Below are 72,089 nucleotides of genomic sequence, written 5' to 3' on the forward strand. Positions count from 1 at the left end.
CTGTGCAAAGCAATTCTTTCAAACTTACTCTGTTTCCAAAATGTTTTTATTTTATTCCCCTCCCCTTCATTCATTTTCCTCCGCATCCTGGCAAGTATTAAAATAAACCATTTATAATATTTATTTATGGATTTATTTACTTATCATTTCTTTTGTATCGGTAAATGAATTCCATGCACCCACCATGTTTAAGTTTGGGAGTAAAAAATGTACGATGAACAGAAGGATAGGGAAAATAATGTATATAAATACGCAATCATAGGTCATTATAAACATCATATATATTTTTACAGACAGCGTTACAAAACTTCCAAATTGGATTGAAATAAAGAACACGATGATTTATACTGAAACTCATCTAATATTAATAATAAAAAAATAATAATAAAACACAAGTTGTTTGTTTAAGTATTATAAGCAATTGAATATTTCGTTGTATTATAGATTTTAAAGATTAGAATGCGTTCTTTAATTACTTATAAATTACATTTTAAAAAGTGAAGGAACACGATTTGATTTGTAGTAAACTTTAAGTTTATTTAATATAATTAAATGAAAATTATGCATGTAAGAATATGAATATTTGAAGCAGAACACAAGCAAAACATTTGATATGAGTTAAGACAATAAACAAATATTAAAATTAAACAATTTTTTTAATCAAAATGATTTTTTTTAAATCAAAATGAATGTTTTTTAATCGAAATGAACAATATTTTTTTAAAATCAAAATAAATATTTTTTTAATCAAAATGAATATTTTTTAATCAAAATGAACCACAATATTTTTAAATACAAATGAACCACAATATTTTTTCAAAATCAAAAACAATATTTTTAATGGGTTTGTATTACTGTACACATAGATTCGAATAAGTTGCCAAAAAACAAATATATAACAAATAAATGTTATCAAAGGCAAGATAAGTTACTTTTCTACCAAACTGGATATATTTTTCGTATTTTTATTCAATATAACATGTTTATTCAGCTCGAAAACCATACAGTGTTTACCGATGTATTGGAAAATTCAAGATGGCGTCTGAGTCCCTCTTCAACACGGTAAGTTTTGGAAAAGGTGTTATAAATAAAAAACTGAATAAAATACTGTTAAAAACTCGCTCAATATATGTTACCTTGGCATATATTCGACGGGTTTTTAATAGCATTTTTTCTAGTTTATTATTTATAACACCTTTGCTATAGCTTACTTATACTACCATATATATCTAGGACATCACAAAATGGGAATATATTCTATAAAAATAATGATTATCATATCGAAGCATTAACTAGACTATGATATCAAGGAAAGATCAAATACATAAAAGAGGGGATAATGAAGATAATAGGATAAACTACACAATATCATATAACATAGCGATGAAGGGAAAAAGAAATGTATAAAAACAAAGATAAGAATAAAAAGAATGAAATTAAAAATGATAAACAAGCATGTAATAGTAATGATGCAGTTATGAAGAAGAGAAATAAACGCAAAAGCAATCTGGTTAAATCCATCTTTCAGTAAACATATACAAAATATAATTCCCTAAAGAATTTTACAAAAATTGATAAGAACTTCCCCCCAATCAATAGATTAAGTAAAATAATTAATAAGAACACTGTTAAATGTTCATTCTCATCCGCTGCAAATTTAAGTAAAACCATATGTTCAAAACAAAATAGTGAATAATAGTAGGATTGAATCAGGATTAAATATTGAGAAAAATGTAACTCTAGAATACCTGACATATATTCATTGAAGGCAATTGCTTAATTTCTGAAATTGTATACAAATATGAAGTTAAGGTGGATAATAGTAAAAAGATATACGTAGGGGAAACTGAATGTAATTTTAAGGAGAGATACAGAAACCATATTGCATCATTTAACAAAATTGGAATCATGATAAAGATAAAAATAAGAGGATGATAAATATTAAAAATAAGAAGAAAAATATGACTGCATTAGGGGGTTGGGTTAGGGAACTACGTAAGAATAAAATAGAATTTGAATTAAAATGGTCAATAGTAGATAAAACTAGAAAATATAAACCTAGTAAATCAAAAAGATATAATCTATTCGTACTTGAGTCATAGTGAATTTTAAACAAAAAGTTTGATGCTATACAAAGCTGTCTATATAGAAATAAATTCATATTAACACGCCCGAGGCCTGATTATATAAAAAAATTAAGGAATATTTTGTGAGTAAAATGTAAGTGGTGTAAGTGAATATTAAATTTAATACGAGGATTTTAGGATGAGGCAATAAATTAAGTAGTTGGTCGTTAACTTAACATATAGAAAATAAACTAAATATAACATAGATAAGGGAAATAGAATTAAATCTCCATGTAATAATTGTTATTGGTAATAGATTAAACCTGAGACATTTCAATAGCACAAAAATAAATCAAATAGTACGTTATTGCAAAATATTGACATGAACAAATCTTTATACGCTGTATATCAAATTTCGAGTCTGTAGACTGAAAATTGACTGTTATTACGTAGCGAAATGTACACAGACAGACACACACACACATACACACACACGGGCACTTTCACTTTTATATATATATATATGTATTTATATATATATATATATATATATATATATATATATATATATATATATATATACATATATATAGAGAGAGAGAAGGAGAGTGAGAGAGAGAGAATACGTTAAAAGGATAAAGAGTGAAGTTACATAACAACTTTATTACATTATCCAGTCAACAAGGGTTATAGATTTGGAGATAAGGAAGAAACCTAATCAGGTCATGGTATTTCAAAGCTAAATGCTTCTCATCAGAAGAGAAGAAAAATACATTAGACCGTCTTTAAAAATATTCACATTAAAAATGGAAAAATTGGAGGGGGATAATATGACGGAGACCAAAAAAATTTGAGTAGCGATTTTTTTTTTTTTTTTTAGCCTGAAAGATTTGTGTTTCCACTAAAAAAATAATTTTCAGCTTAATTTTATTACAATACTAGCAGTTCCACCCGACTTTGTTCGGGCCCTATGTACTGTTCATAATATATATGTATATATTAAAAAGTGGGAATATGTAAAGTAATGTATTTCAGTATAATAGTCTTCCTTAACTGCCATAGAGAAAAGACAGACAGACATTTTCACTTTTATAGATACAGATATATTGGATGCAATATATGGTAATAATTTAAAAAGTATTTTAAAAAAAAAAAGACTCATGAGCCGTCACCGAGAATCGAAACCAAAACGTTCAGCTGACGATTTATTTTGCCTCTGCCGTAAATGACTGGGCTATGAAAACATGTTTACTGCAAGGCTAAAAATTAAAACATGAACCAATATCAACTACTTTATGCATTCGTAATCGTGGCGTTCGACCTTCACCTGGCAAATTTCATTTTTTTTTAATTTTCACATTTTGCGCCGATTTTTCCGGGCTAAAACCCAAATATAAAGTTTTGCATAGATTCAAAAACCTTATATATGAAGTTTCATGTCTGTAGACCAAAAACTCTAGGAGGAGTTTGGTAGGCAAAATTTGTGCAATAAAAATATATACGTATACATAAATATATATATATATGGAAACAATTTTGTGTTTCCTGTAAACATTTTACGCAAATATTATGCAAGGATAAATCATGTAGAATATCTGCATGAATATAATTACACGTAATAGTTAACTAAAGATGACCAGCCCATAAGAAAACCGAAAAAAACTAATAGGGAATTAATTAAAATGAATGTTTAAAAGAATATGCTAGTTAGCTAGATCTTTTGCTAGTGAATGCAATTGTACAACCCATATATAAGAAAATTGTATTTTCTTTTTAAATAAATAGAAAAGCTTTTTTTTAATATGAATATCAATACACCCAATAGAAAAACGAATTTATAGGAGTACAGAAGATATATATATATATATATATATATACAGGGTGACCCCCCCCCTCAAAAAAAAACATAGAAAGTATATGTAGAACGGGGAAGAAATGGCCAAAGACCCTAGTGTTTTGATGTGATGTTTTGAATAGAATAAACTAGTTATTACCAAAGTTTCATTTCATTCGGACAAAACACTACTAAACGGGGCCTAATTAGAGTTGGGACCCGTTTCTTTGGGTCACCCTATATATATATATATATATATATATATATATATATATATATATATATATATATATATATATATATATATATATTAGCAAGCCGCCCGGTATTGGCATAAAATATGCTTAAATATGATATTTTGATTAATACAGATTCCGTATTCATTATTATATTCTATGCGTCATATAGTAATGATTTAAAAAGTTTTTTAAAAAATGATTGCGTGCCACCAACGAGACGCGAAACCAAAACATTTAGCTTACAATTTACTTTTGCCTGTCGCGTTAATGCCTGAACTTTCAAGACATGTTTGCTACAAGACTAAAAATTAAAACATGAAACAATAGCTATTACGTTACATATGCATATTTATAATACCGTCATTCGACCTACTCTAGGCTACGAAGACTATTTTGAACTCTATCAAGGCAGGATAAGTCCTTTCTAGCAGCTCCTGCCCAGATGTGGCAACAGTACTCCATCTGTGGACGTGCCAGACTTATTTCCAGTCGTCCTTGACTTCGTACCACTGTACTTAAGCATTGTTGATTCAGAAGATATGTGGTTAATGATTGCACAACCCTTGCCTCACGAATACACATGCAACTACCCTTCTAGAGGTATCCATTGTCTTTTGAGACTGAGCGATGTCATCGATTAATCTATTAATCTCTAACTGCATCGAACGGATACTTTGATACTTAGCTGCACCTAATCATAACAAAGATCCATACAAAATTTCAGTCAGATCGGGCCAGTAGTTTCAGAGATTCTAAGTCAAAAGTCAACCATTTTTCATTTTGTTTTCTTTAGTTATCAGAAATGACTCGTTAAGACATTTATTGAAAAGTAGTGTATATTCTTCAAAATGACGTAGACAATTGATTTTCATACATAAAGTAAATTTTATAGTGTATAAGGATTATATTCATAATCATAATCGTACCCTATTTCCGAAAGAGAGGGGGTTAGGGTAAGGGTTAGGGTGAGAAATATTTGGAATCAAGTTTTCCCTTGATGTTATTTTAGATCATTTGAAACCATAGCAGCAAGTTTTAGTCTCCCCTCCATAAAGACCAGAGGTTTGGGATATATATATATATATATATATATATATATATATATATATATATATATATATATATATATATATATATAATTTTACTTTCAGATTTCCCCTCGATTATTGAAGTTGTATGTATGATTCACATTTATCAATATGATTGTATTTCTTTGTATCAGACTACACACTGCCTCGTGCTTATATCTTTTGACCGCATTTTGCTGTTATGACAGAAAATGATGTGTGTTGACAGACTCTGTATTATGTGCAATTCTAGGACGCCCACCCTCACAGGCCTTGTCGTATCACATTGTAAGAAGGGAACATATAATCAAGTACGCCAGTGTCTCTAACATTCCTTTTCTTCTGCACAGGCTCGAAAATTGCAACCATTTTTTGTAGAATTACATTTTATAAAATGTAATCTTTTCCTATCGTATCTTACTTTTAACCTTAAGCTGATGCTTAAAGAATAATATCAGATCCTGGTGATAAAAAAAAAGTCAACCGTATGCGTCACCTGTTATATTGTTGTGTACCAAAAAGTACCAAAACGGTGTATGTTGTATAATCGTCTAAATGTTGCTATGCGTACTTGGGACGAAGGGTTCGTCCTGATGCGTATACGTGTCGCTAGATGTCTATTGTTGGTGATTCTTCACTGTTTGAACCCTAGCTTATGTTTTTACTATCTATTTATGATATATTCATATCTAATTGTTCATATGTGGGGGTATGTGTGTGTGATACATGTTTTTGGGGCATACTTTAACCTCATGCGTCGTTGATCTTGTCCACCTGGAATTCATCTTGGCTGGAACCTGTTTGGACGAATATTTATTCACTTCCAAGTTTGGTTTTATATTGTTTTTCTTCACTTTCCATGTGTCGATCACAGAAGAATGGAAAGTGAATATCTTTGCTTGCGTGGTTATGTCTAGGTCTCTACTTTCACACACGTGAGCTCCCACCCCAGTGAAGGGGGATGACCTGTTAAATCGTCTGCTCTTCCTTACGTCCAAATTCCAACTCTCTGGTCTCCATCTAACCTGATCACGTGATTCACACGATCAACTGACCAGTCCTTCCTGTAAATTTGTCTATAATATGATTTACCATATTTTGACAGATCTTATAAATATTTTTCATATTCATCTCACGTCCATCTCTCCAGTTAGATAGATAGATAGACCGAGATGGATAGATACAGAAATAGATAACTAAATAGATAGATCGATTCTTTCTTGTGTTCGACTTATTACATACCACATCCACTCTAATATTTTTGTTTGATGTTTCTCTTATTATTTTGTTTCGTCTTATGATACACGTTATCGGTTTAACATTATCTCAAAAATGAGCAGAGAACGGAGTATAATCTTGACCAGATTTATTCAACAACTTACAGATTAAATGATAAGGTAGATATTGCCGATGATTAAAAACTGTGATGCGAGACACATTTGTTTACCTTCCAATGTGACCCTAACTCTCATCAAACAATCCTGTCGTCAATTTTTTTTAACTTCCTTACATTGTCATATTCGAAGGTGGAAATAGGGACAAGATCTTCTTTCCTATAGAATGATCATGGCACCTCTAAAATCTATATCCAGTTCTTTGCCTGTTTACGTGTCTCAGAGATAAGCACGGCAGAAAGTCTTAAAAGAAAAGAGGGTAAAGGACTAGGAAAATATATCATCTTAAAGAAAATAATATAATCTTAAACTCTTATCCAAAACCTTCTGTCTTGCGGCCATACTCATTTATATAAAGGTATGAGAGTCAACCCTAAGGAAAAACACTCCAGGAAAACTCCGGATCATCAAGAAAGCAACAAGACTAACAAAGAAATGAACAGTGTGCCTGAAGGAGAAGTACATCATAAACTTCAAACAAAAACCCAAGCTACTCAGTAAAAAGATTAATATAGATATTTAAATAAGCATCTTCATTATAGCCTGATCCAATACTGGAACAGTGTTTATCGGCGTTTGCCTCTCCAATAGACCATTTCACAGACAGGTTGCCCTCAACAGCTTGCCATCCATACTACCGCACACAGGCTTTGCGCTTTGAGTGCAATTCCATAATCTTTGAAGACTGCTGCAGGCCAAAACTAAATAGATGTGAATTCTAAAATATTTGCTGTTCCTCATCTATTAATTATGGAGATTTGGAATCTGTTGTTGTTGTTGTTGTTTTTTTTTTTTTTTTTTTTTTTTACATAGGAGTTACCACTTATCAAGGCCCTGAGGGCACTCGAGGGTAAGGATTATTGAGTGTGCAGTTATCAATGGTATAATATCGAAGTAGTCGTTATTAATGGAAATTTGGTAGATTGGATTACTTAAGAGGGCGGTTCATCAAGAATTTTTTTATATTAGACTTGAAGACAACCAAGTTGTAGTCAGCTGGAAGGTAGGCGTGCAGTTCTAGGAAAGGAGCATTGTTCATGGAATCTACGTTTTGATTTAGGCTCAGTTAAAGAGTGGGGAAAGTTATTGACAGTGGTTTAAGCTAGACGGGTGTTTTTCGAGAAAGATTGGCAAGGCGCGACCATAGACTGGAGCTCAGACGAGCACTTGCCGTGGAAGTAACGATAAAACAAAGACAGGCTCGCGATGTCCCTTCTGTGGGAAAGAGGTTGCAGGGAAGAGAAAAGGGCATCCCCCACTAAGTTACGAAATTTATTTCGTACTCTGTCAAGGCAGGATAAGCTGCTTCTAGTAGCTCCTGTCCAGATGTGTCAACAATACTCCATCCTTGGACGTACTTCGCTTTTATATAGATAGAGAATTGCATCAGCAAATATCTGCTAGGGCGGTAGAAAGATCCCACCATTTTTCCAGCGACCTTGGCAACAGATTTAATGTACGTGTCCCATTTCAGATCAGGAGTAAAGGCCAAGCCCAGAAGCTTATCAAAACATGAAGCTTCTCTGAGACGAGAGCCATCCATTTCAATTGATGGAAGATGTGTTGATGATGTAAAGATAGGAGCTTGGTTTTAGATGCTTTAAAAGTTATCAGCTACCTCTTCCCCCATTGTATCACGCGCTCAAGATCCGAGGAGAGAGAATCAGAGAGAACTTGGTCATTTACGGCCTTTGATGTGTTGCCATAGATGGTCGTCTCATCAGCATAGATGTCAACGAATGATCTAAGTATGTGTTTTGGGAGATCATTGATGTAGATTAAGAAGAGAGTTGAGCCCAGGATGGACCCCTGAGGGACTTCAGCATTAATATTGTAAGCATCTGATTTTTACCCATCAACCACTACTCCTATTAGCCTATCTTAGAATACACCGACTGCCCCCCTGCAGAGGATAAAATTCCCTCAATGGGGATCCTGGATATGACCTTAAACTATATTCAGTGGTGAGGTCCCAGCTTGCGGGCTTTAGGGAGTGTGGAGCCACCCTTTAATTACCATTGCTCCCAGGTCCACTCTGACCCGGAGTGGTAGTACCTGTTAGGGTTCCAACTATGGGTTAAATAGAAACCGACTTGAAAACAACAAATATATTCTATTAAAAAAATTTTCTTCAAAATCTTTGGATTCGGCATTAAATAACCCGAAAAGGGTTGATATGCCGTAAAACAAAAACAACCAACCAACCTATTTGCCTATCAGAGAGAAATGATTTAATAACTGAGAAGACATTTCCAGCTATACCGTAACTGGAAATCTTGTGAAGTAAGTCTTTATGCCATACCCTATCAAAGGCCTTTGATATGTCAAAAGCAATTGCCCTAGAGAGGAAGCCCTTATCGAGAGATTCACTGATCCTCTGAGATAGAACCGTTAGTATATCTGCTGTAGATCTAGCAGAACGAAAACCATATTGCGCGTCACTATAAGGAGGTTATTTCTGTTGAGGTGGTTTACTACTTCCTCATTTAATATGGACTCTAGTAACTTACTCATGACGCACAGGACACTTATTGGTCTGTACTTAGAGGGAGATGACATGTCACCTGAGTTCTTAAATACAGGGCATACTGATGAGGCTTTCCAGGGTGTTGGAAAGCAATTTTCCTTAAGACAACGCTTAAATAGGTTTGTAAGTATGGGAGCAAGTTCTGGTTGAAGCTTTTTCAACACTATGATTGGAATACCGTCAGAGCTTGGCGACATCACGCACAGATATTTGTATGTCGCATAACGTGTTGTCTGTTAAAGGAGGAAATACGGGGTTGGTGGCCTTGGTCGCATAGGGTAGAATTAGTGGTATAGGGTAGAATTAGCTGAAAAGTTCTTGGCAAATAGGTTGGCTTTGTCCGATGCTGACGAGATGACCTCGGGTCCATTGATGATGGTTAGGATAGAACACACACTTCTGTTCATGATGCTGTTTGCTATTTGCCAAAACTGGTGGGAATCAAGCCACTGCTCGGCTACTTTGGATTTAACGGACTAAGCATATAACTCTTTTTTTTTTATTACTCTTTTACAGTGGTTGCTGGCAGTCCTAAAAGCGGCTTTAGTCTTATATATCTATTACGTTGGTAGCTATGGAAAAAGTGATTTCTGTGCGCGATGGCAGCAGCACATTTTGGGGATAACCATGGCTGGCTGTTAGGTTTTTGCTGGAATTTTTTGGAGGGTATGAATCGGTCTATACCTACAATTAACCATTCCGTTAAGTCTGATACTATAGAGGACACATCCTTTTTAAACATGGAACGCAGAGGTAGATCTAATATAAATGTACGAAAGCTATCGCAGTCAGCCATAGAGTATCGGTATACTGTACGATGAAGAAGTACGTCTGAGGGTCTATTACATTTCGTTTTTATCTTAACTGATACAACAGAGTGGTCGGAAGATCCAAGTGGAGACAGGATGAACATAGCTCAGGGCAAGTTGTGAGGAAAAGATCTAGGAGACTTGCGTATTGGCCGTCAGAGTCGGACACACGGGTAGGTTCGTGAACAATCTGAGTGAGGTCATAAGCAATAGAGAAATCGTGACAGAACCTCCCCTTGTCATCGGTCTTGTTTGAGTGGGTTAACCATTCCACATTGTGAATATTGAAGTTTCCACACACGTGAATGTTTGGTGAAGGATACACAGACAGGACGTGGTGAATTTTCTCAGATATGCTTTTAATGATAGTAACTCCGCTGTTATGGAGGCGATAGAGTGCAAATAAAAACGCAGTAGTGTGAGCAAGTGCAACCCGGAAGCACATGTAGGGTAAGCTAGGATCTTCTCTAGAAATGTCCCTACCACAAGGAAACCATCCTTAATGTAGTCACATACTCCAGGCCCATGGCGATCTTTGGGTCGGATTTAGAGTATCCTTTAATTACGAACTCATCTAGGGAAATGACTTGTCCAATGCCAGTTTCGCTTAGGAATAATAGGTCTGGTTTAGTCTCCTGTAATAGAGTTTTAATCTCTGGAAGGTTGGAACGTGGACCCCTGATGTTGGAGAAGGAGACAGGGTAGTGGGGGTCTTCGCTGGAAGTTGGAGGTCTGGGTTTACTCGAGTATTTTTTTCTGGGAACTTTTCATGATCGAGTTTTGGGGTTTGTGAAATAGATCGACAGATTTCCTTAGAGCAGGGCAGCGAGGGGATGTAAGGGAGAAAAAGAAAATAATTTTTTTTAAACCTGAAACTATGTTAATACTCCTATTAATGTATAAACCATTATATAATATTTTAATGTTCAATTCAGTTTGCTGTATTATTTCAAACTACTTTCAAATATTTAATTCAAAGAGGTAGTATATGATCTGCTCTGCGAAGCACCAGCCATATTCCTCTGTAGGGATACCTCATACGATTAGCAATAAATTACTTCATTCTTCCAATGTGATACGGCAACGCCTGGGAGGATGGGCGTCCTAGAATTGCACATAATCAGGACCATATCCCAGCCAACATTAAACAATCTATCTAAACAATGATCTAGAAAACCCCTAACCGAGATTCATACATCAGCGAATAGTAGCACGTTATAGTAACGACTCTCCCGGGAAAAACCACGGCCACCAAGATATAGAAGGCCTGTTAACTGAAAAATGCTTGCAGGTAATGTAGGTAAGATTTGTCGAGCTGTTACTGTCGATACTATATGAGGGCATTTTTAAAAAAGAGCATTAAAACATGTTAAAAAAGAAAATAAAAGGAACCCAATTTGATTAATACTGAAACTGAACTTTATTCAATATAAAATATAAATATCATCTATGTAAAATTACGTAATTTTAAAGCAATATACAATCTAATACTGATAAAACTGAATTATGAATTTAGGGAACAAACAAAGAAACATAAAGCACAAACAATTCTTGGCCTTCGGGACAAAATCACAGTGTAGTAGTAACTGTTCTGATGCTACAATTCACATTTCCTGTCCTCGGTCGGTGGAAGAGAAATCTTTCATGACTGGGACAATTTTTATATTTGTTACTATACAGAGTGCCCTTTATTGAGGAGCTGGATTTTCTCCACGAGATTATATGTTGAAATATTTAAATAACTATTACTTTTAATAAAGAAATTACATTTAAAGTTTTGGTTTTCTGTTCTTTTATGTTCATTTTTTCCATGTTTTTTCATCAAAATGTGTAGCGTATTTTCATTAGTTACATGGTTAGGAATTCTATACTCTGCTATTGTCTTCATTTTCATATCGGTGCAGAATACATGAATACGGAAATGAAGTTCACATAACTACGAAAAGACAATCATACCATAATGTGAACATTGGTTAAAAACTAAGAAAATATAGTAAACATATACAATATTAAATCAGGGTGGTGGTGAATTTGGGAGGAGGGCATTATTATTATTATTTCACTCACTAGGAGTTGTCTCACAGGCCATCATCAGTGATCGTTCACTTGCAGTAACCTGTGATATTCGCTGGAGACCGAGTGACAACATGTCTCCCCTGATTTCCAATGTTCTCCCCTCTTGACTACTCGTGCAGATGATTGGACGCAAAAGCCGTTTACCATTAATTTCTCGTTGGCATCGACCATTGGTGTTTCCTGCAGTTTGGGTTACAAAATGCCTCCCAAAGATACCAAATTTGAATTGCACACATCCAGTGGAGGTCTGGTTAGTACTTTCCCACCTCGAACTTTCCATGCTACGTGACCCTTCATAACTAGTTGGTGTAGCGCTAGTCGATGTCATCTACAGTTTTTTTTTTTTTTGTTTTTGTTTTGTTTTGTTTTTTGTTTTTTGGGCACTTCACGAGGAACGTGGACCCTGCGCAAACGGGTTTTAATTTAATGGCTGCTCCTTGCGGTTTTCTTTCCCTTTCTTCGTATGTATCTCATACACGTTTTTGTAATCGAGCTTGTATTTTATTTTTTAGAATTTTTTTTTATTTTTTAATTTAATTTGATTCATACTTTTATTTCGTGCTTGTTTTTATTTTATTTTCATTTTGTTTTAATTTATTTTTAATATATTTTCCACACTAATATTTTTATTTTTTGTTATATTTATTTTTTCATGCATATTCAAATAATGCTTTTTCCCCTTTTTTGCCTAAAATAGTACCTTCAAAAAAGTTTTCGTGGTTAAATGAACCAATGAAAACCTTTGCGTATGTGCTTTTTAGGGACCAACCATTAAATTAAATCCCGTTTACGCAGGGTCCACATTCCCCGTGAAGTATCTTTTTTATTATTGTTGCTGTTGCTGTTGCTGTTGTTGTTGTTGTTGTTGTTGTTATAATAATAATAATAATAATAATAATAATAATAATAATAATAATGGTGGTGCTTATGCAGTGTACGCACCGTGTATATTTTAGATAGGATTTTCAAGTTAAATTAAATTTTTATGGTATCTTTTTTTTTTCATTAAATTGTTAGGTTGAAGTGCACAATAGTTAGAAAGCCCCCTCCTGTTAACAATAGCTTTCTAAATAACGTTATTAGTTCAGCACGGTGCTCACAACATTTATTTATAAGATAAATCACAAGAAAATATGTTAACGAAAATTTAAGATACTTTTTAGTTTTAGTTCATATCAAAACTTTAATTAAATCTGATTCGTTAATGAATTTTTTAGATGAATTTGTGTTCGTATGTCTCTGGTGAGAATTTCCTATTTCATTTTCCATTTCAGTCATGTAAATTATTTACAGATAAAATGTTATAAAACAAACAAACAAAAACTTTTAAGTTTTAAGTATATTTCAAAGAAATAAATTACGTCCGGTGCTAAAATATTGAATTCATCGATCGTATTAGTTAAAAGAAAAAAAAACAAAAATAAAACAAAAAATTGTCGTGAAAAAACTTTAAAATATTTGGAAATACTACGTGAAAAGTTGTATTTATTATTAAAAGAACGGACTGGGAAATATTCTCATGTAAAAATTGTTTGTTTTGCAGTTAAAAAAATGAATGAAATGAAATATTCGACTTCCTTCGATATAAATAAAAGTTCGAACACAAGTTCACTTACCGTTATATTTTGTTAGATTAAAATTATTCCAATGTGCAATTATGATAATTGTAATAATAATCTAAATGGAGAATTGCTTTTTTTTTAGAAGAATAAAAACATATAATTACAACAGCCACAATATAAGGCAACGAAAAATATTTTTTTATGCCACGTGGTTGAACACCGGAAATTTTAGGCGCCTTCGTGCCTTTACCTACATGTTGATCTGGTAATGACATCACGCTGTCATGTTCACTGGCCTACTCTCTCGGTAGTCGTGGCAAAACTGTGAAGCCTAGCTGGTGTAAATATGATTTCATATAAAATTATCGACATAAAAAAAACATTTTGTAGACAAACTATAGAAGCGAATTAATCAGCAGGCAGCACCCGGTTTTATTTCAGTTAAAGGTGTAAGACGAGGAGAGCGTTTTGAACCGCAGTTCTGACAGGTCACGGCGTGTGTCATCTGTGTGGGTTGGTCTAATGGCCGACCAACGAAACAAGCGAAGAGTGATTTATGCATTTCCGGTAAAATGGGAAAATTAAAATTTGTTTTTCTTTTCCTTAATATGAAGAAAGGTTTGCAATTTTCTTATTCGTTGAAATAATTCGAGAAAAACAGGATGTCATATTTTATTCTGAGAGAAATCATTTACACTTGCTTTTAATATATTTATATGTGCATGTGCGCGCGCGTGTATATAAATATATGCATGTATATGCATATATATGCATGTTATATAAATATAAATATATATACATATATATATATATATATATATATATATATATATACAAGGTAAATCACAGAAAACGGGTGTTTTTAGAACACTTCTTGCTCTCTTTGAGTAAGGGATAGGGAGTGAGGAAGGTACTCTTTAAACCTGCTTAAGATAGAGTTTAGTTTGTTGTTAATTGTTTATTTTTTACGTTACACTTCGTTCACTGTTATTTTTTAGGGTTTTTTTTATTTTGAAATGCTTTTCTTTTCGGTTCATTACCCTCATGCTACTGTGGAGTCGTCAACACCATGCGTTTGCTTTTTACACTTACGTGAAAAATGGTGAATCAGTGACAAAACTCCAATGTCTCTTTAAGCGAAGATTCAACATCGGTCGTCACGGTAAAGAACCAAACCGCAATACCATTCTTAGGTTGCTTAGTGCATTAAGAACGACTGTTTCATTATTGAAAACCAAACCACTCGGCGCTGCCAGAACCACCAGAACACCAGAAACTGTGGATCGAGTGAGAGACGCAATCACTAGAAGTCCCATGCACTCTGCTAGACGACACTCTGCAGAACTGGGAATAAGTCAGAACACTGTACAGCGAATCTTACATAAATACCACCTAGCCTTTCAGCCATACAAAATTATGATTGTCCAACAAATGAATCGGCGGGATAAGCAACAATGTTTGCCTTCTTTTTTCTTTTTTTTTTGCCAAACAATGCTCGACATGTTTGAAGAAAACGAGGATTTGACCCTAATAATGATCAATGAAGTCCATTTTCATCTCAATAGTACAGTTAACAATCATACTTTCAATACTGGGCTTCAGACAATGAATTACATCAGCGACCACTACACAGCCCAAAAGTGACTGTTTGATGTGGTTTAGAAAAGTGTGGAATTTTTGGTCCCTTCTTTTTTGAAGAAGGAGAAGAGACGGCAACGGTTACTTCAAACCGCTATATTAAAATGTTCGTGGCCTGTTGGGAGATGTCCTTTTCTCTTCGCTGCCACCTCTATCTCACAGAAGAGATGTTGCGAGTTTGTCTCTGCTTTATCGTTATTTTCATGTAAAGTGTTCGACTGAGCTTCAATCTATGGTCCCCCCTCGCCAAACTTTCACAAGAAACACTCGACTAGCTGAAAACATCATCAATAATTTCCCCACTCTTTATCTGTGCCTAAACCTAAACATAGATTCCATGATCAAAGCTTCTTTCTTAGAACTGCACGCCTGTGGAATTGTCTTCCGTTTTCCTGCTTTCTAGCTGTCTATAATATGGTTGTCTTCAAGTCCAATGTGAACAAGTTTCTGATGAGCCGTTACACTTAAGTTAACAAATTTACCGAACTTCCATTACTATCGATTACTATATTGTCTTTTTGACTACTCTACGCTCTTTAACCCTTATCCTTGAGTGGCCTATCGGCCTTGATAAGTGGTGACACCTACGTAAAAAAAAAAGCAGTTTCCTTCATAGTTTCGCAGACGAGAAATTAATAGGGCATCAATGTGGTTTCAACAAGATGGATCCACTGCTCATACAGCGAGAGCGTCCATGGCTGCTGTTCGAGCTGCATTCTCTAATCATGTTATTTAACGCTTTGGAGATCTCCCGTTGCCTCCGCGCTCACCTTATCTTTCCATGTGCGATTTTTATCTGTGGGGATTTTTTAAATCACATGTTTATGCTGGGAAACCTCGCACACTTGGTAAATTGAAGACTGCAATGCATGAAAATATCCAAAAATATAGGTGAAGACACTTTAGTGAAAGTGGAGGCTAACTCTAGAAAGCGGCTTCAAATTGGTGCTCGAGAAAATGGGCATCGTTTGTCAGACATAATTTTTCGCTTCTCAATATTCCATCATGGCATAGTTTAGTAAATGTTTTTATGTACATTATAAAATTTTTGTTGAAATATTTGCAGAGTTTTGTTTTCATTAAAAACATCCGTTTCTATTGACTTACCCTTAGCAGGCTAACTGGCGTTATCCCGACGTAAAATACGCTTAAATATTATATTTTAATTAATGCAGATTTCGTATTGATTATTATAGAGCAAATTCTATATTGATATTATATTGTACCCAATATATATAGTAATAACTTTAAAAGCTTAAAAAATGACTTCAGTGCCATCAGCTGGAATCGAAACCAAAACATTAAGCGTTCCTTCCAGTTTATGTAATTTTCTAGCGCTTCGTCGTTAGTGTCTGAATGAATGCAAAGTGTTAAAAATCAAGAAACGTTAAGCTAAGTTGTATATGTACGCATGCTCAGAACTTATTAGAGTTACACATGCCAAGGTCAACTGATTTTTCTATGTTGGCACCTTAGCAGTTATTTTTAAGGGGTAAAAACCAAATCGAAAACCACACACTGCACCAACACCAGACACCGCCAACACCAGACATCACACCAACACAAGACACCGCACCAACACCCAGAAACCACAATAATACCAGACACCACACCAGACATTGCACCAACACCAGACACTGCACCAACACCATACACGACACAAACACCAGAGACAACAAAAACACCAACACCAACACCAGACACCACACATACGCCTGTCCCCACACAAATGCAGACTGAGCCACCACCCCAAAAAGAAAAGAGTGAATCCGGGAAGGAGAGAGACCCTTTAGCTTCTCCTGCTCACGGACTTACTGCATCAGAGACTCTTCCCCTTGAAATGAGGGAGAAACTGTGTTTTATAGAACCCTTTGTCTGTGGCAATGGATTTACACCACCGACAGAGAAAAATTTAAAACCTCTGCTGGATTGCCAACAGATAGGGGAAAAGACATTAATGTCCCCTCTAATTTCCCGGACACCCCACTGCTAACAACTTTTGCCAGGCTTCCAGAGGCCTGCAAGACAAACTTGTAGACAATGCTGGAGTCCGCTGAAGGGGCTGGTATGGGAATTGAACTGATTAGGAAAGATGACCCTTCCCTTGAGGAACACTCAAAACAATGCAAGGAAAGGGTCCCAGTGTTGGTTCATCCGTCATTCTATAGGGCCCTTAAATTGACTTTCCCTTTGGACGTTGGCGGCATTGTGAGAGAAGGACAGGATATGAAAAACCTGACCATCTTGAGCATTGCATACAGTGTCGGTGTCCTTTCCCCGACCGATTTCGGAGCTGAGTGTAACACATCTTAAGGTAGGTACCAAGACTTTGAATTTGGCTAGTCTGAATGCGAGGGGCTTGAGATCAACTGGTCGGGCGGCTCGCGTCCGGCACGACCTCTTGTCCCTTGGAGTGGATGTGGCTGCGATTCAGGAGACGCATTTCGTTTCTTCTGTGGACTGTCAGGTGCTGGCGTGAGATTTTGAGGTTTTCTCGGCATATGGCAGCCCGTGGGGGAAGGAAGTCTCCTTGCTGGTTAAACGTACCCTGTCCGCGACGGTCGACATTGTTCATAGGGATGCGGAGGGTAGGCTGGTCATGGCCGATGTTGCCGTAAAAGATTCTGTGTTTCCGGTGGTCGCGGTTCATGCACCCAGCACCGCTCGTGAGAGGGTCTCATTCTTCCGTCAGCTCGACGCGTTTGTAGATTGTCGGAAGTAGGTAGTGCTAATGGGGGGTTGGAACGCCATCTTAGACCGCAAGATAGATAAGGTAGGAGGCGAAGCTAGAGGGTCGGAGAGGTGCGAGTCCAGCCTAGCTGATCTGATGGCTAGATGCGGTCTGGTCGACAGGTTTCGGGTCGAGCATCCGGGGCGGGAGATGTGGACGTGGACCAATAGCGTTCCCTCCTATCCAAACACCTATTTAGACAGGGTGTTAGTTAGGAGAAGCGAAGTAGACTCCCTATCTTGTCCCACGTTTACTCGGCTAGGACAGACGGACTATAAAGTAGTTATGGCCCGGCTGAAGCTAGGAAATAGGCCTAAGTTAGCGGGGTACTGGAAGTTAAACACCTCCTTTCTGGGGATACAAGACTTCCAAGATCAGTTAAGAGAACTAATTAAAAAGGCACTAGTGGGGTACGTTACCGGGAGTAAGTGGTGGTTAGGTCTCAAAGCCAAGATCAGAAGCTACTCCATCAAGTATGCCCAGCGCCTCGCACTAGATAAGGCCAAGACGAAGAAGCAGCTAGAGCAGAAACTAGCCCGGGCTACGGGGAAGGGTTATAAGGTTAGTCAGGAACTAGCTAAGCAGGAACTTCTACGCGAGACTAGCGAGCGATACGAACGCCAAGTAGTTAGAGCTAGGCTTAGAAAGATAGACAATGAAGCAGTCAATTCTGATGCAGACGTGAGCCGTGAGGTTTCTAGGCATGGCTCGGACAAATACATTGCGAAAGTCAGACATCCGGATGGACACACCCTGGAATCAACTCGGGAGATCTGCGAGGGATTTCGAGAACATTTCGAGGAGCGTTTTACGCAGCAGCCCGATCTTCCGGTCCTTGAGTTTAGCGATTATTTGGCCAACTCTCCCCACCTTGAGGCAGCTAGAGCGGCTAGTTGCGAGGGCCGGGTGACGGAGCAGGAGGTCTTTACTGCATTGAAGCAGGTCAGCTGTGACAAATCGCCAGGACTTGATGGTCTGCCATACGAATTGTATTTGAGGCTGTTGCCCATGTTTCTGCCTCTTCTTACGAATGCGTTCAACCATTGGTTTGGTCAGGGATCCATCCCAGGGCAAGTCACCAAGGGAGTGATCACATTGCTGAAGAAAGGTGACGGACATGGAGGGGAAGATTTAGACAAGTACAGGCCCATAACTCTGCTTAACACAGAGTTGAAGATTTTGGCCAAGGTCCTGTCGAATCGACTGCAGGTTGTTATCAGCGAGTTGGTTTAACCGAAACAGAACTACACTGTGAAGGGGAGATCGATTCAGAACAACTTGCACCTGATCCGCACGATCCTAGAGAAGGGAATAGATGCCGACACGGAAGCTGTGCTGATCAATTTAGATCAATCTAAAGCGTTCGATAGGGTCGACCATCGTTTCCTGGCATCTGTCTTAGAGGCCGCCGGTTTTAAACCGGACTTTTGCAAGTGACTCTCCGTGATGTATCAACAGCCCACGGCTGTCGTGCAAGTCAACAGAAAGCACTCGAGACGTGGGTAGGCAAATTCGGCCCTGCGCGGAATAGCTCTGCCTGGCAGCTCAGCTGCCAAGGTATCCGCGTTTGCGATGATGTCACGGTCTTCGTGTCGAGTTTCAGAGACATTGAGACCGTGTTGGAGGCACTCGCACAGTACGAAAGAATCATGGGGGGACCAAGATAAACCGCAGTAAGTCGGTTGGACTGCGGTTGAGTGCCTGGAGTGGCTACGCAAACCTCCCGGCGCCCTTCAGCTGGACGGATGGCTCGGTTCGAATCCTTGGCGTGTGGTTCGGACCAGGTCTCCAGCTTGATAAGAATTGGTCGGAGGTACGGTCAAAGGTGGAGGCTGCAGTCAACTCGTGGCTTTCTAGGAAACTTTCCTTAAAAGGTAGAGCCGAGGCATGCGCCACATACGTCTTTCCTCTCATCCTTTACCGACTGGCCGTATTTCCCCTGCCCGCACAACACCTAAAAGCTCTTGTCGAACTCTTTTTTTCTCGCTCCTTTGGGACAGAGGAAGACACTAGGTGAGCAGACAGGTCTGCATTCAACGTCCGTGTGAGGAAGGTTTGGGAATGCCAGACTTGAAGTGTCATCAAGACGCCGAGAGGCTGGCCTTCCTGAGCCACTACCTTCAAGAGGAGCAACCATGGCACCCCGCGATTACTGCGCTCTTTCCCGACCTCATTCACGACCCCTCTATCGAGAGTCGTCGCAGGCCATGGGGAGATTCAGCTTTCCTGAAAGAGTTCCGAGCCGCGCTAAAATGACTACCAAGGTCCAGCGACCTTATGACTGCTATCCGTAGGGAACTCCACAGGGATCTAGTGAGGGGTGTGCCGACGACCCGCTATGCACGCGTTTGGGTTGGCAGCAGAGTGAGATCCACTCTGCGTGGAGTTGAGCGCCAGGTTCGAGTCATCTGAATAATTCGGAGTTCTCTCTGACCTGGCGATATGCCCGAAATGCACTTCCACTTAACAACATACAATGCAGTTCTGTTTTTTTTTTTTTTTTTGAGTCGCCTCCTTGCTCCTGTTGAGGAACAACAGCCGTAGAGAATCCTGATCACGCTTTCTTTGATTGCTGCGAACTCTGCCAGTACTGGTCATATGTCAGCGAGGTGACGGCTCGTATCGATCCCGAGCATCCTCGCCCGATTACCGTATCCAATGTCGTTCACAACGTGAGACCGCTGTGGGAAAGGGAAAGACAAATGGTCTACATTACGATCCTGGCCGTGGCGAGAATGGTGATTTGGACGTCGCATCTGCAGGGTGGCCGGGGGGGGGATGCTTTTTTCTGATCAGGATCTGATCGCTTTCTTTAAACACCAACTACGGATGAAGATCAGATGTGAAAGAAGAAGTGTAATTTTATACTTAGCCTCTTAGCTAGCTGAGTGAGTGCTCCACCGGCCCCCTCCTGATTAGGAAGTCTCCAAGATCCCCACCCCCACCTAATTGCAATTTTTTCTTTTCACCCCTCTCTCTAAATTTCATCCATCTTGGAGAGAAAGGAATCAATCACTAAACCCCCCACCCCCACCCCTCCAATTTTTTTTCCTCCATTTCGTCCCATCTAGAGAGCATCCCCACTTAGAGACCGGCCCGCAGGAGCTCAGGTTTCTTTACAAACCAAAGTGGAATGGGCAGTCTATCAACTAGACGGGGTTGGGTGGGCCCTACTGGATAATTTTTTTTTTGTTTCGCCCTCGACACAAATGAATTATTGTATTACCTTTATTGTTATCTTTTTTTTGTTTTTGCACGCTAATAAAAATGTTTTAAAAATTGGGTGCTAAGTAAGACGTCCCCAAGTACGAAAGGGTGAATGCGGGATTATGGTGAAAGAAATTTCTAGCTAAGAAAAACTTTTGTTTAGTTCTAGAGTGACAAGGATGACCAACGATCCCCATCCCCCCCTTTTGAGTTAGACATATGCCTGAGTTTTTTGTTCATGTTCATTTTTTCCTAAATAAAAGATTTAATATCTCAAAATGCAGATACTGCAAGCAAAGACCATATGTAGGGGCAACCCCACATATAAGACCTTGATCATTGTAGGGGGAACACTTCATACCAATTGTCACTATTCAGCTCTCATTTCACACCTATCGGAAGCTGGTCCCCCTTTTTCCTCCCCCTCCCTCTCTCTCCACATTAAAAACCGGCCTTGTGCCTAATTTGCTCAGTGGGGAAGCAAATAAATACACACTCCTCACATTAAAAATCGGCCTTGTGCCTAATTTGCTCGGTGGGAGAGCAAATAAATACCAACCCCACGTATAAGACTTTGATCAATGTAGGGGCAACCCTTCATACCAATTGTCACTATCCAGCTCCCCCACTCCCCGGGGAGTTGGTCCCCATTTCCCCTTCACTCCTCACTTTAAAAATCGGCCTTGTGCCTAATTTGCTCGGTGGGGGAGCAAATAAATACCAACCCCACGTATAAGACTTTGATCAATGTAGGGGCAACCCTTCATACCAATTGTCACTATCCAGCTCCCCCACTCCCCGGGGAGTTGGTCCCCATTTCCCCTTCACTCCTCACATTAAAAATCGGCCTTGTGCCTTATTTGCTCGGTGGGGGAGCAAATAAACATCAACCCTTCATACCAATTGTCACTATTCAGCTCCCCTACTCCCCGGGGAGTTGGTCCCCATTTCCCCTTCACTCCTCACATTAAAAATCGACCTTGTGCCAAATTTTCTCGGTGGGGGAGCAAATAAATACCCTTTTCTTGGCCTTTTGTTCAATATCATAGTGTAGTATCTGTTCTTACTACATGCTGTACTTATGTTTGTAACTTTGTGATATAAAGTGGGGTGATTACTTTTCTGTATTAATTTAATGTAAAATGATCACCTACTTTACAACCAGTCAGTCTCAAAGCCATCCAAGTCATTCTCCAGATCATTCAAGTTGTTTTTGAAGGATTCCAGTTATTTTTTAAGCATTCACGCCATTCTTAAGATCATTCAATTCATCCTTAAGTTTATTAAAGTCATTCTAAATCATTTACTTTTTATTTATCTAAGTCATTTCAGCCTATTTTTCGGTCATTTTAGTTTATCTTTAAGAATTTCATGTCAATCCTACATTCACGCGTTCATTCATTACACGAGAGCACGCGACTAATGGCTATCCGCCTTGTTCCATCCTAGAGTAATTTTTTGTGTTTGCTATTTCATTTCTACTATTTAATAGGTTTATATAAATAGAATATAAATTATAATAATATATTAATATAATCTAAATAATATATATATATATTTAAATGTACAGAAGGGCAGAAAAAACATTGGTACCGTCGGTTTCAAGCCTAATATAAGGGCGACCAGTTAATGGTTAAGTCTGAACCTCTCTAAAATTTTGTATCAAATATGGTTTTACATTGAACTCTTCTTCATAATTGAGTACTTTACATGTTTTTCCCCACAAGCACCAAATATTATATATATTTGTGTGTGTGTGTGTGTGTGTGTGTGTGCGTGTGTGTGAACACAAGATAGCACGAATTCCATGCATTTTAACATGACCATTATTGGACCCATAATATTGTAGTGTTTCAAAAGTAAAAAAAAAGAACATGACTTGAGTGCCATCAGCCAGAATCGAAACCAAAACATTTAGCTTTCCAGTCGTATTCCATATCATATAATCTAACGAGAGATGAATACTAAAAAAATTAAAAATAAATGCAGTTAAGCATGTAAATGTATATTTGCGCATGCGTGTATTTGATAATCCAGATCTCTAGGGAGTGACGTCAAATAAAATCAGTCACAAGTCTTGATGCAAGGCGTGGGAGATGATGTCAGAAGGTGGTCAAATTCTTGAACGTAAAATCCCCGATCAGCGAGTTTCACCCACATTTCAACAATACAGGTTGGACACGAGAGGCATGTTAAACAACACATTCTTCTCCACACACCACCATCCTTGCCACGTACGCCATCACATTGTCAAAATTCTCATTCGAAAACGAAAGGTTATCTTGAATAAAGGAAATATTTTTATAACCAGTTGTGTGTATTTTTATTATCTCTAACGAATGTATAAATCGAGAACTGACAAAGATTGCTTTTTGTTTGTTTGTTTGTTTTTTTTTAGAAATTAAATAGATTTAGACCACATTTGACGAGCGGCACCGGCGAAATATAACACGTGGAAGATACAAATAAAGTTGACTTACGCCGGCTAATTCCAACTTTTCAATTTTGACGCATGCAGCTATTTTTACCGGCTAAAAACCAAATTGAAATTGTTTCATGTGTCCGAATCTCCTCTATATCAAGTTTCAAGTCTGCAGACCAAGTAGTGAAAGAGTAGTTTGGTAGATACACACACGTGTGTGTGTGTGTGTGTGTGTGTCTGTCTGTCTGTCTGTCTGTCTGTGTAGTTCAAATCGAGCCCTTTTAGAGAAAGATGATATTAAAACCTAACAATGTTGCAAGTTCTCTTCCTTCCATTGTTCTGTTTCTTACGCTGCGGGCAGGAGTTATTTCTCTCGCATTTGAAATACGCTTCTCCCGACGGCGTAGCTATAATATAAATTTCTCACAATTTTATTAACACTGGATAATCACACACCTAAGCAGCTTTCATTGAAGAGTTCTCCTGGGTGCGAATGACAACACCAGCACTTAACCTCGAAATACCCACTTGAAGGCATGGATATTCAACTTACGGGGGGGGGACGAACAACAAAAAGGACCCTTCAGTCTCTGATAGTGGATTTTCTTAGATCCGAAATTACTAAGGTAAATTTAAATTACAAAAAAAGAATAAAGATGTCGTAAGAGTCAAAGAAAGAAAAAAATCGAATTATTTTTTCTTTCATCTTTTTTTTTCTCATTTAATAAAAGGTTTGCACTTTCAAAACATGTTATCTGCTCATTATATATATATATATATATATATATATATATATATATATATTATTATTATTATTATTATTATTATTATTATTATTAAATACCGGCAGACACTAGTGTTTCATCCTTTCGGGAATCATCAGTACAGGGTGTCACGATTAACATCAGTCGGTAGATTCGAACCCGGCGACAGAAGCGATTCTGGCTTCATTAGCAAGGACCCAGTTCATTTAGCTACCGTTAACTGCAAGAAATGCTGTTGAATTTAAACATTTTTTAATGTTTTTTTAACGTCTGTCAGAGTGATCTAATCATTATATGATGATCTGCGCATCAGAGCTAAATTGACCGACTTTAAATCAATTGAAAGTGCTCAACGATAAGAAATCAGTTTCTTAAAGGGACTGACATAATTATTTACTATAATAATATGACACTATTTGGTGTCATAAATGCATGCAGCGAGGTGCATATTGTAGTGAGGGGGTGTTTGACCGGACGGGATCGGGTGAAGGAGTGCAGAGAAAGGCAAAACCTTAGCTAGGAAAATAGGACCAGCCGCCGATGTGTACTTGTAAGCTTCTTAGACGCAAAGCAGATGTTGTGTTGCCTCAAAAAGGGAGATAGATTTGGAATTATCTACATGTCAAAAGAGATGGTCTTGTTTTTCAAATAAAAAATGAGAGGGTAGAAGAGGGGGGTGTTGATATCTGATTGTGACCAAACAGAAATGTCTATGGGATTTTTTCAGAAAGGAAAAAAACAAAAACGAATGATAATTGTTTTATCTCATTGCTGTTATATATCTGTTAAGAACGAAAAGGTTGTTTTTAAACCCTCTATTGAGGGATATGAAGAATGGAGGTTAAGGGTAGGGGTCGCCGCCAGGCATTGTTCGACTTGGAATGACTAATCACTCCTAATTTGATAATAAGTAAAAACCTCAGTACAAATTAATAGGATAAAAGGGAGGGAGAGAGGTGCTGAGTGGACAAGACGGACGAAGGGTAAGCTCTAAGAGGAAGAAAGGAAGGGTGGTTGTAAACACTCTCTGAAGGAGAGGTGGGGAAAAAGGGGTTGGATTTAGAAAAAGGAACTCTAAAAAGAGAAGAGTCGTAGCCAGCAAACCGAACGGCTGGACTAATCAAGCGCTCCCAATTTAGGAGCCCTTCAGCGCCTGATGTTATTATGGGAACTAGCCTGTGTTAATGGGAACTCTGTGACTTTACTGATCTGATCTTACATCGTTCACTGCTATAGTCAGTCGCCTCAAATTAGACAGTAGTTGTTATGAAGTAATGAAAACAATAAATAGTTTGTTAATGTTACAACCCGAAGTTCTGTTTGTTATTGGTGAGGACTCTTGATTTTGCAGCAAGCCGCAAGGACCAGCGGAGTGATTGATGCACCCGGAGACTACCTACACATGGAAAGAAAGACGATTCGATCGAGAGGAAAAGCGCCCCTCCATGAAAACACAGTGGATAAGGACGATCAACAGGCCAACTTGTAACGAGACAAGGTACGATCAAAGAATACCTGCCACATTGGGTGGAATCCGACGAGGTTAAGGACGCCCGGTACCCGGTGTGGTTGTAACGGTGGGAATGCTGCAGGTACCGTCATCGTTATAAATGGTGCCATGAGCCAAGATATCACATCTCTATGAGATGTTCACGGGCGAGTTACCGCGAACGCATATATAAATGGTGCCATTAAGCCAGAATAAAACCGGCCCTGTCGGTGGGGCATTAGAATACACCGACTGCCCCCCTGCAGAGGGTAAAAGTCCCTCAATGGAGGTCCTGGATATGACCTTAAACTATATCCAGTGGTGAGGCCTCAGCTTGTGGGCTTTGGGGGGTGTGGTGCCACCCTTTAATTACCATTGCTCCCAGGTCCACTCTGACCCGGAGTGGTAGTACCTGTTAGGGTCCCAACTATGGGTTAAATAGAAACCGACGTGAAAACAACAAATATATTCTATTAAAAAAAATTTTCTTCAAAATCTTTGGATTCGGCATTAAATAACCCGAAAAGGGTTGATATGCCGTAAAACAAAAACAACCAACCAACCAACCAGAATAAAACCCTGAGAAGATATGGGCTGTTTCAACAAAACAAAACAAAAACAAAAGAAAATGCTGAAAACTAGACACAAAGAATGCTAACGGTGGGAATGCTGCAGGTACCGTCATCGTTATATAATTATTAAATACCTAAATATATATAAATATATATATATATATATATATATATATATATATATATATATATAGAGAGAGAGAGAGAGAGAGAGAGAGAGAGAGAGAGTTCTGTTTGTTCATTCCTTTGTTAGTAAATATGTTACGCTTTGAAAAAGACTGAATGCATTTTTGAAGACCAAATTGCTTTAAAAATGCCAAAATTTGACTTTAAAAATGCCAAAATTTGACTTTAAGAAGGCCAAAATTTGACTTTAAAAAGGCCAAGTAGGCACACCTGAATAAAACTATGAGAGTGAATTTCTTTTGAGTGACTTCGAATATCGTTACATTAATAATATATAATCATTGGTTAATGGCGTGAGAAAGGAACTTGTAGTAAATTCGACGTGCAGCGGTTCATCAGCGAAGAAAGAAGTCACTGTAACGCTAGGTAAAAGGGAACATTCGAAAGAAACTAGGTAAAAAAACATTTCTGCCAAGATGTGCCGAATTAAAAGAGAAAATTAAAGATTGTTTCTTACAGTGTGATTTTTAATATTTCTATTAAACTATGCAACACAATATTACTTTCTGGGTACTTATAATACTTGTTATTATTTTTTTTTCATTTGGGTCAGTTCTATGTTTAAAATACAATGGACACTATTTTCATGAAAATGTTAATAAAACCATATTTGCTGCGTCTTATCCGTTTTTCTGTTAAAAATCTAATATATATATATATATATATATATATATATATATATATATATATATATATATATGCCAGTCGAGAGATTCGAACCACGGCAACGGAAGTCATGTTTGGTTTCAAGGACCCGAACCATTCGGCTATTGTCAACGGCGAGAGATACAGTTGAAATATAAACATTTATTCTTATTAAATGCTTTTAACGTCAGTCCGAGTGATCTAATCATTATATGACGATCTGCGCATATGAGCTAAGTTGACTGAGTTTATTACAACTGAAAGTGCTTAACGATAAGAAACAAGTTCTTTAAAGGGGCTGACATTATTGTTTATAAAATACCTACAGACGCTTGTGTTTATATATATGTGTGTGTGTGTGTGTGTGTGTGTGTGTGTGTGTGTGTGTGTGTGTGTGTGTGTGTGTGTGTGTGTTTCCTAAACATATATATATTGTAAAACATTGTAAGACATAGTAGGACCATAGTATATAAATAGTCTGCCAAGCTCCCTTGGTTTACGATAATAGAAAGTCAATCGATCCGCCCATTTTTTGCCATGCGCAATATACCCAACCACTCACCCTACTCATTTCTCTCTCTGTCTCGCTCTCTCTGTCTCGCTCTCTGTCTCTCTCTCTCTCTCTCTCTCTCTCTCTCTCTCTATATATATATATATATATATATATATATATATATATATATATCTTTTTAAGTAAAAGGATATATATATATATATATATATATATATATATATATATATATATATATATATATATATATTTAAGTAAAAGGAAAGGGAAGAAGCTGAATCATATAGCAACAAGCAGATTCAAATACTGCGGTGAAGGTTATTTTAAGAGGTGGAAGTTAAACATTTTTACTGGTAAAGATTAAGAACACGAGGTGCCAAAAAGTTTCTCAAAAATCATTCTACGTGAGGCCAGCGCCTAGAACAAACGCATGAAACCCGGCGTACCGTTTAACTTAGCTATAGTGTTAATCCACGACATATAAACTCGCATGTCGTGCGCCCAATTTAGTTCACATGGAGATGACTGAAAAAGGTCGACTACAATTCCAGAGTTGGCTCTGCTGTTAAGGAATTAAAATGTACACTGTCCGACATGTTTTCTTTCAGTTCAGGATATGGCAAAGGATTGCGAAATCGTCATAATAGAACTTCATATTTTTTTTAATATAGAGACTGGATTTAAAATGAACTCGGAAATTATGTCAGAGAAATAAAGGCTTGACAAAAAGACTGTGACGATTTGTTTACGCGCCGCTCAAAATTGAAAGTATTGTGCACAAGGAGAGGATCAAGATGAATAGTTGAATGAGAGAGAAAATACTAATATAAAACGAAAGGAGAAAGAAAAGGTGAGAAGCGAGAAGGAAAATAAAAGAAAAGATCAACAATAACATTATCCTCCGATCATTCGGAGATTTCATAACTATTTGTGATTTTATTTTATTTTATTATTACAGCTAAGTACCTTATATTTTTACCCAAGCCTAATCTTTAATAATGTTGGATAGTCAATCATAATTTGTAAGAACATGTTTTTTTTTTGTTTTTTTCGAGGGGAAAAGAGACGATTTATTCACCTCTGATGATGACGTAATTGGATTATTTTTGTTCAACCCTTTTGTTTTTCACTCACCTTCACCCAAATAAAGCATATCGCAACTAAAAGTGCTACTAGTTGAAACCATGCCTAGGAAAGATTAATAAGATGTTGTTTTTGTTTGTTTGTTTGTTTTTTTGTTTTTACATAGGGGTCACCACTTATCAAGGCCCGGAGGCCACTCAGGGATAAGGGTTATTCCGTGTACAGTAATCAATGAGATAGTATTGTAGTAATCATTAGTATTGGAGATTTGATAGTATGTCTTACTTGAGGGGGCGGTTTGTCAGGAATTTGTTTATATTGGATTTGACGACGTCCAAGTTGTAGTAAGGTGAGAAACAGGCAAACGGGAGAGAGTTCCACAGTCGTGCAAGTCTAAGAAGGAAGCTCTTCTCATGGAATCTACGTTTGGATTTATGCACAGATAAAGAGTGGGGAAAATTATTGACAGTAGTTTCAGCCAGACGGGTGTTTCTTGTAAAAGATTGGCGAGGGGGGAACGAGGGATTGGAGATCAAACGAGCATTTGTCATGGAAATAACGATAAAACAACAACAGGCTCGCAACGTCTCTTCTGTGGGATAGAGGCTGCAGGGAAGAGAAAAGGGCATCCCCCACTAAACCACGAAGTCTATTTTGTACTCTGTCAAGGCAGGATAGGCTGCATTTAGCAGCTCCTGCCCAGATGTGACAGCAGTACTCCATCCTTGGACGTACCTGGTTTTCATACAGATAGAGAATTGCATCAGTAGTGAGATATCTTCTGGACCGGTAGAAGGATCCCACCATTTTCCCAGCGTATTTGGCAACAGACCTAATGTACGTGTTCCATTTCAGATCAGGAGTAAAAGTCAAACCCATAAGCTTGTCAAAACATGGAGCCTCCCCAAGACGAGAGCCATCCATTTCAATTGATGCCAGATGGGGATCAGAGCGTTTATGATGTAATGATAGGAGCTTGATGTTAGATGCATTAAAAGTAACCAGCCACCTCTTTTCCCACTGTACCACGCGCTCAAGATCTGAGGAGAGAGAACATTGTCATTTACGGCCTTTTATGTGTTGCCATAGATAGATTCTGCCATTGATTTAGATTTGTGTATATCTGTTCTTCCCTGGTGCATGTTATATAGCATTGTATCATCGGAGAATATACCTATTTCAGACACTATCGTCCCCTTGAGTTGTTTTCGTGGAAATTCTTTAAGAATCGAATTCCTTGCTGTATTAAAAATATCTTATACGCGGATCTGTATTTAACCATGCGTTTTATTGTTCTTACCATTCCTATGCATTGATTGGAAATAAAATATAGAGAAGCTTATCTAGAACCAAACGTGTCATAAAGGTCGACATATTTTATATTCTTTCTTCGCGTGTTGCGAGTAATGTAGGAGGAAACGGACAATAAACCTTAACAAACACCAGATTCTAGTCTCTCCAGGCTCGTAGCAATATATATATATATATATATATATATATATATATATATATATATATATATATATATATATATATGAATAATAAAACATGTTAAAAAAACATCTTGAAAAAGAGTTAAAAACATATTTAATTTTAAAAATGAAGCACAAGATAAGTGGATAGTCCTTAATCCGCGGGGTTTCGAAGAAATACTCTCCTTCTTATCAGAGGGCAGGAATTAGCAAAATGCAGGATCGGATTTTGCATGTAAAAGTATTTAATGAAGCCACAAGTAAGTCACAGATCTTTAATATTTATAATATATTTTAAGTTTACCATTTTGATTACCTTGGTAAACTTATTGTAATGTTTATTTTATATATATATATATATATATATATATATATATATATATATATATATATATATATATATATATATATATGTATGTATGTATGTATGTATATATATATATACATACATATATATATATATATACAAAGCTGAATGTTTGTGTGTGTGTGTGTGTGTGTGTGTGTGTGTGTGTGTGTGTGTGTGTGGTCAGGAATAGGCTCCTATATGGTTGACTATTTTAAAAAAACTGATTACATATAATGATAGAAGATGTATCGAGACACAGGAATGGGTATTTTTGATCTGGCAGAACGGTGATACATTAAAATTGTGAGGTCTGCGTTCGCGCCTGGTCCACAAAGTATGGGAAAAAAAATTAAAAATTAAAAAAAAAAAACGTTTACAAGTATTTTTGATATCGATGCACATAAGAATACTTTGATAAGTATGTTTTAACTTAAATAGGGATGGTATAATAAAATTGTGAGGTCTGCGTTCGCGCCTGGCCTCCATAGAATGGAAATAGGCACACACTGTAATAAAGACTTTTCATATCTATTTGCGTAAGTATACTTTGATAATTATGTTTCAGTTTGAAGAAATATGGTATAATAAAATTATGGGGTGTTCGTTCGCACCTGACCTCAATAGAATGGAAATATGTCACAAAGTTTAACAAGGTTTTTTAATATAGATCCACATAATATTGTGATAAGTGCTTAAGTGTGAACGGGTATGGTATAATAAATTATGGGGTTTATCTATTTTATTTTTACTTTCATCATATTTTGCATTGGTTTTGATACCCCCAAATTCAACCCAAATTTACAGCCCTTCCTTTTCATAACCTATCATACTTTCATAAATCAGAGTCCCTTTTCTGTATGCTGTTTTTGAGCCAGTCAACGACGGGTAATTTTGCTAGTATATATATATATATATATATATATATATATATATATATATATATATATATATATATATATATATATAGTCATCCACATACAGTACTTTTTCGCTGTTTCACAGCTCATCCGTGCGACAAGCCAGGATTGAAACCCGACCGTCTGTACAACAGTCAAGGCTCCTAACTATTATGCCATCGGCGGCTGCTGAGCGATTCGTGAGCTTAACGATGTTTTGACATCGTTCGAAATACCAAGGTCGCCAAGGTCGCTGGAAAGATGGTGGGATCCTTCTACCGCTCCAGAAGATATCTCACTACTGATGAAATTCTCTATCTATATAAAAGCCAAGTACGTCCAAGGATGGAATACTGTTGCCATATCTGGTTAGGAGCTGCTAAAAACAACCTATCCTGCCTTGACAGAGTACAAAATAAACTTCGTGGCTTAGTGGGGGATGCCCTTTTCTCTACCCTGCAACCTCTCTCCCACAGAAGAGACGTTGCGAGCCTATCCTTGTTTTATCGTTATTTCCATGGCAGGTGCTCGTCTGACTCCAATCTCTGGTCCCCCCCCTCGCCAATCTTTCACGAAAAACACCCGTCCACCTGAATCCACTATGAAAAATTTCCCCCACTCTATATCTGTGCCTAAATCACAACGCGGATTCCATGAACAAAGCTTCTTTCTTAGAACTGCACGCCTGTGGAACTCTGTTCCGTCTGCCTGCTTCCCACCGGACTACAACTTGGATGTCTTCAAGTCCAGTGTTAACAAATTCCTAATGAACCGCTCCCTTAAGTAAACACTTCATCAAATCTCCACACTAACGTAATGTACTTGCAATAACCCTTATCCCTGAGTGGCTTCCGAGCCTTGATAAGTGGTGATCACTGTGTAAAAAAAAAATACCTAAGCTCGTCGCTTATACGCTAATGGTAATTTGTGTATCACTTCTCAATATGCTTAACTCAAGATGAGGACCATTATAGTCATCCACATACAGTACTGTTATCCTGTTTCACAGCTCATCAGTGCGGCTGGACAGGCAACTACCTCAAGCCAGGATTGAAACCCGACCGTCTGTACGACAATCAAGGCTCCTAACCATTATGCTATCGGTGACTGCTATGCTATATATATTTGTTGTAATTTTCTTGTTTTCTTTAATGTCATATCTATAAATATAGAGTAAAAGGAACCACGAACGCGTTTAACATAACAGTGATTACAGGTTCGAGATTTCATTTATAAATTTTCTTTTTCTTGTCTTTATATGTCGAGGGCTAGAACGAAATCTATTTACTTTATATTTTACGTACGGATAATCCTATACAAATGATATTTGATGCAAATAAAAGGTTTTGCAGATTTTTACAAACATAATATAATACAGTCTCCATTTAATGAGGCCGAACTTAGATAATTGGTGAACCTGAGTACTTTAATTGTTAATAGGTGAACCAATTGTCTATTTTATTCTAGTATTAAACACCTTATTTATTAAACAGGATTTTATTCAAAATAACAGCATGATATTATTCCTTTCAATCGAAACAAAATACTCAATGCGTAAACATAGGGATGTTAACTTTGTTGTTTGCGTTTCCTTACCTTGTTCGGGATGGTATATTAAAAATATCTGCAAAAAGCTGTATATGCTACAGTGATAATAGATATAGCTAAAGTAAAAATATGTTCTTAAATGACGGGGGTGTTCGTGTGTGTTGAGAGAAGTGTTAATGTCATGGAATTAAAATTGAAACATTGACAGTTTGAGCTAAATAATGTATCGAATGTAACAGGCGTTTCGATGATTTATGAGGTAGTACATTTTTGAGTGAGTAAAAGTTACTTCCATTTGCTTTAAGTATGACTGTTTTGTGATAGTAATGTAGGTCGGAATAAATGTAGGAAATTCTGAAGTCAAATTAAAGTTACTGTTAATTTCCAGACATAAGCATCAGTTACTAGGAAAGAGCATGGTCATATTGGAATTATATGCAGCGCTTGCATTTATAGTTCTATGGTGACTGAAGGAAAACTGTCTTCAGTTTGATAAAATAGTTTTGTTTTTGTTTTTTACATGGCGGTCACCACTTATCAAGGCTCGGAGGCCACTCAGGGATAAGGGTTATCGCGTGTACAGTAATCAATGAGATAGTATTGCAGTAATCATTAGTATTGGAGATTTGATAGAGTGTCTTACTTAAGGGGGCGGTTTATCAGGAATTTGTTTATATGAATTTGAAGACATCCAAGTTGTAGTCAGGTGGGAAACATGCGAATGGAAGAGAGTTCCACAATCGCGCACTTCTGAGAAAGAAGCTCTGCTCATGGAATCTACGTTTGGATTTATGCACAGATAAAGAGTGGGGAAAATTATTGACAGTAGTTTCAGCCAGACGGGTGTTTCTCGTGAAAAATTGACGATGGGGGAACGAGAGATTGGAGCTCAGACGAACACTTGCCATGGAAATAACGATAAAACAAAGACAGGCTCGCAACGTCTCTTCTGTGAGAGAGGGGCTGCAGGAAAGAGAAAAGGGCATCCCCACCAAACCACGAAGTCTGTTTGCTATTTGCCAGAACTGGTGGGAACCAAGCCGCTGCTCAGCTACTTTGGATTTAACAGACTGGGCATATAGCTCTCTTGCATTTTTTATTACTCTTTTACAGTGGTTACTGGCAGTCCTGAAAGCAGTTTAGTATCAGTACATCTATTACGTTGGTAGCTATGGAAAAAGTGATTTCTGTGCGCGATGGCAGCAGCACATTCAGGGGAGAACCATGGCTGGCTGTTAGGTTTTGTTGGAATTTTTTAGATGGTATGAATCGGTCTATGCCTATAATTAACCAATCGGTCAGGTCTGATTCTATAGAGGACACATCCTTTTTAAACCACGAATGCAGAGGTAGATCAGATATAAATGTACGGAAGCTATCCCAGTAAGCCATTGAGTATCGATATACAGTACGGTGGAGAGGTACGTCTGAAGACTTATTACATTTCATTTTTATCTTCACTGCTACAACAGAGTGGTCAGAGGATCCCAGAGGAGATAGAACGGAACGTGAACACAGCTCAGGGGAAGTTGTAAGGAAAAGGTCTAGAAGGCTTGCATATTGACCAGTAGTATCGGGCACACGGGTGGGCTCGTGAACAATCTAAGTGAGGTCATAGGCAATGGCAAAATCATGACAAAACCTCCCCTCGTCATCGGTTTTATTTGAGTGGGTCAGCCATTCCACATTATGGACATTGAATCACCGCAAATGTGAATGTTAGCCGAAGGATGAGCAGACAGGATGTGGCTAATTTTCTCAGATATGCTCTTAAAGATAGTAACCCACTGTTGTGGGGGCGATAGATGCAAATATAAATGCAGTGGTGTAAGCTAGTGCAACTCGGAAGCACATATAAGGTAAATTAGTGTCTTCTCTGGAGATATCCCTACCACATGGAAAGCCATCTTTAATGTAGGCACATATTCCATGCCCATGGCTATCTTGGAGGTCAGATTTAGATGTTAAATTAGAGTATCCTTTAATTATGAATTCGTCTAGAAAAGTGCTTGGCCCTATGCCAGTTTCACTTAGAAAGAATATGTCCGGTTTCGTCTCCTGTAATGTGTTTCAACCTCTGGAAGGTTGGAACGTAGACCCCTGATGTTGGAGAAGGAGACCTGGTAGTAGGGGTCTACGTTGGAAGATGGGGTTCTAGGTTTATTCCTGTTTCTTTTTTGGAGATTTGTCATGATTGTTGAGGTTTTGGGGTTTGTGGAGCAAGTCGGTAGACTTGGTTGGAGCAGGACAGAGAGGGAAAATAAGAGAGAAAAAGACAATAAAAAAATTTTTGTAGCACATGATAATGTAAAGCCGTAACAATTACCCACTAGTATGGCATCGAGAGGCTCTACCAGAAACTACTGTATGACCCAGAATCCATTCACCAAATGGCAATACAGCAGCCCTGGTACTTTGCACCTGCTGATAGGACAGCCTCCTTAGTGGTTAATCCAAGGTTCGGGTCGCTGACTATCAGGCGGGTAACGTCAGCCCAGGTGAAACGTTTACCTCCAGCACCCTTACTAGTGACATGACCACAAGGATAGACATAGAAACAGAAATTTTCCGACATCTTAGGCTACTCTTTACAAAGTACTACCGACCTGGAAAGCAGCTTTTTCTTCACCCTTTGTCAGAAAAATCATTCATTGGAAATGAGGACTGAAGGACAAAAAAAGGAGAAGTGAGAGTTACTGGAGCTGCCGATAACACATTCACATGCATTATCTACTCTCCATTGAGAAAAAAAAGTGAGAAGGACTTATTAATATCTACTTAGTATAAGTCCGTTGCCCCATTCCCGGCTTAGGGTAGTACTTAAAGATAGTCTCTCCTCCCATGTTAATGCATGGACACTTTTTGCCTTTATCTAGATCGACCGTTCCAGCTCCACCCCATAATGAATATGCTATAATGGAACTTTTATCAAATTGAAAAGTTTGGTTATTTTTTTACTCGTTTAAAAATCTGGTTAAGAAGTAATACCTTTAGGGTTACGTATTAACTTTAGACTAGCTAGAAGTAATGCATACTTTTAGAAGAAAAAAAAGCCGCGTGTTTTTTAGTTCAGATAATATGCAAATATAATTTGGGAAATGTTCAATTTCATGGGAGACTTTTTTTTCTCTCGTTTTAAATATAAGAAAAAATATTGGTTAATAATAGTATTTTTGACAAAGAAAGATTTAGGAGAAAGATAAGAAAACAAGACAAATATTCAGGATTAACGTCAAACCTGTGATAAGGACAAGAGAAAAAATAAAAAATAGTAGATGACATAAGTAAATGGGATCGACATATTTCATTGTGTAATTTTGTTGTTAAATAAAATTTATCTAGTAATAAAATAGTGAAAATTGTGTGGTTATATATATATATATATATATATATATATATATATATATATATATATATATATATATATATATATTAAAGTTGTATTCCCGTTTGATTTTATTTTTGTTTCGGACTATTAGTCTCATCTTTATTAGTTGTTTTTTTTTTCATCGGATTGTTTATTCACAACGTTTCGGCCAACTAATTCCTCTGACCTTCGTCAGGTGGTAACCGCGACGGATAGGAACTTCGAATCTCCTAACTGCATTCTCAGCCATCACTGCCATCCGTAGTTGTTGTCGTCTCACCACATTTTTGGCCAATTAACCTCTGGCACGCTTTGGGTGGGATTGAAACCGCTATCTTCAGACAATGCTCATCTGGAACCGTAGAGATTCAACTTATAAAGATGAGACTAATAGTCCGAAATAAAAATAAAATTAATATATATAATGCTCATCTCAAAAATGAATTCCAATTAAGGAATAATATATTGTATTCCTGTTTGTCTGTTTTTGTTAACAGTTTAAGTAATATGTAAAAAATACTCTGTTTCACAAATTCATTTTCATACTGAAAAAAAATCATACGTTTATTCTAGCATGAATACTATTCATTCAAAGGAAATCTATATTTACATTCAAGAAAAACTATTTTAATAATCAGCTCGATGTTATTAATTGTTTTTTTCAACAGAATCGTTTTAATTGTTCTATTTTGAAATATTATTTTTAGTTGACTTATGTAATTTATTTTTAATTTAAATTATATTTGATTTAATTTACTTTCAATTATAAATAGCAGAAAATAGTTGCTTTTAAAACATGAAGTAAGCGTATTTATTCAAGATATGAGAGTTACTTCGCGTTTGATTTTTATAGATATGTTCTATGCTTCCTTAAATCCAACATGCGATTACTTTTTGTAATAAGTTAAGATATTCGGTGTATCTTAAATAGTATGTAACTAAACTCTCCCCCTGACAATACGCTTTCATCTGGCAACGCCGGGTATATACAGCTAGTATATATATATATATATATATATATATATATATATATATATATATATATGTTAACACGCAGGTTCTCGTCAGATCACCGCAGTTAAGCAACGTTGAGCCTGGTGAGTACCAGAGGGGTGACCATTTGGAAATTCTAGGTGCTGTATGTGCTCTCCGCTTATCTCGGCATTTGTTTCCAGTCGTCCTGTACTTCACATGCCACTGGTATTTAACAATGTCATCTCAAGAGAGGTGTGGTTGGCGATTGCGCACCTCCTGCCACAAAAATTTCACGCGCAAGTAATCATTCGTGGGTATCCATAGCCTGTGCAAGACTAAGGAGCCTGCCTTTTAATATATATATATATATATATATATATATATATATATATATATATATATATATATATATATATATATATATAGTATATAGTATATATATATATATATATATATATATATATATATATATATATAGAGAGAGAGAGAGAGAGAGAGAGAGAGAGAGAGAGAGAGAGAGAGAATAATTATTACCTACTCGTTAATGTTTCAATGCGAATTAATTTATGTAAAAAAACAATCGTTCCTCATCAGGTGAGAGAAATAAAATCAATTCGCTCCGAAGCATTAGTATGTAATACTTGTCTATATAAATAAAAATAAAATAATATATTTGGGTCTTTTTTATTGAGCACTCTTTATAACCTCGTTCTAATTCATGGATCTTATCTCCTGAATAACTTTTAACTTTGGATATATATATATATATATATATATATATATATATAAATAAATATATATATATATATATATATATATATATATATATATATATATAGAGAGAGAGAGAGAGAGAGAGAGAGAGAGAGAGGGGGGGGAGAGAAAGACATTACAACGAACACTGTTTTTCTTGTATTTTAATTACATTAGTGATTTACTATTACATTAAAATACACTCTGCTCTTTAGACTGCTGTTCTAATCCCCTTTAAATATATATATATATATATATATATATATATATATATATATATATATATATATATATATATATATATATATATATATAAGAAGGATTTTCTAGTTTGCTTGAAGCATTGTGCAATATGTGAAACGTTTCTGTTTGAGAGCTATGAAAATGTAGTTATGGTAACGGTCTATGTACTAAAATAAATAACGATGACAATATTGAAGGTACTTCAATAATTTTCAATTATGCATATGAATTTCTTAACATAGTATGTCGCACAAGATGGCAGATGTGTTAGTTTCCTGAATATTTTCGAGAAAATAGAAAAGAAAATGCAATATGAACAAAGATGGCTGACACAATATTAGATCTTCGCTGAATTTTGTTTTGGTTTTATTTTTTTCGACATTATATAATCATGCATTCTTCTCTTTCTAAGCAATTTTTCTGGGGTTTATATGCACGTAAATAGTCGGTATTGACATAGCATTAAATAGTTTTTCTGCATAGCGAAATGTAAAAATGTATCGAATTTTTAACATACTGGAGGAGGAGCTGTTTTGCATGAAAAATTAATATTTCGCTCATGGATATAGCTATACAATTATTCTGTTATATATATATATATATATATATATATATATATATATATATATATATATATATATAAGTGAACGTGTCTGTGTGTCTGTCTGTGTGTCTGTCTTCCCTACGCAATAACTCTGTCAATTTTAAGTCTGCAGACTCGAAATTTGATATACAGGGTACTGAAATTTGGGAAAATCGATGTGATTGGTTTTCGGCCAGAAATTTGGCTGTTAATGGGTCAAAGTTCAACGATTTGACCTTTGAGAACTCTACCAAACTCCTCCGACAATATTGGGTCTACACACTTGAAATTTTAGATATAGGTTCTTTGGACATGGATCTAACTTAATAACTTGATTTGAGTCCAAAACAATAAATGCTAAAGGGTCAAAAAAGGGGTCAAAGTAAAAAAAAAATACCTCTGCTGTCTCTACCAAATTTCTGGCCTAAATATTTGAAATTTTACATAAAGGGTATTCAGAGATAGGGAAAGCTTTTTAATCGGTTTGGGTCGAAAATTTTTAGTTACCAATATATAAATGTATGTATGTATGTATGTATGTATGTTTGCATGTCTGCCTAAATCTTTCAATAGAGGCGACGGATTTTACCAAGATCAGTGTCGTTTTAAAGTTCGATCTTTCATACGACAAATATCGAAAAATTGGCTAAGAACATTAATATCTTCCCCTTCAACTAGGCACTTTTCTACAGGAGGGTCATTTTTTTTTTTCGCCGATATTTTTTAAAATTATCCTCTCTTTTAGATTGTATAGCCTTAATTTTAAAAAATGTCGCTTCCGGTTTGGCAGTGGTAGTAACAGCATAGACGTTAGGTTTTGCCCCGTTCTTTTCCTCCTTCGCGGTACGTGTTCGAGCCTGCCTTCCTACTACAACGTTTTTTGTTTTTTTTGCTTCTTTTTTTTTTGTTCAACAGACACATCCAAACACCCGGGCAACGCCGGGCTGAAATACTAGTGTATATATATATATATATATATATATATATATATATATATATATATATATATATAGAGAGAGAGAGAGAGAGAGAGAGAGAGAGAGAGAGAGAGAGAGAGAGAGAGAAATAAAACAGTAGATGTATATCTTTTAAAATATTTAACAAGTAAACTCTTAAACTACTGGTCACATGACACTAAAATTAACAGGAAATAGTAATTATACACAAAAGGTGGTTTATAACGAGTAAAATCTTTGTTTGGGTGGATGGATAATGCGTACAGATATATATCGTCAAGTTGAAATCTGAAATGTTCATTTCAACTGGCCGACATGTTTTTACTTCTTTCTGCGCATGCTCACATAAAATGCACTTGGTCAAGTGTTTTATTATGTTTCTCTCAATAACAACATCGACCGCTACTGGAACGCTGAATACTTTGATTTCGATTCTAGCTGATAGCACCAAGTCATTTTATTTTTTAACTTTTGCCGTCATGTTTTGTATTAATAAATGCGAATATCTGCAATATTTTAAACATATTCAAACGTATTTTACGGCAAGTGGAATCAAAATATTTATCTATAGGTTTGGAAAATATTTATCTATAGGTTTTAATTTCTTACCGTCAGTCTAAAAGACGATAAATATGTTTTGACAATTATTTTTTTTTTTTTTTTACCGGAAATCCCTTACGGACGAAAACAAAATTCAATTAAAAAAAATCATACTTTTCTTAACTAAATCTTCCACGACAGGGGAAAAATTCCAAATACATTGTTGATAGAAAAGCTAAGTTACTGCCTTTCTTTTTTTTTTTTTTTACTTTCCTCTTCTTTTTTTTTTCAAGTAATACGTAAATATTGCTCGAGATTCTGAAATTGGAAATATTTATAGTCTAACTTAACGTTAATAATGTTATTTTTCTTTAAATTAAATTATTAACGCTAATAATGTTATATCTCTTTAAATTAAATTATTAACGTTAATAATGTTATTTCTCTTTAAATTAAATTATTAACGTTAATAATGTTATATTTCTTTAAATTAAATTATTAACGTCAATAATGTTATTTTTTCAATAAAATTATTAACGTAAATAATGTTATTTTTTTAATTACATTATTAACGCTAATAATGTTATTATTTTTAAATTAAATTATTAACGTTAATAATGTTATTTTTCTTTAAATCAAATTGTTATTCTTGATCGCCTTGGATAATTTTATTTTCTTTAAATACACGTCTCCCCTTTTTTTTGTAAAAGGAATAAGACGAAGACATCTCTATTTATCTTTTATTTTTTATTCATCCATCGATAAGATAAACAAGTGATAACTGCAAACGAAAAGACGGTAAATTCAATTAGTGACCTGGTGCTACCAGATCAGGCTGTCTATTGGCTTTCTGAGACGAAATGCACCTACATCGATTTCTGTTTTTTTTTCCTATTCTCTTTTGTAAAACTTAATTATGTTCTGCAAAAACAAAAACAGCCCCCTTCCCCTTTCCCCATCCTTTCTTTTTCCTTCCCTACTTCCCGGTCCTGGATATGACCTTAAACTATATCTGATGGTGAGGCCCCAGTTTGCGGGCTTTGGGGAGCGTGGAGCCACCCTTTAATTGCCATTGCTCCCAGGTCCACTTTGACCCAGAGTGGTAGTACCTGTTAGGGTCCCAACTATGGGTTAAATAGGAACCGACTTGAAAACAACAAATATATTCTATTCAAAAAATTTTCTTCAAAATCTTTGGATTTGGCATTAAATAACCTGAAAAGGGTTGATATGCCGTAAAACAAAAACAACCAACCAACCAATTAGTTACTTGATGACTAAGGATTTCCCAAATATTGCTAAAAATTTCCACAATGAAAGAGCAATCTTGGACCCCAGAAATTATGTTGTTGATACGATCAATTATAACCTTTTGCAAAAGTTATCAATTTATTGATTGTGTTATTGATTGATGAAGATCAGGAAGTAGAATTTCCTGTAGAAGTAATTACAACCGTCTGGAATGCCACATCATAACCTGATATTGAAAGAAAGGTGCTCCAATTATAGTATTAAGAAATATTGATCTACCTAAACTGTGTAATGGAACACGGTTAGCAATAAAATCTCTGAAAACTAATGTTCTGGAAGCCATTATAATAACTTGAATTTTTTTTTTTAAATTGGCGTGAACAGTAGAATATTTAAATTAAAAGTCAAATATGAACAGGTAAAATTAGAGAAGAATAAAAGGCGAATCAAATGAGGTATTGTTTGTTTAAACAGTTACATAAAATTTAGCTTACATTTGCAGTTTTTGAAAAAATTACAAGTGCGGACTTTCCTTTTGCCGCCTGTAGATATATATATATATATATATATATATATATATATATATATATATATATATATATATATATATATATATATATATATATATATATGGGTGTATGAATCCAATTTTTAAAAAACTGATTCCATATAATGATAGAAAATGTATCGAGACACAGGAATGGTTATGTTTGATCCTGCAGAACGGTGGTTCATTAAAATTGTGGGGTCTGCGTTCGCGCCTGGTCCACAAAGTATGGAAATAAAAATTAAAAAATTAAAAAAAAAAGTTTACAAGTGTTTTTGATATAGATGTACATAAGAATACTTTGATAAGTATGTTTTAACTTAAATAGGGATGGTATAATTAAATTGTGGGGTCTGCGTTCGCGCCTGGCCTCCATAGAATGGAAATAGGCCCAAAATTTAATAAAGACTTTTCATATCTATCTGCGTAAGTATACTTTGATAATTATGTTTCAGTTTGAAGAAATATAGTATAATAAAATTATGGGGTGTTCGTTCGCGCCTGACCTCCATAGAATGGAAATATGTCACAAAGTTTAACAAGGTTTTTTAATATAGATCCACAGAATATTGTGATAAGTGTTTCAGTGTGAACAGGTATGGTATAATAAATTATGGGGTTTATCTATTTTATTTTTACTTTCATCATATTTTAGTTTGGTTTTGATTCCCCCGAATTCGAAGCTATCTCTTTACAACCCTTCCTTTTCATAACCTATCATACTTTAATAAATCAGAATCCATTTTCTGTAGGCTGTTTTTGAACCCAGTCAACGACGGGTACTTTTGTTAGTATATATATATATATATATATATATATATATATATATATATATATATATATATATATAAAGCGGGAGACCAGTACCCGCATTAAGCTGGTCTGCAGTTTAACTTGTTGCTGGCTATCTTGCTCTTGCTTGTTGCTGGATCTCAACCTTGAACCGAGAGACTTAGCTGTCATACAAAGCTAAGACTCTGTAACATCATCTGTGTATAGATACTCCCTCAGACATTTGTCTATAAAAATAGTCCTGTGGCAATGGAAGTCATTTTCGGGCTCGTGGACTTTAAGTGTCTGAGGGAGTGCCACTCGTCTGACAAGACGTTGCAATCATACATATATATATATATATATAACTCAACATTTATGTATATGTGTGTTATGTTTGTGTGTATCTTATCGAAAGAAAGAATAGAGAACTGACATAAAATATGGAGATGTATTCACATGAAGAACAATGGAAAATTTGCTAAATATCTAAGTACACCCCTAAGGGCTAGTGGAGGCATAACTACCTTAAAACTTCAAATATATCAACCTTAATAATAAACATGAATAAAATTCTCCGGGGATTACAATGGAAGTGGTCTCAAGTATCTATGTTATTCTCTATGTGACGAATAACCACGTTCCCTCACAAATGACAAATTGAGACAAAACACCATTGTAGTTAACATATGTATATCTGATTTTAATAAAAATTTAAACCATATATATATAAGACACTAGAGGGGGTCTTTGCCCGGGTGTAAAATATGTTTAAATGTTATATTTTAATTTGTCCAGAGTTCCTATATATCATTATGGAGTCGTTATTTCAAAAGTAAGAAAAACGTATTTAGGTGCCATCAGCTAGAATCGAAACAGAAACTGTAGCATTCAAAGCTGGTGACGTTACCACTTTACCAACGTGACATTAAAAATTAAAAATACACTAAGATGAATGTCAACGAAATGTTTTTACTTATTTTTTGACCTCTTAAAAAGAATGTTAGCCGGTTAAAGACCCATAAAAGAACAGCCCGTAAAAAATCCAATCATTTGAGGCCCATAACGCCGCTCCGTCACTTTTAGTTTCGGAGAAGATAGAGTTCGAACATATGAAGACAGGCAGACGGACCGACAGATAGATAGATAGATAGATAGATAGATAGATAGATAGATAGATAGATGGATAGATAGACATGTAGCCGTTTATATATTAGATTAATGTGGAGGGTTTTCAGCTTCATCTATTCATATTAGGATGTGAAACAGAATAGGGCACGATGAAAGCAAAGAAAGCTAAACGGTGTTATAAACAGAGTGAAAGAAATAGCACGTAGTGTTCATCTATATGTTGCGTTGTGTGCACTCAGTATATATAAACTGCGTGGACAAATGGTCGCCGGACAAGTTTACCGACGAGTGTATATTTGGAATGACAACTAAAGACTCGACTGTTTACAAAAGAATTCGAGTTTATTTTAAACAATCTTTCTTTACACTTTGGTGTCGGTTGTCACTGACTCCACTAGCGAGGAGAGAGGTGTTGAGAGAGATAGGTCGCGTGGCGGGGGTGTTGACAGATGACAGACTTGTTCCTCACCGCGTCGGCCGCTACTCTTTTTGTAAAACCAAAACATCTTTGTTTATATTGGTATCGGTCACGTTTCTCTAGCCCCAGCTGCGAATGTCAGCTGCATTCCGATCTGGTCATAAAATATTTGTTGATGTTATTATTTTTGATTAATTCAAAGCATAATTGTCCCAATAATCCACAACCGTTGTTTTCGATTGTAGGCCAATTTCCTTTTGTTTGTTTGGCCTTGAAACATCACCGCATTCCAATTATGTGTCACTAGCTCAGGTGACGCTCGTGTCCAACATTCCATGTTGCCATGGTTGAAACGTGACCCTCACATCACGTTCTTGGCTTGCCTCTCCGATTTCTTTACAGCCTGTCCCCTTATTAGACAACATATATTTTATCTCCAGCAAGGTCGGATAGTAATTCAAACTAGATAAAAAATGTAAAAAATGCGAGAAACACGTTACTCAAAACCAAGCGACTATATTACTGACAAACGCGCGCGAATTATCACGAGTAACAGTGAAGATTGCAAGACACCTGCATTTATGTAATCTTTTCAAGTGCGGAAGGGAAGCGAGATAGTAAATATCAAGTCAGGCAACTACCTCCAGCTACCCCCCTCCCGCCGCCTATAGCGAATTCGAAAAGTATCTATATATTAATACCGTAGTAGGTTTAACGTACATACGTGTCACGGTTTCCAGATTATAAATTATTCGATCGGGAGATCCTATTTATTAAAAAAGGGGTATAAAAGGTGATAACGTACTACGAACATTAAATTAGTATATAGAGACGCTAATGTAATGTCCGTAGTATGTTATCACTAGGGCTATGACAACAGCATATTCTTTTCCTTGTTTTGATTCTCAGGTATATATCATTGATATCTTATATGTTTTCTTGTGGAGTGATATGGTTCTCAGTTGATTAATTGTGTCCAACTGTGTCGGATATACAGTGCTGGCAAAAAGAAAGTCCGCACTTGTAATTTTTTCAAAAACTGCAAATTTAAGCTAAATTTAATGTAACTGTTTAAACATCTATACCTCATTTGATTCGCTTTTTATTCCTCTATAATTTTACCTGTTCATGTTTGACTTTTAATCGAAATATTCTAGTGTTCACGTCAATTTAAAAAGATAACTTCAAATTGAGGGCAACAATGATATCATGGGGTCTTCATTCACGCTGAATGTCTTCGGAATACCAAGCAGCAGTATATTACATGTGAAAGAATTTCTACAGGTCCCGTTAGTAAAAATTCTCAAAAAACAGAAACTTCCTCATTTTGGCGTGAACAGTACGTCACGAAAGCAATACATAACACTAAATTAGGTCATTAGAGTGTCTAATTTGTATATCAGTTTGCTTTCAACGTTGCTGTGTAGAATTGAAGTCTTGTTATAATAGAATGATTTTGATTTTTTTTTTTTTTTTTTTTTTTTTTTTACAGAGCAGTGACCACTTATCTACGCCGGCAAAGCTACCTGGCGTATAATATAATCAGAAATGTAAAATAAAACAAGCGTGCAACTTTTTGAAGTGTGAAAACATTCTGGGAAGAAAAGTTGCTGAAAATGCACCGAGGCTTCTGGTCGTTTCCTTGGGATGAATCTTCATTTGCAGCTTCCAAGAACCGCGAAAACGAGACCCAAAGATGAACAAGATATGTTTCCCTATTAGCCAGAAGTAAAAGCCCACAGGACTGTGTTACGTCCCTTTGAATTGTCTGTGTTTGTTATATGTCCTGTTAAATACATGTTGTACACACATCAAGTTGAGGAACATTATGAAACTAGACAATCACAAACACTAGAGACTCTCGCATACATGAACACTTATATGCACCTACTACGAACTGTAGATACAACGAATATTACTACACGATCACAGATACACTCGTAGTGTACAACGCGTTAACATAGTAAATACACTCGTAAATAGCTGTTAATATACATTCATTAAATAGGCCCCGTTATATACACTTCGTTTTCGTTTATACACAGGCCCGACTATAGGAAATTAGGAAACCTTCGACACCTCTCTGCAAGAATTGCAAAAACCTAACGTCGTCATCTCACCGAATCGGGATATACATGCGACATGCGATCGCTTGTAAATTTGGTACTTCCATGAAACTTCTTCCTTCGGAGGAACCCGGTTCAACCCACCTGGGGTGAGTGCCGCAATACATACATACATGCATACGTACATATATTCTTTTCTCTGACACAAATTACTTGTATCCCTTTTTTCCAGACTTTCATTTTTTTTGTACTCCTCTTGGCCTTCGGGCTAAGATCAAAGTGTGGCATCTGTTCTGATGCTACACTTCAACTTTTTGTTCTCAGTTAGTGGAGGAGAAATCTTTCACGACTGAGATTTTTTTTTCTATTTTTGTTTCTTTTCTCCACATTAAAAAACGACCTTGGTGTCTAACTCTGCCCTCGTGAGGAGGCAAAGTAAATAGGAACTCTCACTTTTCTTATTTTGCCCTTTAGTCCTCGCATTTCATGAGCAATGTTTCTGACAAAGGAGGAAGAATTGCTGTGGGTCAACCCTACGTATCAAACACTTATCGTTGGTTACTTTTCGGACTTGAATTAATCATGTTTCAACAGCTTACATCATGCTTTGGTTGGAAGGATTTGCATTAAAAAAAGAAAAAAGACCAATATAAAATATACAAAAAATATATACATTGGTCTCCTTTATTATAAAGTGGATGATTCGAATTTCTTTGCGTTTTTTGTTTATTGTTGCTGTCAACGCGTTATCTCCCGCTGAAATTGAAGCCGTGACTAGCGCTAAGCTGCTGAGGGCGTAACAACTGAAAGATATCGCAAGGAGGGAATCGGATCAAGGGATTGCATTTATCGCCCATTTCATACGGCAGCTAGGTCAAAGATGGGTGTGTCTCTCTCTCCCTGGGTCGCCGTGTGTATTTGGTGACGCATACCAAAAACACTTGTCGGCATAAAAAGGTACCATTACTAAACTGTAAACTATAAATATCTATTTGTCTGTCTGTTCGTCTGTTTCTTTCTCTCTTTCTTCTCACTCTCTTGCTCTCACTCTTTCTCTGCCTGTCTCTCTCTCTCTCTCTCTCTCTCTCTCTCTCTCTCTCTCTATATATATATATATATATATATATATATATATATATATATATATATATATATATATATATACAGTCCTGATCAAAACCATAAGACCACTTAAGAAAGTAAGCGTTTACGCATATTATCGAATTTTTAATCAACCAAATGGTTGAAACCATTGCCAAAAGGGAAAATGTGATGGAAAAAAAATGAAATCTGCTTCATTTGAAACCTTAACCCTTTGTCATTGCTAGACCATACAGCATGTTGTCCGGACCTCAATCCCATTAAAAATCTTTGGGGATGGATGGCAAAAGAAGTGTACAAGGATGGAACCCAGTATGATTCGATAAAGGAACTTTCTGATTCAGTTTTCAGTACATGGGATAAAATTTCTTCACAACTGATAAAAAACTTAGTCGCAAGCATGACGAAGAGAATTTTTGAAGTAATTCGTAATAATGGAGACTATACTAAATACTGTGACCTTTTTAAAAAAATTATAATTGCCTTTTGTTAGATAAATTATCAGTGGTCTTATCATTTTGACCAGGTGAAAATGTTTGTTTTTTAAAAAGTAATTATTAGATCAGGGTTAAGGTTTCGAATGAAGCAGATTTCATTTTTTCCCATCATATTTTCCCTTTTGGTAATGGTTTCAACCATTTGTTTGATTAAAAATTCGATAATATGCGTGAACGCTTACTTTCTTAAGTGGTCTTATGATTTTGACCATGTCTGTATATATATCGTGTGTCTCAATAAAATGTATACACTCTTTAAATGAGCATAAAACCAACATTTATTATGAGACAGAAAAGTTTCATACATCAAAATACGGTGAACAAATATAGAAACCAGCTAATTATCGAAAGTGTTCAAATTATTGTGGTCCATTAACAGCTGACAACGCTTACTGATTGAATCTAAAACATTCCCAATCAGTTCAATTGGTATGTTGACACATCTTCTTTCAATGGTTGCTTTCAACTCATTTATTGTAGCTCGTTTTGTGGTGTGAACCCTGTGTTTAACATGCTCCCCAACCCCGTCCCAAAAAAGATGAAAGAGTGGGTAAAATTCAATGAGCATGGACAGTACTCGATACTTCTTCTTCGTCCTCTCTATCTGTTTCGCGGGTCACTATCAAGATGCTCTTACGTGGTGATAGTGGGAAAGTGCTCCATCCTGCTGGAAGTGCTATTCTTTATTCCTAAACATCTCTTGGGAATGCGGCATAGCCTATTTGTGTAGCATGTTGAGATAATTTAAAGAGTGTATACATTTTATTGGGACACCCTGTATATATATATATATATATATATATATACATATATATATATATATATATATATATTGCATATATATATTTACATGTATATATGTGCTTTTATATTTTGTATTTTGTGTACAGAAAGTTGTTAGATAAGACAAGTCATTGGTACCGTCGGTTTCAAGCCCGAAAATTAGGACCGTTTAGGATATCCATATTAAACTCTCTGCAGCCAATACTCATCTAATATCGGGCTTGAAACCGACGGTACCAATGACTTGTCTCATCTAACAACTTTCTGTATACAAAATATAAAAATATAAATACGCTCTTATTTTCGGATTTTCCTTTTAATTGAGTACTCTGCTTGATTTCTTTTTCCAAAAGAACTAATCACACATATATATATATATATATATATATATATATATATATATATATATATATATATGTGTGTGTGTATATATGTGTGTGTGCATGTGCGCGCGTGTATGTGTATTCATATTTTTATTTATACAGACATGTACAAACGTCTTGACATTGACATGACGATGCTTCAATCTGTAATTATTAAAAACTAAGATATCATCAAGCGAAAATATGCCCTTTCTTTTAGATGTTCATATTGAAAAAGACAAACTTTATATATCGACGGAAGAGTCGAAAGGTGGTTCCTGGTACTTTGGAAGAGTTTTGGTTTGTTTGTTTGTTTTTTTGTTTTTGTTTTTTTTTTTTATTCATTTTTTTTTCATTTTTTTTTATTTTATTTTATTTATTTATTTATTTATTTTTTTTTTTTGGACACGAGAAGGATTGTTGGAATAACCGAAGTTGCAAATGATATTTCGAACTTTAGTGTTACGGACAAAAAGATGGTATCGAACTTACGCGTAGCAGATAAAAGAAAATTATATTTCAAACTCAAAGATGATTAACAAAATTAATTATATGTGAACTTCAGCATACCAGACAAAAGAAATATATATATATATATATATATATATATATATATATATATATATATATATATATATATATAAACAAAACGTTTATGCAGTTCGACATCATAGACTTGTATCCCTCGACATCCGAAGAACTTTGCCCTGAAGTTTGCCGAGGCATACACTGATATATCCTCGGGAGAAATCCACATTATTAAAAAAAAAAAAAACAGTAGAAAATCAATTCTAGTAAATAACAATACTCAATGGATAAAAACTAAAATTACAAATTCTTTTGATTTGGCGATGGGATTCTGGATTCTGCAGAGGCATCAGATCTTATGGGATTATTTATTCTATATACCCTCACAAGCATATTTGATACTACGGCTATCGGCCTATATAGAGATGATGGACTAGCTATAATAAAGCAGATTCCTAACTCGATCGTAAGTAGACTCGGCAATAACTCAAGCGATGAAAATGTATTTAACAGGCCAATCAATATCTACGAAACAGCCCTAAAAATAGAGGATACAAAAATATTTATATCAAATATAAGCAATAAAACACCAATAAAAATAAAATTAAAAATAGAAAAAGAAATATATTCTATTATACGGCGCCATACAATGAAATGTTAAAAACAAAACTTGGCAAGAAATTTCTAGTTCTCATCGAAAAGCACTTCCCCGTAACCAATCACTTACACAAAATTTTCAATAAAAATAACCTAAAGATATCATACAGCTGCTGCGAAAATTTAGAGATGATAATTAAAGCACATAATAACAAAATATTAAAAAAAGCAATGAAAACAACAAGAAAATAAACAAAAAAGTGGGCATCATGACAAAAATAAACTAACAACAAGAATATATATGTAACTAGTAGAAATAATAATAATAATAATAATGATAATAATAATAATAATAATAATAATAATAATAATAATAATAATAATAATTCTGATTCCGTTTATCAACGTCTCTCTGGAACGGGATGGTATTCATTTCCAGAGGATTTCCCTCAATCCCAGCTCCAAACAGAAGCTTCAAAGATCAAAGGTTTTTCTAAGGATATTGGTGGTACCTACAATTGCAGAGGTCTGAAGTCCACCTAAAACATCGGGGATTTGTAGTTTTTTTTCAATTGTCCTTCCAGATGACTTGATATTACTCCTAGCGTACCAACTACAACTGGGATTACTTGGGTTTTAACCCCATGTATCTCTAAGGCCAATGTAGCATAATTGCTCCACTTCTCTTTCACATTCTTGTCCAAGGGTATTGAAAAGTCTACAATCTGCCAGTTTTTTGACACTTTGTCGATGACGACCAAATCCGGACGATTATGTACCAATTGCTTGGTCGTTATAACACTTTTGTCCAACTATACCTCTACCTTGCAATCCTCACTTGTTCTCACTTCATCAGGAACCTCCTCAAACCATTTTCCAGTACACTTTACCGCAACTTTCTTACACACCTCCCAATATATCCGGAGTCCCATGCGATCGTGTCTTTTTCGGTACTCTCTCTGGGCCAGTCAACTACACCTTGATGCAAGGTGCAGAATTGACTCTGAGGTCTTACCACAAATACGGCATTCTGTGGCAACTTCCTCTCCTAGAACCACTTTTTTGAACAATCGTGTTCCTAATGCCTGCTCTTGTGCTGCACACACAAAAGCTTCAGTACTCTTAGCAAGATACCCAGCTCTACGCCATTGCTATGATCTTTCATCAGCCATTTCTGCTATATCCTGGAAGAACCTTCCATGCATTTTCTTCCTAGCCAGTTCCTCTATCCTTCCTCTATCCATACGTTTCACATAATCAGCTTTGGTCTCACATACCTCTACTTCATTGGCCACAACCTTAAGCAACCACTCCTCACTTCTAACCACATGCTCCGTCAACATCTCCTCGGTTCTCACACAACGTTTTACACTTTTCAATCCTCTCCCACCGTCTTTTTTCTTTTGATACCGCCTTGCTACATTACTTCGAATGTGAAATATATCAAACATTGCGGAAACTTTTCTTGTTTTGATATCCATGGCACGCAACTACTTGTCAGACCATTTTAAAATTCCCGCACTGTATCTAAAAACACTGACTGCCCATGCATTCACTGCTTTCATTAGGTTTCCTCCATACAGTTTCGATTTTGCAATTAGTTTCACTCTTCTAAGATACTCCTTCCTGACCTTCTCCTTCATTTCTCTGTTCATGGTGCCTACACCCTCCAACACTCCCAAATACTTATACCCTGTATCTTCTATTTCTTTCATGATTTCTCCATTTGGCAACACTATTCCATTCGAATGAACCTTTACTCCTCTTTTCATCACCAGCACCACGCATTTACTAATCCCAATCTCCATCCCAATGTCTTCTGAGTATGTCCCCACAAGTTCTACTAGTCTATCCATTTCCTTTTCATTTCTACCGAATATTTTCAAATCACCCATAAACAGTAGATGGTTGAGGCATCTGTCATATCCCAGTTTTTCTCTCTTAAAGAGGATGCTCAGTGGCATCATTATCATTACAAAAAGAAGTGGAGATAACGAATCTCCTCAATGCCAACCTGCCCCATCACCTCTCTGTTTGCTGTCCGCATCGTTTTCCATTGAGCCATTTTTCCAAAAGCCCTACCACATTCTCAGCAACCTTCATCATCAATAGTGTTTCACGTATCCATGAATGAGGAACCATGTCATAAGCCTTTCTGTAATCGATCCATGCTACGCTCAGATTCCTCTTCTTTGCATCTTGCATTACTGCTTTATCAATCAGTAGTTGCTCTTTGGTACCTCTCGAGCTTTTCTGTTCATCAGGAAAAACACCATTACTCTCAAGATGTTCATAATTTTTTTCCGCAAAGATTCCAGTCAACAGTTTTCACATTAGTATAATAATAATAATAATAATAATAATAATAATAATAATAATAATAATAATAATAATAATAATAATAATAATAATAAACCAACTCCGGAAAACGACAACCATAGTAGAAATAAAAATAAAAATACTAATAATGAAAAATAAAAATACTAAGAATGAAAAATAAAAAAATTGCTATTATATACTTTAAAGAACCGTCTATTAAACTGTAGGAGAGAAATAGTGAACAACTGTGTACACAGGATAAACTTTACTCTAGGGTAGCGATACAAAATAGCTTTAAATTTAACACTAACAATAGAAAATAAATAAATAAAATAAAAATAACAATAGAAAATAAATAAATAAAATAAAAATACATATACATAAATTATCATACATATATATACATAAATTATCATACATATATATATATATATATATATATATATATATATATATATATATATATATATAAACTAACATAATAAAAAGACACATTTAACTACACCTAGGTTCAAATTAGGTAAAATGATTAGATATCTACGCTTCTCGCTACAAAAACACACACAAAGGAAGGAATGAACCCAGGGTCAACTGGGTCTTTGTCCTGTAAGTGGCTGCCCATTGGCTAATTAGGAGAGGAGCGGTGAAAACTAGGATTCTGATTGGCTAATTAAAAACTCAATAGAATGTGCGTATATAAAAACGCGAGACAACCACAACTCTTAGCATTAGCTTGACGAATCCTAGCGTGGATGAAACGCAGAATATTCTGTGTAGCTTAATTGACATATATATTTTATAACTTACTATATATATATATATATATATATATATATATATATATATATATATATATATATAGTAACCAGGATATAAGAGACGTGAATATAAGAAAAACGGATATAAGAGAGATTTCTTCTGGTCCCAAATTAGAGCACTGTAACTCGGACATAATAACACAGGATATAAGTGTAACCCGAATATAAGGGAGCTGTAGGGGTCAGATAGTAAGTCTCTTATATCCGGATCACACTGTGTGTGTATATATATACATATATATATATATAGAGAGAGAGAGAGACCGACAGACTGACAGAGACAGAGAGAGTTAAAGGAATGCACTGTTTAAAACATTCAATATATAAGATTTCACAGTTAGAAAGACTCAAACCATTATACAGACATAGCCTATTTGTGTAGCATGTTGAGATAATTTATACATTTTATTGGGACACCTATATATATATATATTTTATTGGGACACCTATATATATATATATATATATATATATATATATATATATATATATATATATATATATATATATATTTACATGTATATATTTACATGTATATATGTGTTTTTATATTTTGTATTTTGTGTACAGAAAGTTGTTAGATAAGACAAGTCATTGGTACCGTCGGTTGCATTTTGAGTGTGAAATTGTTTTTAATAAATATTACTATTTATTAAAAATAACATTTTTTTTTCTTTCAAATTTTCGAATAGTAAAATAGTCATCTTCATGAAATTAGACAGTTTTTTCTTTTGTTCTTTTCTTTTCTTCCTTTTCTTTTGTTTTTTTTTCTTTTCTTCCTTTTCTTGTGTTTTTCTTTTCTTCCTTTTCTTTTCTTCCTTTTCTTTCTTTTATATGCTATGGTTGTGATAAGTGCTTGAGATACATATTTTGCTATTCGAAGATTTGAAAAGAAATTCAATGTTATTTTGAATAAATAATAAATGGCAATATTTATTAAAAACAATTTCACACTCGTCTTGTCTTTCTAACCATTGAATCATATATATATATATATATATATATATATATATATATATATATATATATATATATATATAAGATTAATGAAAATAGTATTCCGACAAAATAGAGAAATAAAAAGGAAGAACCCGAGTTATGTGTTCATCAACGTTTCTTCTTTATTTCGTCCAGAGTAAGTCTCGAAATAAAGACGAAACATTGATGAACACATAACTCGATTTGTTCCTTTCTCTCTCTCTCTCTCTCTCTCTCTCTCTCTCTATATATATATATATATATATATATATATATATATATATATATATATATATATATAATGAGAGATAAGAGAGAGGGGGGAGAAAGAGAGAGAGAGACCAAAAGAATGACATAAGTTCTAAGTAAAAATTACGAGAGACGTTCCAAAAGATATGACTTCTATTTTGTTCCACCTGAATAGATTTGTGCGAATTGCAAATTGCATTGTTAGTATGACTGAGCACCTACATTCATTATCTGAAAAGTTCATTTTTTCTCTTGCAGATGTTGACTGTGTGAAACCCTAAGAAAGCAACTTCTGAATGGACGTGTATCAGAAACAGAGATGGCTCATTGAATTCCTCCATGCAGAAGAAAATTGAACCGATTAACATTCACCGTCGCCTGTTGAACGTTAACGAAACCGATGCAGTTGATGTCAGCAGAGTTAAAAGATGAGTTCGTCGATTTCTGAGTGGCGACAGAGATATGAGTGAAAATGCGAGCTCCGGACTTTTATGAGGTTGGAAAAAGAGCGTTGAGAATGATGATTACTATGTAGAAAAATAAATTTTGGGCACAGGAAGTCGCTCGTTTTAATGGTGCTACTTCTGTATTTGTAGCTCTTCAACGTTTTAGTTTTTGAGTTTAAAAAATAGAAAGCCTTACTTTTGGAACGAGGCTCGTAGGCATAGATTAAAGAAGAATGTCCTAGTTCATTCTAACCCTTAATGTAATTGCATAGATAGAAATGCATGCCCTTTAAATGGCTCATGTAAACATGGGGACATAATAGACAAATGTACTGATAAGACAGGGTGGAACGATAAAAGTTGTCGCCCTAAAATAACATTACAGCTTTGTTTTAAAACTTTTTTTTTTAATCAATTCAGATAACTTGCTTATGTATGTATCTATTCAATGTAGCCGCTCTTGACCTCAATTGCCGCCTTGATACAGGTCCGGAACTGGGAGCATGCCTTTTCCACAAGCCATGACAGGAGCTAGGCGAATACTCGGCGGATATCAGCGATCAGGCTGGCTTTGGTGTTGTGAAACAACATGTTGGTGATGTTCTCGGCGTATGACCAAACGAAGTAGTCAAGCGGGTTAAGGTCGGAGAGGAAGGGGGCGGCGAGAAAAGAGTACAAAGTCGTAGCACTCCTTCTGAAGCCAAGCCTGGGTCTCTTTGGACTTGTGAGCCGGCACACAGTCCTGCCGCCACACCCAGGACCTGCCAGCGGCCACACGATTGCACCAGAGGATCGTCACATTTTCAGTACTTCCAGGTACACTTTTGCGTTGACTTTGAAGCCGATTTCGAAGATGTGAGGTGGCATGAGGTTGCATGATGTGGCCCTCACTTGAAACCACATAACTGTGGCTGAAAACTTTGTTTTCATCACTCGCCCCTGTTATTCGTGGCAATCCAGCCATGCATTTTGATTCAATGGTCCTATTGTCATAACTTGGATCGGTAGAGAACATGAGTTGTAGAGCCACGCATTTCAGATCTCGCTCATTGAACATTGTGTCACTTTCAGACATGATAGAAGGCTCATATCACTCTTGGGATTTGCATACAACTGGCCAACTAGTAGATAGTCTACAAAAAAGAAAACTGTTAGAGCGACAATTTTATCGTTCCACCTTGTACATGACCCTATTCATGGTAATTATGATAATGGTAACTTTAATGTGGATAGTAATAATCACAGTAAATGTCAATGAACTAAATACAGGATGGTCGCTAGAAAAGCGGGGAATTTGTCAAATAATAATTTATTTTTACAAAGAATAATTTTTACAAAGTTTTTCAAAGACAAATGTTATATTATACTCATAGATACTCAAAATGTCGTTCTTGCACTTCATTGCAGCGTCAAACAACGATTTATTTTTACAACATTCACACGGTACCAATAAAAAAAAAATAGCAATCACGTATTTTATTCATGATCTAAGCTGACCTTCAAATTTCCCGCTTTTCTAGCGACCACATTGTATTAGGTTGGTGCAAAAATATTGTCATTTTTTACATGAGTTTGGACGTCAAAAACGACATTATTTTTGCACCAACCAAATAACGATAATATACCCACTGTAATTTACTCTAATGCCAAACAGACTGTTTAGATGGTCTCAACGCGGTTTTCTTGAAAAATGGAATTTCTAAATAGATTTAATAGCAATCGTCTTTCCAAGTTCACATCTTATGTTTCTCATATTTTTTTTAATCTTAAGGATAAAGATACGGCTTCAACTTTTAATTGCAATTAAATTTATTTTTAATGTGACCCGATATGACCCAGGGGCAGGTACTGTACATTATATAGAAATAAAGCCGTTTTAATCATTAAATATAATATATTTAATAGAAAAGATGAAATATAATCCAGTTACATGAATAAAGTTTGGTACAAATATAACCGATTTGAACTTCTTCAGTTAATATAAATTTTCTTCATGTTTCCCATCTTTTAATTTTAATTTAGATTTATTGTTCTACTAGCATGCGTGCCCGGCGTTGCCCGGGTGTTTGGAGGTGTGTGTTGAGCAAAAATAAAATGTGGTAGTAGGAAGACAGGCTCGAACCCGTACAGGGAAGGAGGAAAAGAACGAGAAAAACGTGACGTCTTTGCTGTTACGACCACCGCCAAACTGGAAGTGACGTAGGTTTAAATTAAGGCTAGACAATCGAAAAGAGGGGATGACTTTCGAAAATATCGGTGAAAAAAACGACCCCACCCTGTAGAAAAGTGCCCAGTTCAGGGTGAAGAAATTAAGGTTTTTAGCCAATTGGTCGGTATTTTCGTCTGAAGGGTCGAGCTTCAAAAAGATACTGATTTTGTGAAAATCCGTCGCCCCTGTCGAAAGTTTTAGGCAGATATACAAACATGCATACATACATTTATATATTGGTAGCTCAAATTTTCCACCTAAACCGATTAAAAAGCTTGCCCTATCTCTGAATACCCTTTATGTCAAATTTCAAATATTTAGACCAGATATTGTCTGAGTAATTTGGTAGAGACCGCTGAGGTCAAATTATTTTAACTTTGAAACCTATTATGACCCCTTAACATTTATTGTTTTAGGCTCAAATCAAGTTATTAAGTTAGATCCATGTCCAAGGAACCTATATCTAAAATTTTAAGTGTTTAGACCCAAAATTGTGGGAGAAGTTTGGTACAGTTCTCAAAGGTCAAATCGTTAAACTTTGACTCCTTAATCGCCAAGTTTCTGGCTGGAACTGAATTACAAATATTTTCCCAAATCTCAGTAGCCTGTATATCAAATTTCGAGTCTGTAGACTGAAAATTGACAGAGTTATTGGGTAGGGAAATTTACACACACAGACACACTCACAGAGACACGTTCACTTTTATAGATATACTAGCATGGGTGGCCAGCGTTGCCCGGGTATTTGGAGGTGTATGTTGAGCAAAAAAAAAATCGGTCAATTTTTTTTAACTTTGACCCCTATTATGTCTCCTTAAAATGTATTGTTTTGAGCTCAAATCAAGTTATTAAGTTAGATCCATGTACAAGGAACATATATCTAAAATTTCAAGTGTTTAGACACCAAGTTGTCGGAGGAGTTTGGTAGAGTTCTCAAAGGTCAAATGGTTGAACTTTGACCCATTAACAGCCAAATTTCTGGCCGAAAACCGATCACATCGATTTTCCCAAATCTCAGTAGCCTGTATATCAAATTTCGAGTCTGTAGACTGAAAATTAACAGAGTTATTGCGAAGGGAAATGTACGCACAGACAGACACACACACAGACACGTTCACTTTTATAGATAGATAGATAGATAGATAGATAGATAGATTCTCTTACTAGAATTTTCAATCTACACCTTATGCTACTGTAGAGAAAATCGGAATTTACCTGAGTAACGCGTGTGTGTGTGTGTGTGTGTGTGTGTGTGTGTGTGTGTGTGTGTGTGTGTGTGTGTGTGCTATGTAGGACTCGATTGCGTGACAAGAAAAATGGCGACTCGCAGTTTCTTTTTGTACTTGACGATCACGCGTGAGTAACACAGACTCTCGCCGTTTTTATGCAAATGAGGCAATACCAGACGCATAAAAGGGATCGTGGAAAGAAAGGGACGTTCACTTGGAAGAAAGCGTGTGATGGAGACGGGCATGTGCAACAGACTGTTTAATTTAATTAGAAACGTCGTGGGCGGAAAAGATCACAGAATTGTATTGAAACAAGCTTTCAAACTAGCGTCACTTAATTTATAACTTAATAATTATGTACATCTTCAGATTTCGTTCACCATATTTTACTGTCAATGTGCATTTACTTTGTTTTTTTTTTATGTTAGATTCTGATGAGTCTTATAGCATCAAAGACAGAACGAAAGAAATTACTGAAATCATCTCCACATACCGTTTTCACTTACAAAATACATAAGAAGGAAATTCCAAAAGAACGAGGTTTGAGGAAAGAAGCTATCTACAGTGAAGGGGTGTGATTTTGCTGCTCGGTGCGTTTATTATGAATCGAGTCTATGTGGGGTGAGGGGAACTAGTACAGAAACTTCGTCGTAGCACATTACGTTGAAGTACTTGTAAAACATCATTGCAGCGATGAGATAGGGGTTGGAGTTTGGTAGACATGTTGCATACTGGGATTATATGTAAGCAGCATAACTGTATGACGAGCGTATATATGTTTGTCTTCTATATATATACTAGCATAGGTGCCCGGCATTGTCCGGGTATTTGGAGGTGTATGTTGAGCAAAAAAAAAAAAGCAATTTTTTTAAAATTTGACCCTTATTATGACACCTTAACATTTATTGTTTTGTGCTCCAATCAAGTTATTAAGTTAGATCCATGTCCAAGGAACTTATATCTAAAATTTCAAGTGTTTAGACCCCAAATTTTCAGAGGAGTTTGGTAGAGTTTTCAAAGGTCAAATCGTTGAACTTTGACCCTTAATCAACAAATTTGTGGCCGAAAACCGATCACATCGATTTTCCCAAATCTCAGTACGCTGTTTATCAAATTTCGAGTCTGCAGACTAAAAATTGACAGAGTTATTGCGTAGGGAAATGTACACAAACAGACACACGGACAGGCAGATACAGACACGTTCACTTTTATAGATATATAGATATACTGAACTGTATGTACAGTACTGAATGTGGATGACTATATATATATATATATATATATATATATATATATATATAGTCATCCACATACATTACTGTTTCGCTGTTTCACAGCTCATCAGTGCGACTAGAAAAGCAACTACCTCAAGTCAGAATCGAAACCCGATCGCCCAACTGACAGTCGGAGATTCTAACTGTTGTGCTATACGGCTGCTGCTGTGGGAAGTGAATTTTTTTATCGCAATTTTACCCCAAACAAGGCACATTACATTACCACTTTGCTGTAGGCGGCTACTATCAGGGACATAAGCTACAGGGTACTATGTGGGGAGTTGGGCAGCAAGATGTCGGTTCACGTTACACTTGAACTTCTGCATGTCAGTACAGTTGGGGAAGCAGGAACTCGGAAGGGACTTCCAAAATCCAGCGGTTCTGGGGAAGAAACTACTGGAGTAGAAGGCTCTCTTACATCTAGGGATCTCTACTGTGAAGGGGTTGGATTTTGCTGCTTGTCGGGTTTTCGGGGGTACTTACGTCGAGGGGCACAAGTGCTTGCAGTTCGTCAGAGCATTCACCATTGAAATACTTGTAGAACAGAAAGAGGGATGCTACATTCCGTCGATGGGACAGAGGCTGAAGCTTAGATGACAGTTCAGGACCTATTAGGTTAGCGACTCTCTTTTGAACCCTGTCTAGGAGTGAGAGGCTAGTAGCAGATGCACCAGCCCAAATATGACAACAATACTCCATACATGGGCGAATGGTGACCTTATAGAGGTACAGGATACTTTCGGGCGTTAGTAGCTTTCTAGCACGGTAGAGAGAACCTACCTTTTTCGCAGCGTTTCTGGCAATGCTCTCAGCGTAATTTTTTCAACTCATGTTTCCTGTGAACGTTAGGCCGAGGAGTTTAAAAGATGTTCTTTCAGATAAAGAGTTTTTGGCCATTGCTATTGGTGGTAGAGAAGGTTTCTTGTAGTTATTGAAGGAAACAAGTTTAGTCTTAGCAGTATTGAATGCGACCATCCATTTTTGTCCCCATTCCACTACAGATAGGAGGTCATCCTCTAGTGTTTCTGCAATTTCTCTAGATATGTGTTCATTTGTTTTCCTGTCGGGTTGGTTATAGATAGTGGTATCATCAGCATATATACCCATCTCACAGACAATTTTGTCAGGGAGGTCATTTATGAATATTAGAAATAATAGAGGTCCAAGGATAGACCCCTGAGGTACTTCCGCATTTATATCATATTGTTTGGATGTACGACCATCGATGACAACCTGGATTTTTCTCTCATCTAAGAAGAATTTAATTATGTTAAAGATTCTTCCAGTGATACACTATGATTTGATTTTCCTGGGAAGACCTTCGTGCCATACCCTGTCAAAAGCCTTAGATATATCTAGAGCTACCGCTCTACCCGCTCCTGCTTTGTCAAGTGAATGGTATATACGTTCAGAGATTACAGGATGTCTGCCGTGGAACGGGCTTTCCTAAATCCGTATTGTTGGTCGGTCAGAAGTTTAGCATCTGTAAGGTGATGGACTAGAGCTTGGTTAATAATGGACTCAAACATTTTAGCGAAAAGTGGCTAAGGGGGCGGTAATTTACTGCGTCAGTTCTTTCACCAGAATTCTTGAAAACTGGTACCACAGAAGCAGTTTTCCAGCAGGCAGAAAAGCAAGATTCCTTAAGGCATTTGTTGTAAAGTTTGGAGAGAACCGGCGCTACTTCGGCGGAGCACTTTTTTAATAGCACAGCCGGGATGAGATCAGGTCCACATGCTTTTGAAGTGTCAAGATTTTTTATGATGGCATGCACCTGAGATGGGGTGATTTCCAGATCGTCTAGTGTGGCGTCTGTCCACAAAAGAAAATCAGGGAGGGGGTCCAGTGTGGAGTTGGAGCCGAACTTACTGGCAAGCATGTTAGCCTTCTCGGTTGCTGAGCAAACAATCTCATGATTGTTGGATAGTGGGGGATTGTTGATTGCCCATTATTTATTACACTGTTGTAGATTTTCCAAAAGTCACGGGTTCCTAATTTCTGTGCTTCGATGCGTTTTTTTTTTTTTTTGGTGGTTTCAGTAAATTCTCTCTAAGCTGTGGCTATTTCTTTCTTACAGTTATTTCTGGCTTCTATATACTTCTGTCTGTTTGAACTGGACTTATGTCGGTTAAATCTGCGGTACGCATGCTGCCTTTGCGCGATGGCAGCTGCACAAGTAGAAGTAAACCATTGAGGAGAGTGGGGATTGCTATAAATCTTCCGCGTGGGAACATGTGCTTCAATTGCTGTTGTGAACAACTCAGTCGTCCCTTTTGCGCAATGTTCAGCAATAAGTGAGATCCCCGATGGCTTCTCAGTCAGCCTTTTTATAATATCTCGTTGTTTTAAGTAATGGCTCTTCCGTTTTGGCTCTAGATTTTAGTGCGATTTCAACTATTATCACTACATGATCAGCATTTCTAAGTGGGCTGTGGGTATTCGTAAGGCAATCATTGGGGACTGTGGTCAGAAACAGATCTAACAGTGATGCGTGTTATTCTTGCTGGTCAGGGAAATGGGTTGGAAACGTAACCGTCTGTGATAGGGAATGAGATATAGAGAGGCTATGTGTTGAGCTACCAGCTGCATCTGTGTAAGTAGAAAATCCAAGCCAGTTGTTGTGGTGGACATTGAAGTCACCAAATACATGCACTTGTGCGCTAGTATCGAGAGAAAGTGCTGTATCTATGCTGTCAGAGACTTTGTTTATTAAGGTACAGTCCTGGGTCGAGGGAGAGCGGTAGAGAAAATAAAAGTAACTAATGTTATGTTGTATGTTAAGTCTAAAGCACATAAAGGCTTGATCGTTAGATTCCAGTTTGTTTCTCTAGTCAAGGGGAGGGTATTTCGAATATAGACTCCAAGCCCGTGCATATTTCTGTCAGAGTCCTTACGGCAGAGTGGGAGATATTCGGGCATGTTAAAGTAGTTAGAGGGGATGGAGGAGTGTAGGTTAGTCTCACTTAGTGCTAAGATATCCGGGGTGTTTGCTAGGAGAAATGCTTCAACATCATTTAAATTAGTTCTAAGCCCACAGATGTTCTTAAATGCAAGCCTCAAGGGAGGAGGCAATTTGGTTTTGCTTGAGTTTTGTCCTGGTTTAAGCGTAATTTTAGATTGTACTGTCATCATTGTTTTTTTGTTTTTTTTTTGTTGTTGTTTTTTTGTTTTTGGAAGTAACAATGTTTTGACATGCCTAAACACACACACACACACACACACACACACACACACATATATATATATATATATATATATATATATATATATATATATATATATATATATATATATATACAATTTTAGTCATTCAATGAATTTAAAAATTTATGGCGCGAAATGTTTGAATTTCAAATCAAAAGATTTTTATTATTCTATGTAAGACAAAGAATACATTTGAAATATTATAACTCCTTATCCTATAGGATTTCGATATCTACCATCTCTTCAGAGGAGAAAATATTAACAAATAGTTATAATGGTTTACACCTTATTTGCTAAAGTCAGTGAAACATGGAAAATCAACAATTAAAATTTGTTTTAGTATTTAAATGTCATAGAGTAAGGGAAGTTAATGAAAAGGATATAAAAATTCACATCAAAATTGCATGGTAAAATCCGAACTGAATGTCTTTGATAGCAGTGTAGTACTGTCAGTGATTAATAGCAGCCAGCAACTGTCAAACCGGAACCCTCAAACCTGTCAGACAAGAGTGGCCTAGTCCAGTCATGTTGCATACATGATAAAAAGCACCCCCAAAATGCCCAGGTTAAGGGGAAGGGAATGAGACGGATGTGGAGGACTGCATTCATTGTCCTAGTTAGGAAACAATGTTAAGCACTGGCCGTCTCTACTGAGTCCCTGTGATCGCACCTCCGCTCCTGGCTAAAAGGCAAAGAAGGGGCATGGAAGCCGGGCGATAGGCAGAGCCTATCTACTCCTTAAGCAGTTTAGGTTTGCAAACTGATGATTTAATCGAGTCACTAGCTCTAAGGAGGTTGTCGATCAGGACTGGGGATGCCTCCCTCCCCCGTAGGTGTCAAGACGTATGAGGTCAATGGCACAGGTTTACATATCAGAGTTTTCCTTCTCCTAGGTGGATGATTTGACCAGATCTACGGGTCCATCAGCAGTAAGGGGGTTTTCCCCGTATCTGGTTTCAAAGCTTGGTATTTCTACGCCCCCGCTTGGGTAGATAGGATTAATAGATTTAGTATCAAAGATAATAAGTATCTGCCTTGAAGTTACATTCCTCTGAATAGGATTAAGATTGTGGATTATTTACACGTTTCAGTGGGCATATGTATGAATATGGGGTGTAGATTTAAGGTTAATATCTACTAGGGCTCAGCAAGGATTAAATATGGTTTGTGGATTAATAAATGCATTGGAAAAAAATATAGTATCAAGAGTTAGGGTACGATTCGAAATGTGTTTTAGGTGTTAGTTTTCATGTAAAGACAATGACCAGTACTTTTACCCCTCTAACTACTTAATATAGATCACTTTAAATCTAAGTACAAACTATAGCTAATAGTTATCTACTGTATAGATAAGCTGTAGAATATAAATATAAGTTAATGTATTCCTTAGCAATAGAAATTTATAGATGTTCAGTATTTATCGATTTTTAAAAGGTCAGCCTTCTAAAGTTAAAGACCGGAAGTTTAACCACTCTCCCAATGTATGTGCAAAGTATGTGAGTTTATAGCAACTTCGGGAGATAAGTAATTGGTTATTTGTCTAGTTGGAAAAGGAAATATGATATAACTTACAAGAATACAGTTTTAATATACATTAGAGTGTCCAGGAATTTGGGTAGGATTTAGTAGTATAAGGCTATCATGACACAGGCAGACGTCTTAGAGGCAAAGTAACTAGCCCTTTTCAAAAGAATTCATGCCAGTTATTTTAGTATCATATTTTTTTACATAGGCATACCCACTTACATTAGCCAATTGTACAATATAGTAATCGTTAGTAATGGAAATTCGGTTAATTTGTTAACTTACATAGAACGGCTCATCAAGAACTTATTTACGTTGGACTTGAAGACAATCAGATTGTAGTCAGCTGGAAAGCAGGAAAACGGAAGACAATTCCGCAGGCGTGCACTTCTAAGAAAGAAGCCTTGTTCATGAAATCTACGTTTAGGTTTAGGCACAGATAAAGAGGAGGGGGATTATTGATAGTGTTTTCAGCTAGACGAGTGTTTCTTGTGAAAGTTTGGCGAGGGGGGACCATAGATTGAAGCTTAGTCGAGCACTTGTCATGAAAATAACGATAAAGCAGAGACAAACTCGCGACATATCTTCTGTGATATAGAGGTTGCAGGGAAAAGAAAAGGACATCTCCTACGAGGCTACGAAGTCTATTTTGAACTCTGTCAAGGCAGGACAAGTCCTTTCTAGCAGCTCCTGCCCAGATGTGGCAACAGTACTCCATCCTTGGACGTACCTGACTCTTATATAGATAGAGAATTGCATCAGCAGTGAGATATCTACTGGATCGATAGAAGGATCCCACCATTTTTCCAGCGGTCTTGGCAACAGATTTGATTACCATATACATACCGCTAGAATAGGCCTTATGTTTAGACACACACCTAATCAAGGAATGATAATTCATGATATTCAAAAGAGGGAAGAAGTACCAGTAATTAAGAGCATGAAAGAAAATTTAGGTGAATAATCAATAACTTTTGAGCTCCAATCTATGCCCAACCTTCTCGCCAAACATTCACGAGAAACACTCATTTGGCTGTAAACACTATCAATAATTTCCCCACTCTTTATCTGTGCCTAAACTTAAACGTAGATTCCATGAAAAAAGATTTTTTTCTTAGAACTGCACACCTGTTGAATTCTCTTCCATTGACCTACTTTGCAGTTATGGGTGTCTTCAAATCCAATGTAAACAAGTTCTTGATGAGCCATTCCCCTTAAGTAATCCAATTTACCAACGACTTCTAACGATTACTATGATATTGTCAGTTTGCCCAACGTACAGTTTAACCCTTATCCTCGAATGGCCTCTGGGCCTTGATAAATGGTGATTCCTTTGTAAAAAAAAACTTTACAATACTTAGTAGTTTTCTTTTAAAACCCTTGCTCTCTTTATCCCTCTTTATCTCTCTCTCTCTCTATATATATATATATATATATATATATATATATATATATATCTTTTTTTTTCTCCTTCCATTCTTTTTTCCGATAATTTTTTTTTCTAGCCCCAAACATGGTAAAGCTATGTACCTGTATATGTCCACTTCCATTCATCACGCAAAAGTTACTGAGTACGTCCCAGACGAAATCATTTCAAACACGTTGCAGTTTACTTAAACGTGAGGAGCTACTATTTAGAACCAAATCTACAAGGACACTATAATTTATTAAGCAGCGAGATACTTGTTCACATAACATTTGAACTTATACATGACAGTACAGTCAGGAAAGCAGGAACCCGGGAGGGAATTCCATAGTCTAGCAGTTCGAGAGAAGAAACTATTAGAGTGGCAGTTTTTCGGCATTCAGGCATCTCTACAGTGTATGGGTGGGATTTTGCTGTTTGTCGAGTAAACCGGACTATTTACGTTGATGGGGGTATAAGTGCTTCGTTTTTCGTAGTTGGCATTTGTTTATTTATTAAGTTAGTTAGTTTTTATAGGGAGAGAAAGAGATAGAAAGGGATATGGAGGAGAAGAATAGGATAGATAGATAGATAGATAGATAAGCAGAAAGATAGATAGATAGATAGATAGATAGATAGATAGATAGATAGATAAGCAGAACCTTCATTTTTAGATATGGAATTTGGTAATACACTTTATATATAAATCAAAAGAAAAAATTACATAAAACGTCATATTTTAAATCTATCGGAGAGCCTTGCAAGTTCTCTCTCTCTCTCTCTCTCTCTCTCTCTCTCTATATATATATATATATATATATATATATATATATATATATATATATATATATGTGTGTGTGTGTGTGTGTGTGTGTGTGTGTGTGTGTGTGTGTGTGTGTGTGTGTGTGTGTAAATGAAATTTTGACATATAGTTTTTTTTTTAAACAAAGTCTCCTCATCAGCAAAACTATTGGGTGTTTTTTTTATATATAAAAGACACCATAAATAAACCTAGCATTTTTTAAGTAAGGCAGATGTATCTGGAAAATATTAAAATACAAAGGAAAATACTTTTTAATTGTTCGCCTTTTGAAAACCGTAATTATCGTTAAAGCATTCATTTGGATGTTGATTGTAGCTTATAAATGCACGAAATGTTGAATTTTCAAAGCGAACGCCAATGGAACATTTTTAGCGGTTATGCTTATGAAACAGATTTTTAATTTTTAATTTAAATTTGAATTTTAAATTATCAATCACATTACTAAATATATATATATATATATATATATATATATATATATATATATATATATATATAACTTTATTATATTAGAACAATAAGGAAAATTTAAAAGGAAATTACAGAAAAAAACTTTTTATGTCATGGCATTTCGAAACTAAACGCTTTTCATCAGAAGAGAAAGGCGAGAATTATGGAAAATGCAAATATAGTAAAACAAAATGGCTTAATGACATTTAGAAATGAGAATGAAAAAATAGGATAAAACGGTAAATAGTAATTAAAAGTAGGTAAAACATATGATTGTAAATTAGAAGGATATTATATGTGTAGGTAATAAATTAAAAATAAATATACGCCGCTATGAAATAATTGGGGTCATTAAAGAACAGCCAATGATATAAGAAGAAACGAAAAATTTAGAAGAGAAAGTGGAGAAAGAAGGGAAAGAGATAGAAACAGTAAACAGGGGATACATTAATACATATATGAATAGATAAAAAAAATTAAAAAAATAAAAATACAACGATCTGAAAGTAAAAAAAAATAGATGTGATTATAAAAATGTTCAAAAAGTTGTTCAAAATAAGTTTTAAAAAAAATGAAATACAATAAAATAATATAAAATAAAATAACCATTTTATCCTATTCCTCCATCCTCATTTTATTTCTAAATATTACTAAGCAAGTTTTTTGTTTTTGTTTTTTTTTGTTGTTGTTTCTTCTTCTTCTTCTTCTTCTTCTATATTTGCATTTTGTATAATTCTGGTCCTTCTCCTCTTCTGATGAGAAGCATTTAGCTTCGGAATGCCATGACCTAGAGAAGTTTTTTCTTTAATTTACCCTTAACTTTTCCTTGTGGTTCTGATGATATAATAAAATTATATATAACTTTTATTACTCATCTTTCATTCCATATTATATATATATATATATAGAGAGAGAGAGAGAGAGAGAGAGAGAGAGAGAGAAAGAGACAGACAGACAGACAGACAGACAAACAGATAGACAGACAGACACAGACAGACACAGACAGACAGAGCGAGAGAGAGAGAGAATAAATGACAAAAACTATATTCCAAAATTCATGATGTTAACGATTTATTCTCTATATTGCTCTATAATTACATTCAGCTTCTTAAATAAGGATTGGTATATATTATAAGAACATATATTTCTACAGAAATGTGTGTGTGTGTGTGTGTGTGTGTGTGTGTGTGTGTGTGTGTGTGTGTGTGTGTGTGTTTATTTGATGTATCTACATCAAATTTTATATATATTTTTTCAGTATTTACTTGAACATAGCTCAGTAGTCATATCTCTTTCCCGTAATTTCTCTCTCTCTCTCTCTCTCTCTCTCTCTCTCTCTCTCTCTCTCTCTCTCTCTCTAGGTATATATATATATATATATATATATATATACCTTCTTTAAGAAAAGAAAAGGAGAGAGACGGTGCAAGGAGAGAAAGAATAGAATTGAATAAAATAGAATACAATATAATAGGATAGATAGATAGGAAGGAATGAGTTCTTCTCTGCTTCTCTCGCTCTCTCTCTCTCTCTCTCTCTCTCTCTCTCTCTCTTTCTCTCTCTCTCTCTCTCTCTCTTTCTCTCTATTTTTTTAGTATTTTAGGCAGAGAACGAGAGAGAGGGGTACAAGGAGAGAAAGAATATTATAAAGAGGGGGGAAACATTCATCCTTAGATATGAAATCTTGACATATCCCTCAAAAGATTAAAACAAAAAAAAAAGGAAAAAAATGAAAGTGACATTAAAAAAAGTTTCTGACTTGCAAATTTTTATTTACAATATTTACTGTGTTTTGCCAGTGATTTCCAAGACCTAGAGGCGACGTTCAAGGAACGCAAAAATGTCTCACGGGGTAGGGGGTGGGGGCTGATTATTGGCGAATGATAAGATAAGAAAGAGGGTGGGTAGTGCGTTTCTGGAAACTATCTTCGCTGCCACGACCACCACCACCACCATGGCAATCTTAGCCGTTCCATTTTCATGTCATCCTTCTATTCATCTTCGGAGACGTTTTTGTTTTGTTTTTTTATCCGCTATGCAACCCCTCCCCACCTGCACTGTGGATTCTGCGTTCGGATCTCATCGATACGTACGACATTTCCACCATCACCACCACCGTATCTAGTTAGCATCACCGTCGCCTCCGACTCCGTTCCGTCCGCCATCGCCCGGACTCTGCGGCGCACGTGGTCGTCGACATGTACGAATGCATACCTGTATTCCGAGATTAACGGCGGAGAACCTGAACTGAACGGCCGTGTTCAATAGTGATTTATCGATCTTGTCTCTTCTGATGCCGTTTCTAGGCGTGCCTTGGTCTGGTGCGTCTCGCCCGGGTCATTCTGACCTATCAGAACTATATTAGCACCTACAGAAAACATGCACAACAGCCAGGGAAAAAATAGGGAGAAAGTAACGAAAAATAAAAGTGTGTGAAACCAGGAAAATGGATTCTGGGGTGTTGCGGTGGAAGGGTAGAGGGATTAGGGTTATACGAGTTGAATGCGTGTTTGTGTGGAGGGGGTGTATGTTTTGTTGAATCCATGGAAAATGCAATGTGCACAGAACGAAAATAGTATGATGAGATAGGAATCTGATGAAAAAAAAGGGGGTAAAAAGTTTTCTTTTTATATAAGGAACATGATTGCATATTAGGAAGAGAAAGGAAGGAAGAAAAAGAAAGAAAAAAGAAAGAAATGGTAGCAGAAAAAGGGGGAAGTGTGAGAATAAAGAAAGAAAGAAGGGAGTAAATAAAGAAAGATAAGAAACGAAGGAAAGCAGGAAAAAGGGGAATGTATAATAAAGAAGAAAAGAAAGAGGAACGAAAGAAGGAAGGGGAATAAAAGAATGAACGAAGAAAGTCGGAATGTCCAGAAAAAGAAAAAGAAGAGTGAGAAAAAAGAAAAAGTAAGAACAAAGACATTTTAAAACAGAAAAGAGGGGAAGTAAGAAAGAAAGAAAGAAAGAAAGAAAGAGAATAGCAGGGAAACGAAAGAAATATGATTATAAAAGAGGAACAGGTGTAAAAACGCAGAGAAGAAAGAAAAGACGAAGGAAAGAAAGAAAGAAAGGAAATGAAAGAAAGAGAAAAAAAGCAAAGAATAAAAAATGAAAGCAAGACAGAGATGAGCGAAGTAAGAAAGAAAGAAAGAAAGAAAGAAAGAATAAAAGAATGAAAGAAAGAACGAATAGAAGAATGAAAGAAGAAAATTAAAAATGACTGAAAGAATGAAAAAAGAAGTAAAGAAAGAAAATAAGAAAAACATGAACGAAATAATGAAAGAATTAAAGAAAGAAAAAATAAGAAATAAATGAAAGAATCGGGGAAAGAAAGAATGAAAGAATTAAAGAAAGAAATAAAATAAGAAATGAATGAAAGAATGAGGGAAAGAAAGAATGAAAGAAAGAATGAAAGAAAAAATAAATTAATTAATAAATGAAAAAATGTAAGGGGGAAGAATGATTGAATAAGAATAAATGGTTGAATGGAGAAACCAACAAAAAAGGAGAAAGAAGCAAGAAGGTAGAAAGAAAGTGAAAAAGAAAAAGGGAAGAAGAAATAAATAAAAGAAAAAAGAAATAAGATAAAAATATGAATGTTAAACAAAAATGAGAAAAAATAAAAACTAAAAAGCCATGAAAAGCTAAACAGAAATTGTATAACACGAAAAAAAAACGAGAGAAAGAAAATGGCGGATAAAAAGCTATAAAACGAAAGGGGACATTTTTTAATAGAATGAAAGAAAAAAGGCTCTCAAGACAAAATGGATATCTTTTGTTTGAGCATCTGCACAGAGTATATAGTAAAGCAAAGGTTGCACAATCTCTAACCTCATCTCATTATTGTTTATGATTATTATTATTTTATTTATTTATTTTATTTTTTATTTATTTATTTATTTTGTAGTCATAAAAGACGTCTAAAAGACGTGGTAAATCGTAGACATTTTAGTACCTTGAAACAAGAATGTGATAGAGAAAGAGAACGAGGACTATGTCAATTATGCTCCGTGGACATTGAGGGTTAGAGTTAGGGTTAGGGTTAGGGTTAGGGTATGCACACGGTTAAACCCAAATAATCCTGATGGTAGTTGGTACGCTAGGTGTAGTATAATGTCGGCTGGAAGGACATTTGAGAAAACTACAAATCTCCGATGTGTTGGGCGGCCTTCAGACCTCTGTTATTGTAGGTACCACCAATATCCTTAGGAAAAGCCTTAATCTTTGGAAGCCGGGGTTGAGGAAGTATCATCTGAGAATGAATTCAATCTCTTTCCAAGGAGACATTATTAAACGGAATAAGTATTTCTATTTATTTATTTATTTATTCATATTAATAATAATAATAATAATAATAATAGTTTACAATTATTTTTTATTTGTTTATAATTATAATAATAATAAACTTTATAATTATTATTATTATTAATAATAATAATAATAATAATAATAATAATAATTTACAATTATTATTTATTTGTTTGTAATTATAATAATAATAATAATAAACTTTACAATTATTATTATTATTATTATTATTATTATTATTATAATTGATTGAGTAGTAAAATATTAATGTGCGTATGCGTGTATATATATATATAT

Source organism: Euprymna scolopes, chromosome 12 (genome assembly GCF_053919585.1).
Source record: "Euprymna scolopes isolate OS-2025 chromosome 12, ASM5391958v1, whole genome shotgun sequence".
Taxonomy (NCBI): Eukaryota; Metazoa; Mollusca; class Cephalopoda; order Sepiida; family Sepiolidae; genus Euprymna; species Euprymna scolopes.